This window comes from Equus caballus, chromosome 27 (assembly GCF_041296265.1).
Source record: "Equus caballus isolate H_3958 breed thoroughbred chromosome 27, TB-T2T, whole genome shotgun sequence".
NCBI lineage: Eukaryota > Metazoa > Chordata > Mammalia > Perissodactyla > Equidae > Equus > Equus caballus.
In genome coordinates this window covers 50,855,389-50,927,275 of record NC_091710.1, presented here as the reverse complement: position 1 = coordinate 50,927,275, position 71,887 = coordinate 50,855,389, and the positions used below count along the sequence as shown (strand labels likewise).

At 40.4% G+C, this 71,887-nt stretch overlaps 1 protein-coding gene, 1 long non-coding RNA gene and 1 pseudogene across 8 annotated transcripts; all 3 read right to left on the bottom strand.

Moving 5' to 3' along the window:
• Positions 1 to 26,164: 26,164 nt before the first annotated feature.
• LOC138921129 (uncharacterized) lies at positions 26,165 to 42,409 on the bottom strand. Of its 4 annotated transcripts, none has more exons than XR_011433420.1 (4): positions 42,330 to 42,409; positions 40,433 to 40,556; positions 28,106 to 32,350; positions 26,165 to 26,757 (listed from the first exon to the last, which is right to left on the bottom strand). It is a non-coding gene; the product is annotated as an uncharacterized lncRNA (long non-coding RNA). The 4 variants fall into 4 exon arrangements; XR_011433421.1 differs by lacking the exon at positions 42,330 to 42,409 and having other exon boundaries at positions 28,106 to 30,896; positions 31,142 to 32,350; positions 40,433 to 40,678; XR_011433422.1 differs by lacking the exon at positions 42,330 to 42,409 and adding an exon at positions 39,144 to 39,236 and having other exon boundaries at positions 28,106 to 28,239; positions 40,433 to 40,673.
• An 8,751-nt stretch (positions 42,410 to 51,160) lies between these two features.
• LOC138921077 (sperm-associated antigen 11B-like) lies at positions 51,161 to 59,219 on the bottom strand (annotated as a pseudogene).
• A 285-nt stretch (positions 59,220 to 59,504) lies between these two features.
• LOC111770908 (beta-defensin 104A-like) lies at positions 59,505 to 64,476 on the bottom strand. Of its 4 annotated transcripts, none has more exons than XR_011433418.1 (3): positions 63,780 to 64,075; positions 62,478 to 62,533; positions 59,505 to 59,675 (listed from the first exon to the last, which is right to left on the bottom strand). XR_011433418.1 is itself a non-coding variant. In XM_023630581.2 (2 exons), the coding sequence occupies exons 1-2, from the start codon at positions 63,876 to 63,878 to the stop codon at positions 60,346 to 60,348; spliced, it is 219 nt and encodes a 72-aa protein (XP_023486349.2). In that variant the 5' UTR covers positions 63,879 to 64,033; the 3' UTR covers positions 59,932 to 60,345. The 4 variants fall into 4 exon arrangements, 1 of the variants encoding a protein (XP_023486349.2); XR_011433417.1 differs by lacking the exon at positions 59,505 to 59,675 and adding an exon at positions 60,367 to 60,506 and having other exon boundaries at positions 63,780 to 64,059; XM_023630581.2 differs by lacking the exons at positions 59,505 to 59,675; positions 62,478 to 62,533 and adding an exon at positions 59,932 to 60,506 and having other exon boundaries at positions 63,821 to 64,033.
• Between the last annotated feature and the right edge of the window lie 7,411 nt (positions 64,477 to 71,887).

Below are 71,887 nucleotides of genomic sequence, written 5' to 3'. Positions count from 1 at the left end.
GTGGGTTGAACAGGACATGTGTTACCCTCTGTGCTTTATTGCTGAGGTACAGAGCCTGAAAGAGCTTAAGGAATTTATCGAGGAAACCCAAACAACAAATGTTAGGACTGAGAGTTTAACTGGTCATGTCTCCCTCCAAATCTAGTGTTCTGCCCTCCACATAGAGCTGCCCCTCAAACAAAAACTGGGATGAACCAAATCTCTGCTCCATATTTTTCTTTTTTCACTCGGGAAGACTGAGCTAACATCTGTGCCAATCTTCCTCTATTTTGTATGTGGCTTGCCACCACAACATACCTGAGCAGTGGTGTAGAGCCTGGGAACCAAACCCACGAACCCAAGCCATGGAATTGGAATGAGCTGAACTTAACCACTAGGCCATGGGATCAGCCCTCTGCTCAATACTTTAAAAACAGAATTCCAAAAAAACAAATAGCAGAAATAGAGGAACGCTTGACATGAACAAAAGCGTTAAATGACTTTAGTCTCTCTTTTCTAGACATAAGCAAAATTGGAAAAAACAATCACTCTTACAGCTTAGATGAAACAGAGCGTGTTTAGTACAATAGTTTGCAGGGTCTGCATCTCAAGCCCTGGTGCCTCAAAGCCTTGGGGCCAGGGGGTGACACCAGCTCTCATTAGTGTTCTCACACTCCATCGGCACATATTTATCATTAGACAGCAAATGTGTAACTGCTATTACTTGAGAAGCTACAAGTATTTTTGATGTTAAAAACAGGTACTATAAGCCAAAAAGAGGGAAAGCCACATTTACCAGTGGTTACCTGAGGAGAAGAGAAGCGAAGGGCACTGTACCACTCCTCTATTCTTTGAATTTTTCCCAGAAACATGCATAACTTTTATAAAATTTTTAGAATACAGAAATCTTCCTCAAAACTCATTTTGTGAGTGCAGAGGGTGCCATTGCCATAGGCTAATCTTCAATCACCAGTTTCTAAATTAGCTGATAAGAAAAGGTGGCATTTATTCCCAAAGAACCTTTTATGAAATAGTGCCGTTGCCCTACAAATGCCTCCCAGTCTTTGAAGGAGGGGGGTCTAAACTGTGGAGGGCTGTTCCCACGTGGAGACGCAGATCCTCCCCAGCGACCTGAGGGTCTGAGGAGTCCAGCCCTGCGCCTGGGCTGAGAGCCGGTTATAATTCTCTACAACGTCCGCCCCGCCCTCTCTCTTTTATCCTAAGACAGAGTAAGACTCTCTGCTCAGTCAATACCCATCCCACCCCACACTCACTTCTTTCCCATTTAAAAATACCTGCTTTGTCTCAAATCCTGAACTCTAGAGGAAAGGGAGATTTTAGAAACATAAAGTGTCTATGACTATAAATTCTTTTTAAATGCGCTATCTTAACTCGCCTTCAGCAGGAATTACCATCTTCTGCATTTCCACAGCCCTGTGCTTGAACCCTTATCATGACACTTACCAAAATTCACTCCCTATGGTTTATTTAATTGTGTGTCCATTTGCCTTACCTCCATGGGAGCTCCTTGAGAGACAGAACCAGCATTGGCCCCTCATTTTATCTCAAAACCTTCCACCCCCCTACCTCCAGCCAAGAACATGATACTTGTCTCTCTCTGTAGTACACATTCAGTGATTGCTTACAGAGTCCAATAAGTACATCAGGATCAGGAACACACGCTCCTAGATCTAACACACCACAGAAGCTCGGTAGACCCCTTATAATTGCATACACACAATGCAACAGTCAGGCAACATGGTGACTTCAGCTCACAATTTAACAGTCTATTGACCACTATAATTCTCTGATTGGATTGTTTAACCATTAAGTCTAATAATTAAAGAGAAAAAGCAAATAGTTGGCCCTGTACACATGAAATCTATATCCAGTGGATATCACTTGAACCCTGGACTTCCTTGAATGCTCATGAGCCATGAGTAAGCAGAGGTCTTAAGATTATCTTCTAAAGACCCCCATTTCTACAAGAAGTTTCATCCACAAGGAAGATATGCCTGTCAATCAACTGGATCATCTCAGCATTCTCTTTTTCTGATGTAGGAAAATGAGACAACCTCTCAACTCATGAATTTGTCAGTTTTCAGACAATGATGGAGTGTAAGCTGTGTTTCACCCAAGTTATAGCACCCATCATGGCCAAGGGGCATGTGGGCAGAGGCCCTGCAATGTAGACCATTCTTCCTTCCTATTCTTACCACCTAAAAGACAATCCTGTCTTATCTCAAGTTCAGTGAAATGTGTGCCGTCTCAGGGTGTGACCCAGCCTGAGTTGACACCTAGACTCTGAATATGTCCAAGGCTGCACTAATATGCTTCTCACCTGGGCCTCAGGCTCTCCTAGGACTTTAGAAAGAAGTCAGAAAGCTTAGAATTACCACAGTGGGGGCAAGTCACCTCTAAGCTACATGTCCTAGGACGGCTTCCAAAAGGAGGAATATCTTTCCCCCCCAGCTGTTCCAAAATAGGCAATTTAGAAAGTTTTAAAGACTCACCTTTAATTCAAATAAAAATGTATAATCTTAAGAGGAATCCGCAAGGGACCTAAACTGATTTTCCAAGGGTTATCAGATTTTATTCCTTTCTTATAAATTTTACATCCAGTGAACTTGGACTGCTTGTTCTTCCTGAAATAATCCCTTTGCTGTACAGGTGAGGAAACAACAGCCTGTTATTTTCCAAATTAGGTGAGACTATAATCCCACAGCTTTAGTACTCAAAGCAACCTAAGCAGAATAAACATAAAGAAAACCACACTAAGCGCATCATCATCAAATTGTTTTAACCAGTGATAGAGAGAAAATCTTAAAAGCAACCTGAGAGAAAAGACACATTAAATACAGAAGAATGAAAAGAATTACAGTAAACTTTTCACCAGAATCTATACGAGTCAGGATAAAATGGAGCAATACCTATAAATATAAGAAGAAAAAATGTTAACCTAGAATTCCATGCCAAAAAAATTATGCTTCAATAATGAAGGTAAAGTGGACCCTGGGTGATAGTGACATGTCAATGAAGGTTCATCAATTGTAACAAATGTCCTGTCTGGTAGAGATGTTGATAATGGGGGAGTTGTGCAAGTGTGGGGTCAGGGGGTTTATGGAAATCTCCATATCTTTCATTCACTTTTGTTGTGACCTGAAAGTGCTATAAAAATACTTTATTTTGTTAAGAAAAAAAGGTAAAAACATTTTAAACAACAAGAAAAAGCTAAGAAATTCCTCTCCAGAATACCTGCACTATAAATGTAAATAAATTAGGAATTTCTTCAGGTGGAAGGAAAATGATACCAATGAAAATTTGACTCTACATGATGGAATGAATGTGCTACTAAGATTCTGAACACTCTTTCCATTTTTTTTGTTTTTGTTTCTTTTTAAAGATTGGCACCTGAGCTAACGACTGTTGCCAATCTTTTTTTATTTTTTTCTGCTTTATCTCCTCAAATCCCCCCAGCACATAGCTGTATATCCCAGTTGCAGGTCCTTCTAGTTGTGGCATGTGGGAAGCCACCTCAATGTGGCCTGAGGAGCGGTGCCATGTCCGTGCACAGGATCTGTACTGGCAAAACCCTGGGCCGCCACAGCGGAGTGTGCAAACTTAATCACTCGGCCACGGGGCCGGCCCCTGAACACTCTTTCTTAAAGGGAGAGATTGTCAGTTCATTAAAAAGTAAAACCCAAATGCATGCTGTCTGTAAAAAACCTACTTCAGATATGAAACATAAAGAACAAAAAAGATTAAAAGTAAAAGGATATAAACAGATATGCTATGGACACATAAATCTGAAGAAAACAGAATTGGCTATGTTGGCTAATCGACTATAAATCAAGTCGATTTTAAGACAAGGAGTTTTACCACAGATAAAGAGGGACAATTTTCCTAATGATGAAGTGGTCAGTTCCCGAAGAACACTTATTAATACAAACTCAGAATGCACCTATTAACAGCATTTAAAATTCTTAAAGAAACACTGATAGAAATGAGAAGAGGAAGAGACAAATGAATAATTTCAATTGGTTGTTTGAACACTTCTCTGTAATGAAAAGAAAAAGCAGATGAAATATCAGTAAAGATATTGAAGATTTGAACAACAGTATCATCCAAAAAGACCTAATTGAAATTTATGGGACATTTCATGCGATAACAGCAGAAGACAAAGGGTGCAAAGTTGTAGTTATGAAGGATGAATGAGCCTAGAGATGTACTGTGTGGCATGATGAGTATAGTCAATAATACTGTGTTAAACACTGGAAATTTGCTAAGAGAGTAGATTTCCGGTGTTCTCACCATACAGACAAAAGATGGTACCTCTGTAAGGGCAAGATCTGTGAATTAGCTTGACATAGCAATCATTTCACTAGGTATAGGTATATCAAATCATACTTTTGTATGCCTTAAATATATAATACTTATTAAAAATAGAATATAATAAATAGATTTGAGAACTATGAAATGGCATTAATAAATGCAGATTTCCAAGGTTATTGAAAAATTAATTCTGAATCATTAAGGGGTGCTTTTAGGATGCAACTTACATTCAGTTTGATTTCCAACATTATTAAGTGAACATTAGTGAGGAATCTAGTTGGTTCCAAGTTATTTTTCCCTTTCCTCTGAAAAATATGAATTAAATTTAAATTGATAGTCTAAAATAATCCAATCGCATTTTTCACAGATATAGAAAAACAATCCTAAAATGTGTATGGACCCTTGAAAGATCCTGAATAGCTAAAGAACTCTTGAGCAAGAAGAAGAAAACTAGAGACCTCATACTTCCTGATTTCAAATTATATTATCAAGCTGTAATCAAAACAGTAGGGTACTGACATAAAAACAGACAGATAAACTGAAGGAACATGATCAAGAGCCCAGGAAAAACCCCACACATATACGGTGAACTGATCTTCGATAAGGGTCCCAGGAATACAGTATGGGAAAAGATGGCCTCTTCAACAAATAGTGTTGGGAAAACCAGATTTCCACAGGCTGAAGAATGAAATCAGACCTGCCTCTTACTCCATACACAAAAATGAACTTCAAAAGGATTGAAGACTTAAACGTAAGACCCCAAAGCAAGAAACTCATAGAAGAAAACACAGGAGAAAAGCTAGTCTTGGCAATGATGTTTTCCGGATTTGATGCCAAAAGGGCAATCAACAAAATTAAAGATAAACGAGTGGGACTCGCTCAAACAGAAACATTTCTGCACAGCAAAGGACACACTGAACAAACTGAAAAGGTCAAGCTCCCTTAATGTTACAATTATCTCCCGAGGCTCAGAGGATGACAGCAGCCCCACAGGAGGTTGCCCTTGACAGAGCAGTAGTCTAGCTTTGGGGCTGTAGGAGAAGGCCTGGCGACGTTCTCTGAATACGCTGCGACTGTGTGGGGTTGTTAGGAGCCTGGAGTTTGAAAAGAGGCTGATTTTGTTCCAAGTTACATCTCTGCCTCTCGGTGGCTTGTGGCTTTGGACATGACTTTTAACCCGTCTAGGCCCCAGGATCGTCTTCCATAAAATTGGATAACGCCTGCCTGGCCAGTTTGTTTATGATAATTAAGTGAGATAACTTGTACAAAAGTGGCCATAAGCAGGGCCAGCTACTGAACACCGCTCACTGTAAAATAACAACGTGGACTACACTGTTCAAAGTACAGGAAAAGAAACTGTTGTTAAAAGGCACTGAGTTATAAACCCTTATTCTTTAAAAGTAATTTATTACATGTAAAATGTAATAGGAATAATAGTTACACAGGAATAACATATTCCTGTATACAAATTGTAAAACCATATTTCAATGTCATAATTTTAACAGAATAAATAATAATACTTTAGAAATGGGATTTGTTAATTGATCACAAACTTTTTCTGGCCAAATTTTCTACAAATTCATTTTAGATCATCACAATTTATACTTTAAACATCATTTTTTTTTTTGTATGTTCAGAAGAATCTGCTGATCCAACTCTTACCGGAGTGGAGTGTTGTGCAGCTATGACAACATTGGGATAAATTATTTTGATATATAAATTTTGTTACATCCAGAATTGATGATTCTTTTTCATTTTTAAACTTTTTATTGAAGTCTATAAAACTGGTGATTCTTTTGAGATAATTTTTATCAAAAGATTTGGTTATGTACGGCAATCCATTTCAGGTAACTTTGAATCTTTTAAATGTAATTTTATACAATGGGATTTTAATGCTTCTTCTGAAATTTCCTGTAACTTGAGGAGGCCCACAAGAAACTGAAAATGTCCTCATGATTTGTATTTAATTAGGAACTCCTGTTTATGCATTCTACTGTTGTGTCTTCAATAACAAGGGGGAATTAATTCAAAACTTGTCTGCCTCATAGTTCATTGATTCATCTGAAGCCTCACATGAAAATAGTTATCTTCTCTGTTGAATGCGACTACCTTCATAGTTTTCATTTCTATTTCTAAGCCTGATAACTCCTTGTAGAATTCTAAACTCTTGGAAGATGTCTAAATATAGCCTAGTATGCTTTCTTGCAATGTCCATGTGCACGTTCTTATTTTGCAATAATTTACCGAGGACAGTTGGCCACCTGAGTGCCCACGAATCCTGTCCCGGTGCGCCAGACCGGGAGTTACTGTCTGTGCAGATGTGCCAGGAATGGCTCTGAGGATGGATGGGCACAGAGGTGTCTGTGTTACCTGCAGGCAGAGACCATCCTTTCTCTTGGTGATCTTGCCACTGCTGCTGCAGCTAACATTGTCACTGTCAATCCGGATCCCATCCAACCCCCTCAGCCTGGAGATGTGCAAGCTGCTCTGGGCAGCAGGCTGGAATATCCCCAGACATACTGCCCTTGGATTTTGTGGGCTGAGCCCACACACCCTGAGCATATCTGCCCTGCCCAGGTGCAGGCTCCATTGTCCCACTGGACTTCACTCACAAAACATGAGTTCAAAGAAAAAACTATTAAGAATGTCAGTGGTGGCAGCAGAGCATTAAACCAAGCAGAGGGCCCTTCTAGGAGCAGGTCCCTGTGCGACTGTCACAACCCGTGAAGCCAGCCCTGGCCACAGAGATGGGAGCCAGTCAAAACTGCTTTTGTTCATCACCATCGAGGAGGCCAAGCTGAGAAACCTTGTTTTGTAAAGTTGTGCATGTGAAATTCACTGTTCAAAAGTCTTTTTATAGGAATGGGACACCCCACTCTTTTCTGTGGAACTGAGCCACTTTGACAAAGTGACTTTGCCTTAATTTCCTACTCAGTTACTGGTAAAAGGGGTTTGGGGACACAGTATTTACTGTCCTTTAAAGAACAGGACCTTGAGTCTACTGCTCAGCCCAGGCTTGATGGTAACCATTCTATACACAGCCTTGTTTTGCTTTGAGCCTGTGAAAACTACTAATTCATTTAGATTTAACACAATATCAACCTTTCCCTGAAACCCATAATACCTACATCTCCGGTTTCCAGTGAGAAACCCCATGGTTTCACTGTCTGTGGTCTCCTTGTGGAAGCAAGACAATAACCCGACCTTTGATGGATAAAGGTGTCTCTAGGCTTAATCTCCAGGATAAAGACAGCCACCAAGGAGTCACCCTTAGATGAAGCCAATGGAAAAAAAGCAGCTGCAATCATAGGAGTTCCTGAAGGGAGCACTCATCCAAATGTGCTTAGACAACCATGCTGAAGCCGCCCATCCTTCAGGCAGTAGTTGTCCCCAGTGACCCATGGGTCAAACATTTCATAGTGATTTTCATATTTCTGGCCAATTTTGCATTCTCATCTGACAAGGCCTTCACAAATGCACTGGAATCTGGGCACAGCAAAAAGTATACAGACAAAACTGTTATGATCTAAAGGAAATGAAAACACTAACTCAAAAAGATAGTGCACCCCATGTTCATTGCAATATCATTCTCAGTGGCCAAGATAGGGAAACTTGGGGCCGCCCCATGGCTGAGTGGTTAAGTTCACATGCTCCGCTGCGGCGGCCCAGGGTTCGGATCCTGGGCGCGGACATGGCGCTGCTCGTCAGGCCACATTGAGGCAGCGTCCCATATGCCACAACTAGAAGGACCTGCAACTATGTACCTGGGGGGATTTGGGGAGATAAAGCAGAAAGAGAAAAAAAAAAAAGATTGGCCACAGTTTTTAGCTCAGGTGCCAATCTTTAAAGACAAAAAACATATGGAAAATACTGATGTGTTCATCCATGGATGAATGGATAAAGACAACATGGGATATTTACACAATGGAATACTTCTCAATCATCAAACAGAAGGAAATCTTGACATTTGTGACAACATAGATGGACCTTGAGACCATTATTCTAAGTGAAAGAAGTCATACAGAGAACAACAAATATCATATTATCTCATTTATATGTGGAATCTGAAAGAAAAACTAAAATCAGAAACTGAACTCATAGATACAGAGAACAGATTGATGGTTGCCAGAGCAGGGGGGATTCGAGAAATGGTTAAAGGGAGTCAAAAGGTAAAAACTTCCAGTTATAAAATAAGTAAGCCACAGGTAGGTATTGTACATATAGCATAGCATGGTGACTGTAGTTAATAATACTGAATTGTATATTTGGGGTTTCTTCGTTTGTTTGTTTTGTTGAGGAAGATTTGCCCTGAATTAACATACATGCCAATCTTCCTCTATTTTTCAGTATGTGGGCCACCAGCACAACATGGCAGCTAACAGATCAGTGTACGTCCACGGCCTCAAACTGAACCAGGGCTGCTGAAGCAGAGCATGCTGAACTTAATGACCAGGCCACTGGAGCTGTCCCTGAATTGTATATTTGAGAGTTCCTAAGACAGTAAGTCTTAAAAGTTCTCATCACAGGGCCAGTCCCAGTGGTCTAGTGGTCAACTTCAGTGCACTCCACTTTGGTGGTCCAGGTTCTGTTTTCAGGTGCAAACCTACACCACTTGCCTCTCAGTGGCCATGCTGTGGCTGCAGCTGAAATACAAAAAGAAGAAATTGGCAATGGACGTTAAAGTAAAAATTCACAGAAGAAAAAAAAACTTACAACTGTGTTGCATTGGATGTTAACTATACATTGTGTTGATCATTTCACAATATATACAAATATCAGATCACTATGCTGTACACCAGAAACTAATAGAAATTTATATGTCAATTATATTAATAAAAAATGCTATTTTTGGTTCTCTGGAGTAGGAAAACGCTTGCAGGAAAATTCTCCATCTTCTACGGGTGAACTTTTAAATGACAATGTATTACTTTTGTAACAATAATTTTAACCAATAAGCGTCAGGATTGATATCAAACATAGAAAAGACTGGAAACCACTAGCTTACTTCAGCTTCTTCAAAGCGCTTGGCCAAAGTGTCGTATTTCTTTAAGAATACTTACTCAAAAAAATAAAGAAACATAAAAACCTAACTCAGTGTATGAGTCTAGATCAAAAGCAAACTAGGAATAAAATCAAGAGCTATAAAGCACGCTCATGGAACAATTTGGGAAATGTGAATATTGACAAGATCCCTAATGATATTCAGGAATTTTCATTTTTAATCTGTGTAAATGGTCTTGTGATTTATGTGGGGATTTTTCTTTATTCTTAAGAGAAACATGCTGAGATCATTGTGGGGAAGAGTCAGGATGCTTTCCTCTGCATTTAAAACGTGAAAGAAATAGATCAAATTTATATATTTATATATATTTAAAAGAGTTAAATTTAGGCAAAGCGTATACAGTCAGGCCTGGGTATCCTGTGATGTGGAACCCTGGATACAGAGGGCCAAGTAAGAGACTCAAGCATCCTTGGATTTTGGTAAGCACAGAAGGTTCGGGAACCAATCCCCGTGGATACTGAGGGACGACTGTTTAGGTTTTCTTTCGCATTCAGTTTTTCTCTATGCTTGCTTTCCCTGGAAGAAACAGTTTTAGGGTCAAGATTGATGAACATGCTCCTCACTGCAACCTGCTTACCACACAGGGAAACAAAGTCACAGAAAGGGACCTCACCCACTGGTGACGGCACCGGGAACCTTGGATGGGAACGCCAAGAACTCCCGCAGCCCCCTGGCTCAGCCCTCGTCTGGGCACTGGATCAAAAACTTCCTCCTGTGGAAAGTCATCGCTGGTTTTGCTACACAAAGGCATCCACAGCTGCCTTTCAAGAACATCTCTGCCCCACTGCAAATCGTGGATCCTGAAAACACGACATTTTAAGTGAAGAGATAAAGAGGATCATGACTATTTCTACCTCTTTCTCCAGTGTCATTTTATAGCACTCATCAACCTGACCCTGGATTATAGAATTTTTCATACAAAGCCCATAAATAAATATATTATCTATAGATACTTATAATATATATGGATAGAAATAGATGTTTGTCTCTAATGAATGGCACTTGGAACTATAGAGGAAGGAAGTAAGATTAATCAAATTTATTTTCCATGAGAAAAACCCTCTACCCTGAGCACTGGTCACAGGGCTCTGTCTGTTCCTGGTGACCATTGTCTGTGTTGCTGGGTCTCAGAGGAATGGTGAGGGTCTGAGCGACACCGGAGGACTTCGCACATGCCTGCAGCTCTGTGGGCTCCTTTAGAACTGGGACCCACCGAAAACAGGGAAAGAGTGTGGGGGACTTGGAGTCCACTCAGTGCTTCACCACAAGATCCAAATGGAACGTAGATCATTGGCTTTGACAGCTCTGAAAAGTAAATAACCCCCGGCTCTCAAAGCATGGACGTTCTGTAGCTGAGTGTTGCCTGAGCTACTGAGGCAACTCAGGGTACAAGCGTTGTCCTTTGCTTTGTGATTCGTAGATTCTGAGGACATGTGTCTAGTCACAAGTCCACCCTCCCATTCTTTCTCTGATGAAGAGAAACAGGGCACCTATCTGCCTCATCATCTGCCACATGGGATGACGGTAAATTTTAGGGGACTTTTCACATGAAAGTTACCATCTCGTGATAACCTAGGGAGGGTCAGGCCCACCATGCCCATCTTCCCTTAGTGCCCAAAGCCGTCCTTGTGCTGTGAGAAACCATGACTGCCTCTAGGCACGCTGGGTGTGAGCAAGGCCTGCCTCATCCCTGGGAACTGAATATGTTCAGGAGTGATGGAACTAGATGAACTGGATCCTACTTTGGCCTGACACTCTCCCCAGACTCAGGAAAAACAAAGCTAGCAGACTGAAAGTTCCACGGGACAGGCAAATGAGCACCAGAAAGTCTGTTCCCACATGGAGCCAGACCTGACCGCTCACCCCATCAATGCCCAACCAGAACTGAGCAAGACAGGAAGAAGTTACTGGTCCCAAAGGCAGAAGAAGTCTTCCTGGGATTTTTCCCATCCTAATTCGCATAAGAGTGACTGGGTGTGTTTTGTGCTCTAAAGGTCATTCTCATGACACAGCAGATAGGATGTTCAGTTTAATCTCTGTAACTACCAAACTTGCAATCAATACGAAATTCAGCCAATGTCCTGGAACCTTTATAAGGCGCAAAGCTCAGCCTGCTCTCCAACCTCAGATTGCTGTTCAGCTCACCAGCCATCAACATGACGATTCTTCATCTCCTCCTTGTGCTCCTCTTTGTCTTCCTGTTGCCTATTCCAGGTAAGTTGGGCCAGGGGAACAGAGGGCTGAACAAATGGAGAGAACACGACGGAGTCTATCTTCTCCTCTCTCTCCAATTCTCTTCTCTCTCTCTCTCTCTCCTTCTCTCACTGCTTCTCTGTCTCCCTCTTTCTTTCCTTCTTTCTCCCTCTCCATCACTCTCTCTCCCTCTCTCTCATCTTTTCTCTCTCTCTTGTCCTTTATCCTCTCCTCTCTTTTACACACATTCTTAGACCAAAGAGATGGCACGGATTGCTTATGAGAACCAGGCACCTTGTTCTTCAGTGTGGAAGGACTTTAGGAACCTTACTGAACAGTTCACAACCTTTCCTTAGCCAATCTGAAGGACCAGACAGCTTGGGAACCTCGTCTCCTCTTTACTCTTCTGGCTAAAACTGCTGCCTAACAGAGGAAACCTCCGTTAGGTGACTTTTCTTTTTTCATAAAAATAAGAAATTAAATTGTATCCAAGGACAGAAGTGCAGCATGTCACAATATAAATCTTTCTAGTCAAAGGGTGGAGTCTCTGGGTAACAGAGAATCCCAGGGGATAACGAAGCGCAGCCTCTCCTTGGGGTCTGCTCTTGGGGAGCCCTCTGTGCCTGTCTTTAGCTCCAAGGTCCTAAATGACACACCCCTCAGTGTCATTCTCAGTTCACAGCTGGGAGACTGTACATTCAAACAGTTTTTAAAGTTAGATGGCTAAATTTTATTTTATGCCTGACTTTACAGAAATAGAACAAAGGGAAGGAAGGAAGGAGAGTAAAAGGGAGAGACGGACAGAAGGATGGAGACGTGGAAGGAGGCAGAAAATGTGTGTCTGGGACCTGAGATGACTTAATTAGAAATTATATTGAAACCCCCCCTTCTGGTTTTTTTTTTTACAAATTATGTTTATAGCTATATTTTAAGACTTAGACCAGCAGCAGGGTGGGAGGGAAGGAGGGGGGGAAACAAGTTAGGAAGACAGGAATACAAGGAAGATGAAAAGGCAGAAATGATGGAAGGAAGCCAGCAAGAGCGGGTGAAGGACGTGTGAGACCCAGGCCACATCGGCGATAATTCTCAGGTATTAGAAGCACTGTTACAAAAGGTTGTTTTAACCATTATTTTCCATTGTAAGTTACTTAGATGTTAAGTTCTCATTAAAGTCCAACCCTTTAAGCTGCATTTTATTCTCCCATGCAGCTGAGATGCTTAATAGACAAAATGACTTGAAGAACGAAACAATAAAAATAGACACCGGCTGGTCGTTCCCGGTTGCGAAACCTCCGGCCAGTGTGAGAACCACTTCGCACACCGTGGAGGGATTCTCCCTGTGGGGGGAGCCGAACTCGCACAGAGCCCTCCGCAGACCCCAGGCTCTGGGCCGCGCAGCACAGCGTTCTGGTTCTAGAAACGCGAGGCCCCCCTGGAACCTCCGCGCTGCCAGCCTCTGTCTGGAAACTGCACGTCAGCCTGTGGGACAGAACAGCCGCAGCCTCGGGAAGGGAAGCGCTGAGGATCTGGTCAAGGGACGCCGTCTGCCTTTCTGACTCTGTGCTCCGGTTTCTGACACTCTTTTGTCTTATTTCCTTTTAGGTTTTTCTGAAGACATAGTGCACCGCCTTCACTGCTTTATTGGTGGAGGCGTATGCTTTTGGTTTTTCTGTCCTCCATGGACCAAAGTGATTTACCCCTGTGGCATTGCAGGGGAAAAAATGCCGCAAAATAAACTGGAAATAGCCGTGACAGATGTAGAGTCAGTAACTGCAACCTTCGCAAAGACGTGTGAAATTTAAACCAAATTAAACTGTTTTGTTCAAAGACAAAGAATCTTGCGTGCTGGTCACTGTGGTGGTTGCGTGGTGTTTGATCACACAGGCTGATCTCCAAGCTCCTTGAGGATCCCCTTTTAGCTCCCCATACTGACCACCAGGGCCACCACGTGGGACCCTTCTATGCTGTTCAGGGCGATGGTCACCTGGCCTCCCCCAGTCACTGCCTGTGCTGTCCTGTCAGCTGTGCTTTGTTCTTCCCGCCCTCACCGGCCCTCACCCGCCCCATCATCCCTCAGACGTTCCCTCATTCATCCAGTACCCACTAGATCACCACCGCCTTCCTGCCGGAAACCATGGCTGATTCGCACAGGAAGCAGCCGCTCCTCCTCCATGCTCCCCACTTCCTCACCTCCTGTGGTCTGGGCTTCCTCAGCCCTGCCTTGTGCACATGGGGGTAAACTTCTTCTCTGTGGGGCTGTACGACCTCTATGGGAGTGGACTTTGTCTTATTCATTCATGTTCTGGCCGTCGAGGGAGACGCTGCTTCATAAATTAGTACCAGATGGATGGCAAAGGTGAGTGGGATAAAGCGTTTCTCTCCATGTGGAAATCACATGATGCGAGTAGGTGCTTCGCAAAAACAAGTCCCTGTTGCAAGCATGATGAAATTAAGATGATATGGCATAGAACACAGAGAGAGGGGACCAAACACTGAAAGAAAGAGACCACAGGCAGCCAGGGAACAATGGGCTGCTGCCCTTGGGTGCGGCCTCTTCCTTGGGAGGGTTTGGGAATTAAATCCAGAGTTCATTTGGGGTAGCCTGTATGTGTAAACAGTTCTCTGTCTTTTTACATTGACTCTTCACTCAGTCTACCTAAAATTTACTTCTGAGTAATTGTTCTTTAGCTCCAAATCAATTCCTTGCATTTCCTACAGACTCCAAACAGAAGAGAGAAATCAGACCTTGCAGAATAAAAATTTCTTTGGATCGAATCACCTGATAATGTTGCCATGACTAGGGTGAGGAGAGCGGAGCACTTGCAATGGCTGTGAAACTTAAAGAGCTGCCCAAAAATTCTGCAATCAAGATAAATAATATAATTTAATATTTTTAAATGAAAATTAATACAGAGACACCCATAAGCAGCAAAAACATCAACATTTCAAATAAGGACAATATCGACAGTATCTGGTCCTGTACTTTCACAACTCTGATTCACGGGCCTCGTTCTAACCTCAGTCCTGTCTGGATTTAACCATTTACTTTTAATAATTTAGGACATTTTTATATTTTATAGATCTGTCACTCTCTTGGTGCCCAGAAATATGCATCTTTGATTGTATGAAGGATATATAATTTAGCGCATTAAATGTGTTGCTGAGTGACATTGTAACAGTGTCACTTATTACTGTGTTTGAAAGGGATGACAAATGTGTTTATTTAAGAAAGCAATTCTATTTATTCTCTTTTATTTAAAAAATCATTTTAATGGTTATTTTGGTTTTGAAAGGCAAGATACCTGTGTACATCTTTAAAACAGAGAGGAAAGCAAGTAAGAGCTAAGTAGCTCTACATTTCTAAAAGTAAAAGGATTTTTTTGGTTTTCCACCTGGAATCAGCGGTGGGATTGGCTAGGGGCACAGAGATTAAGAATGACAGTTTCGGGTTGCCAAAGGAACGTGTGTGTCTACATTATGATAAGACATGGCCTGGAGAGATCAACAACTAAGAATGGCGGGAAAGCTTTAGCAAGAGTGTATTGGCCTAAACACATCAAACAGCCAGGTATTTCACCAGCAACATAGGTTTATTTGGGAAGAGCAGAAGAATTGTTATTCGGCATAAGCAAGCTATAGCAAAAGCCATAGGCAGGTCCAGCAAACAAAGGAAAGAAGTATTACTTTATAGAGAAAGAAGAGGAAGTCAGGAGGGATTCTTTTGAACAAAAGTCTGCTGGTGGAAAGTGAGAGTTCAAGGTGATGACAGTTCTCATTGGTTGAGGTGCTGGGGTGGATCGTTTTTTGTTGGAGTGCAATGTGCATCTCTTTCTGTTGGCGTCTTTAAGGGACTTTTCTTCCCTTAATTGAGGTTGGGCAACAGTGTGTGAGAGCTTCCACTTTCAGCCCCCCAGCCTCATTTGCTTTTTTCTTGAGGTCACATTGGTTTGTAACATTATATAAATTTCAGTTGTACATCATTATATTTCTACTTGTGTATAGACCACATCGTGTTCACCAGCAAAAGTCTAGCTGCCATCTGCCGGCTTCATTTAAAACGAGGTTTCCTTTATTCAGTTTCACAACTGCATTCTGAATTCCAATTTTATTTTTTGACCCTTTTGTGTAGTAACCGTATATCATTACTTTCAAATTTTCACAAAATCTTGTTTCCCTCACTGTCTTTGTGATTGTGAAATCTTGGGAAGTGGAGGAGAGCCTCTGTCATACTTGGTGCAAAGCTCTAAAGCAAGAGGGTGGTTGCCACAGGAAGTGAGGGAGAATTGGCCAGAGAAGGTTATGGAACAGCAGGAAGTGGGCATTGGACAAAATATTGTGAGCATAAGCACCAACTGGAAATCCTGAGAAACATTTGGATATTTGCCAGAATTTATATGGGATGGAAGCTGGAATTGTTTAATTTGGGTATTAACAAAAAACAATCAACAGGATAACCTCAGAATGTGGGGCATTGGCAGACTGCTTGCCAACAGAGTCCACAGGCATGTTACTCTGACTGTTTTAATCTGCTCACTTGTCACTTAAAAAAAGAAAATCACACTGTCCCAACGTGCTGAAGTATCATGAGAAAAAAAAACAAGGGAAAGTCTATTAAATACTGTAGCTTCTTTATTACTTTTTATTGAGTTCACCTGGATAACTAACAAAATTAGCATGTGATATTTTTCCCAACTGTGTCTAAACCACATGAGGAGACTCTCCAAGGAACAGGGCCTTTCTCTGATAAGTCTAGGTCTAGTGTTCTTTGTCTATATCTTGTTTGTGTTTCTCAGAGCTATTGGAATATATGGGTTCACATCTTTGGTTTTAGAACATCTCTAGCCATCATCCCTTCAAGAACTACTGCCGTGTGTCCTCTGTCACCTCTCTTCCCAGGAAGAGAATTGCATATATATGACATCTCTTCACCATGCTTTCATGTAGTTTGTGCTATTTTCTGCATTTTCCTTTTTTTTTCCTCTGTGCATTGATCTGAAAATCTTCCGTTGATTTGTATTCTAATCCTCAAATCTCCTCCTGTTATAGCCAAACTGCTATTGAACACATCCGTTGTGATTTTTATAGTAGGTATTATATTTTAAGTTCTAGAATTAACATTTGATAAGTTTTTAACTCCTCAAGAGGACCTATACAAAAATGGGTATTGTCAGCTATTTTGGAGATCTCCCAGGCCTCTTGGGATTACAAGATTGTTCATCCTAACACCTGCCCCTTAATGAAACTAAGATGGAGGAGTAGTGTGTTTAAAGACAATCATTTCAAGTGAAGCTTTTGATCAAAAAAACATAATGACAAACCGCTGAAGAAATACTAAAAAGATCTAGCTATAGGGCAATTTAGGGGTGGTGTCACATCAGGAACCTTAGCACTTCTTTGAAAAAGAGACCGGTGATATAGCCCTGAATGTTGTTTTCTTGTTTTTGTCCTCACAGATGGACAACTTAGGAAAAACACATATCAGTTTTTATTAACTCTAAATCACTAGGGTGGAATATTTCGTAAGGAAAAATACAGGACATCCAGTTAATTATGAATTTCAGATAAACAATCAGTAATTTTTTGGCATAATATATCCCATGCAATATATGTGACACACATATCCTAAAAGATTATTAGTGGTTTGTCTGAAATTTAAATTTGACAAGACATCCTGTATTTTGTCTGACAAACCTGTAAATCATTGAAATGTTTCTCCTTAAGGACAATATTTTGACCAAAGTGTTTATTACACAATTGAATTTTATTTTTCCTAGGTATGGTAGGCAGAATAATGGTATCCCAAATTTGTCCATGTCCTAACCCCTAGAACCTATGAATATGCTTTCTGACATGGTGAAATGGACTAAATGTTTTTGCCCTCCCCCTGCCTCTAAATTCATGGTTGAAAAACAAATGCCCAATGTGATAGAGTTAGAAGATGGTGCCTTTGATAGGTGATTAGATTATGAGGGTGGGGCCCTCATGAATGGGATTAGTGCTCTTATATAAAGGACACTAGAAACCTAGCTTGTCCCTTCACCATGTGAGGCTACAGCGCCAAACTCGGTTCATAAGGAAACAGACTCTCACCAGACACCTGACCTACCACTCTCTTGATCTTAGACTTCTCAACTTCCAGAACCATGAGAAATAAATTCATGTTGTTTATCAGCCACCTAGTCCATGGTAGTTATGTTACAGTAGCCTGAACAGACATAGACACTTCCCAAATTAGAACTAAATTAGCAGATGGAATAAGGATGCTACTCAGCTGACCTTAGAATAGGGAGATGAGCTGCGTGAGCCCTGTGTAATCACAAGGAACCTGAAATGTGGAGGAGGGAGGCAGAACCGTCAGTGTCAGAGTGATGTGGTGTGAGACAGACTTAAGCAGCCACTGCTGGCTTTAAAGATGATGGAAGGGGCCACAGCCAAGGAATGTGCGCAGCTTCTAAAGCTTGAAAAGAGAAAAAGACACATCCTCCCTTAGAACTTCCAGAAGGAACACGGTCTTGCTAAAACCTTGATATTAGCCCAGTGAGTCCCATTTTGGACTTTTGATACCCAGAATTGCAAGATAATAAATGTTTTTTGTTTGAAGCCACTAAGCTTGTGGCAATTCGTCACTTGCAACAATAGGCACGAATATGCTAGTAGTTTAAAATGATGCACTGAGCATAAAATTAGCAGCAGTAGAGATGAAAACCTGCATTGTTTAATGGCAACATTGGTGAAAACCATCAACATTTTACTCAATTTTACATATCTTTTTTCACAGAAATGCCCTTGGTTCATATGTCAACTTACCTCCCTTAGTGGGGGCCTTGGGCTCTCTGTTAGAAGAAGGAGACATTTATTTCATATTTGTAGTTTGGATTTACTGTGAACAACTCTAGCCATAAGTGGAGGTGGAGGGCTGCTGTCTGTGTCCTGTGATTTCACATCTCCAGGAAGATCCCTACCCCAAAAAGCATTTCCTCATACAGTTGACAAGGAATAAATTTCTACTATCGAAGGCTTATTCTTACAGTTCAAAGTTTAATTCTTTAGTAATCCATCACATAGCCCCAGAGGGGTATTTTACAAAAAACAAAGCCAGCTGCAGCCACACAAAATGCTAAGTTGCCTTAAATTCCTTCAAATGTCACCTGAGTTCTGGACATGAATAATCGTAAACTATGAATAACCTGACATCAGAAAGGTAAATTCCTAGAATCCTCATTTGCATAAAAAGTGTCAGAGAATCTAAAAAAGTGAGGATCCACTCAGTTACATTAGCCCAACATTCTCCTTCTCTGACGATGAGAAATGACATATAATCCTAACTCATGATGTCTGTGGCTTTTAGTTAATGATGAATTTAAGAGGCTGTTCACATGAAGTTTAATATTACATGAAATATCAAGTGCCACGCAGTCATTTATCTGTTGAAGGTAACTCACTTTTTCTCTCTGCTCTTACTGGCAAAAATTAATCTATTCTGTCCTGTCCAAACACCTAGAGTATCTATGCAGATTCTTGGTCTGAGCAAGTCCTAATTCATGTCCATGCTTGAATATGCCCCAGGCGTACTGAATTGAAGACCATTTTGGCCTCGATTTGTCTCCTGTCTCTTGGGAGAGGATAGGACATTAGGAGTATAAAGGACCACAGTGGGAACACATTAAACCCTGGTTACATGTTATAAGATTACTACCAAATGGCGACAAAACCAAGATACCTCCACCCCATCCATATCCACTACCAGAAGGAATCCATTCATGGATAAGACTTCTCTATCCCAAATGGAAGCAAGATCACAATTTCTGGGGCATGTTACCACCAGCTCAGGGTTACATGTTCTAAGAGCAAGGCATGAGACCCGGGAGGAAAGATGTGACATTTTCATCGTTGCATAATTTTACTAGAATTGCAAACATGACTTTTGCAAGTAACCACGTTGCCTGAATCTTCATAAAAACTGGGAAAAATGTCATTTGCTCTTCCACTTTAGCTAGTCACTGTATTTGTCACTTGTCAGCTATGAGGTTCCATTATCTTTCTTCACATTGCCACGTTTATTCTTGATCCCTGCTCCAGGTAAGATGGATCTGAGAAACAAGAGGCTTGAAATAATTTGAAGATAAACTGAAGCTTTTTACTTATTATTTCTCTAGACTAAATAGATTATTTGAATTGCTCATTAAAACTAAACACCCTCTCATTAACAGTGAAGATGCTTAAGACCTTGAAGAAGTTTTTAGAGTTTGTTTTTTCTTAACCCAACCTAACAAACTAAATGAGTGCTGAAATCCCACTGCTTTTTCATGGCAGGAAACTGCAATACCTATACTTGAAGCATAAGTTAAGTGCCTTTCTAAATAGAAATAGGAGAATTAACTTTATTTCAAGGATATAAATTCAGGCTACCCTTTTATAATCAAAAGAGGGAGCCTTTGGACACCTAGGGAAATTCATAATACAACTAGGCTGCCATGGTAACACTCTGGAAACCTTTGTCATACGTGTGCCATGTTGTCTCTTCACATTAGAAATTGTCTGGAGAATATTGTTGTCTCTTGGGTTTGCAGGGGAGCTTGAGCTACATTTACTTGGTTGACTTCCTATCTTTTGTCCTCGCATTTATAGTAATTGAAGTAAAAAGATAGAAATGAGGGGAACTGAAAAACAGATAAGGAAACAGGAAAGAAGAGAGGAAGGACGGGGTGGGAAGGAAGAAGAGAAGGAACTTGAGAAAACAGCAGAAATAAAAAATATTATAAATCTCTTGTTTGTATAACTGTACTATTGAGTTGACGTGATAGCACTCAGATGATTAAATGTTTATCATACAATTAGGATTTCTTCCCATCTAAACTCTAACTCAGTTAACCAGATGATTTGGGAAAAAGAAAAACAAACAAATGGACTCCTGTTTGCCTTTTCTGAACTGAGATCTGCTGACCTGTGTTTGGTAACTGCTGACTTTCTGTAGCCTCCAGTTGACTTCCTTGCCAAGGGGAGAGATTTGCAGGAAATACTCCACAAGATTCTACCTGATCAGGCCTAGTGGCCCAGGTCACTCAGCCACAAATAGGAAGGTTCAACAATCTGTTTCTTCAAGAACAAGTTTCCAGAACCTTTGTCAGAAAATCATCTACTACAAATTGTAACCCCATGTCAAAATCATTGCCATCAGATAGCCCCGTCCTTGGAAAAGAAGCTGTTCCCCAAAGTATTTATGAAGAGGGACAATGATTCATGTTTTGAGTCCTCCTGAAATGGTGCTGGAACTTCTCCTGGTGCTCTCCTTTCATTCTAGGCTTCTCCAGAAGAGTCTTATTTCCTTTATCTTGCATTGGGAGCAGGGGCTTTTGTTTTCTCATCAGGTGCCCTCCTAACTGGGTAGAGACCAGCAGGTATCTCCTACCCACAGAAAAATGCTTCAGAAAAGGGAAATAGGAATAAAGAAAGCCAGCTACTGGGACCCCTATGGAGACAGAAACTGTTCCCTTATGGCATATTTATAAAATATACACCCACTTAAATCACTTTGCTCAGAATCAGAGAACCTGACCTCTTGTAATTCTCAGTATTGTGTGGTGTTTCACTCAGGGCTGTCAAAGAGATCCCTAATTATTTCTCATTTGCCTCCGAATTAAATAGTCTTCACACTAGCATTCAGCAGCTCCACAGTGCACCCGAACTTACATTGCTGGGTTACCATTTAAGCTCCAGACAAATTGGACACCTGTCTTCCCATCTATGCCCTCTTTTCCTATAATCTATACATTGCTCTCGCTATTCCAGCTGCTTGGAGTGTCACCTCCTATGCCAGCTAGATCACTACAAATCTGACCCATGCTTCAAGACCCAGATCAGATCCTGTGCCTTTCAAGAAACCATTCCCAACCCACCAACGAATAAAATCTCTCCATCTTCTGAGCAGCACACAGTTCTGCTCCTTTCAATGGATGCCTCTCCCTCAACTTTCACTGTGTTCCTGTGTTTCTTTTACATATTCCACTTAGCTGCAAGGTCTTTGCAGACAAGGACTTTTTTTTCCAATGGATTTCCATCTCATTGTGTAATATTGAATTGGACACACTACGGTGTAATTCTTTAGGTTTTATTTTCTGAATAAAGATGTAGTATAACTGAAATAAATGTTGGCAGGAAACATGGGAATGTAGACACAATTAAAAATATCCCATGGGACTCAGGCAGAGGGCAACAGAGTTCAAGGGAAAGAGATAAGAGAATGGCCCTCAGTCTTTCTTGTTGAGGGAATTTAATAGTAAGAAGATCCACATCTATGCAATTTTTATGCATTTGACTGTATATTTTTGCATAGCTTTTTAATCTATATATTACATATATAATGTGTAATATGTTAAACAGAATTGTATAGAATATGATATATTCTAACACAATTAGACCAGAAATGCTTTGTCTTAGTGGACAGATGTAATCAAATGATTGCTCTCCTGATGCCCTGGCAGCAAACGTCTTTGATTGGTCAGCTGAGAGAAAAGACAGCATAGAAAATGAGAGAATTCCTTTTGAACATCAGAGAGATTTGCCTTAGAAGTCACTAGCGTCCTCAATGAACTTAGACAAAGATTCAACTCCAAAATTTATTTCTCCACCTGTAATATGGACTAATAATGGCTCTACAAAAGGGGTCAAAAGGAAAAAAAGAAAAAGCTGAAAAGTAAATAGAATTTAAAATTCAGATCCTCTGCCACACCAGCCACATTTCAAGTGCTCAATATCCACAAGAGGCCAATGGCTGCCATACTGGACTTCATGGATGTAGAACATTTCCATCATTGTCAAAGTCCTAGGGGGCAGCATTGGTCCTGTTGGTCTCATTGCAGTCTTCCCCCAATGAGACAAAAGAGTCATGCAGAGTTCCGTAATGTAAAGAAAATGGAAACTTAGTGAAGCTTTCAAGAAAGGCTTGCACTGCAGCCTTAAATCTTTACACTTATGCATCATCTTGCTTTCCCTATTTGGAGAAGAATGTCCTAGAATTAATGGCTTTGATTCTCAAAGCTAAATCACTTTGATGTTACCTTATAGACTTATTGTTTTTTACTGATGTATTAGGGTATTAATTTCTTAAACTCTGCTGTCTTATTTTACTACTTAAAAATTATATGTTGTGAGAATAAATGGTACAGCACCAAAACCTAGATTTGTTGAATGGAACCACAGACAAAATAATGAAAAACTGTTGAATTTGTTGATGATTGTACACATTTTTATATTCATTCACACAAACACATCTGCAAATTCCCCCTCCCTCAAAGGATCCCTGGGCTCAATTTCATGTGGCAGGCACTCATTTCAAGATTGCGCACTTAGGGGTTTATGCAGCAGAGTTCTGCCCTTAGGCTGAGGTGCTGGGTAAACCCTCCATGTTCTGTGTTTTCATGGGTTCCGTGAAGATGCCTTCCCAAAAATGCATCTCCCAACGCATCGGAAAGGGAGGGAAATCTGATCAGTGGAATTTTATTCCTGTTGCACAAGGGTTCATTGTCTGATGGAGTCACATTAACTTTTAACAATCTCTTCCTTATCCACACAAAAATTATTTTATGATAGCTTGAAAGAGATCTTACAGTTCATATTTCCAAATGTTAATTTTCTTAAAACCCTTCACAAGTTTTCCTTAGCCCAGGAATTAAACAAAGACTTTAACATTTTCTTTGACCTGTTTGCCTCAACCTTGACTTCCAAAATCCTTATTATGCTTTTTCTAGTGTACTTTTTATTAAATTTTTGCCCCCAGTTCTGAATTTCCATTCTTTAAGAACAACTTTTTCTTCCTTCATCTCATTGGTTGTATTCTTTATGTTAACCTAATACTTCATATATCCTGCATCCAATTTTATTCTTTATTTTTAGCTTATTTTGTTGTCATTCATCATTTTTAAATGTGATTTGGTTCTAGCGTTTACTAGACTTTTATCTCTTTATTGGGGTTTCAATTTTTAAATTTTCTCTAAAATTTTAAGTTTTACCCTGTACAATCTGTTAATATCTTATTGTCAAAACAGTTCTAAGTGTCTTATTGTGACTCTCACATGGGAGGAATACCTTTCCAAATTCAGTAGGAAGAAGGGGTGACTTTTCCATGTGAATCATGAACTATTGGGTCATGCTCTGGTCTAAGGCTAACTTTGCCACTTGGGTCCTGGGTCTCCTTTCTCCAGCTACTCATGGACAAAACTCTCACCTGCTCTACCTCGTACCTCCCTCCACTGCCTCTATAAAAACTGAAAATAAACAAACGCCTCTTCTTTGACACTGTATCATTGGTCAGCTAATATTTCTTGTCTTCACTTGGTTTTTCAGCAAAATCTTTTGGAAGGAGTGTCTACTCAGTCAACATGTCTTCTCATCCTTCTCTTGGGAGTTTATACCATCCAAACTGGGCTCCTTTCCCAACTCTTCCCCCAAATGACTCTTCTATACGGGACCATAATGCATCCTGCATTACCCATTCAACCTTCCCTCTGCCCACTGTTTTTCTGACCACTAATTATGAGGCGGTGGGCAGCTGCTTTCAGGCAAGCCTGTCTGAATGGACAGGCGGTAGATAGTCTGTGAAAGTGGGGGAACCAGCTGCAAGATAGGTTATCAGGAAGACATCATTTGTGATTGAAGAAGGGGTGGGGATATATGCATACTATTTAGGGAGTCCGTCAACAAGATTGCTTTCAGTGTATAAGTATAGGAGATAGGAATGTGGAGCAGAGCTCTCAGTCTATACTTTCTTTTCTATTATTATTATTTATTTGTATTTTTATTATTAAAGGTACTGTTACTGGTCCAGAGAAGTAAAACCCTCACAGTTACTGTATAGCATTAAGCACGGTTTAGCTAAACAGATTACTACATCTGCACACTCTATTTTTATGTCAATATCACTAAACTAAAATAGATGTCTACTTTGTGAAATATTAAAATGCTGATCACAAGATTCAAAAGTGGATCTATGTTATTGCTAAGTTGTGTCCAGACTGAGAGAAAATATAAGAAATATATTTAGTTCCTTTAAGATGGAAAAGAGAAGGGTGTGGGAAGGTGAGATCAATGACAGACTGAGGGAGGGGAGGACTGTGTAGATGCTCACACAGAACAGTCTAGGATCAAGAAAGATAATGGGTTCTCACCTTACCCTCCAAACCCAGAAGATCATGCCTGGGCCAAAATATGAAAGAAGTTATTTGTTGAGACCCCAAGCTTGTTCCAAAAAGGATTTGTGTTATCTTAGTGTGGGGAGGGTTTTCTAAGAATTGGTGGATCAGTTTGTACCAAAAAGAATGGGAAGCAGGAAAACCCTCTTGAGATTCCTTCCAGATTCATAAATCTGCGAGAATGCTATGTATATTATTAGAGCTTTGTGAATGGTACATGGTTAGAAGTAAAACTGTGTTTCTCCTTAGCAAAACATCAGAAGTGCCTACTAATTAACTTGACAAGACTTCCAAATGTAATATGGTAGTAGTATGTTTCCCAGTCCAACCCTGACACCGTCTCTGGACTGAGAGAGGAAAATGGACAAAGAATGATTTGGAAAGTCAAGCCAGTGCCATTGATTATCACTGTGTCCTAGGAGACCCTTGTGTTCAGTCGATGTGCTGTTGGCCACTTCCAGAGAGGCAGTGGAGAGAGCACTGGAGAGAGAATCATCAACTCCCAGTCTTTGCCTAAACTTCAGCAAAGAAATTTGTGCTTATTAAGGAGGTTTTCTTAGGGACAGCATGGCAATATCTCTCACATTGTCTGAGACAGTCCTAGTCTATTGTTCCAGCATAGCTATGAATAATACACCCGTTTCATTCTAAAAAGTATCTCAGTTTTGTTGATAAATAATTTCGTTAACTTGCTCAGGGATCACTAACCTTTACTCACATGATTTATGCCACATCATTTCCCTCTTTGAGAGGAAAGGATAATTTAGAATATTTTTGATACACAGCACCCCACTCATTCTCTCACTCACACACTTGGTCTCAAATGTGCACACATATACATGCACACACACACACACGCACACCACAAACACGTTTATCTCACTATAGCTATATTCCTTCATCCAGCAAGAGCTATCTTTCTTTTCTCAGCATGAAAAACTGCAAAATAAATAAAAGTTTTGAAAACGGATAGACAGAGTACAAATCTAGGATCTATCACTAGTTGTACAACCTGCTTTTGATTGCTTAAAGAATGAAAATATCTACCTCACTTGGCAATTGTGTGAACTGAGATATCATTTTTAAGATTCCTGGGACATAATAAGTCGTCAAAAAAGATGTGTCCCATTCCTTCTCACTGGACTGAGAGGCTCAATATCATTGAATTAAATGATGTAAATTTATGAAGTCATGGTTGATTTCATAAGTGAAATTCAATGTGGAATTGTGTGTATATACCTACAATTGTAGGTTCTTTTTCAAAAGCATCTTTCTTTGTTGCCAAAAATAACCAAAGTTTTGCTATCTGCATCTAGTTCCATGGGCTCAAAAAAGCACAATTTGACCTCATTCTGATGTGGGCTTGGCAAGCCAAGGAGTCAAAAGAAAGATTTCTTGAACTTTCAAGGTCTGGTATTAGTGCTCTTTTATTCAGAGAATAGGATGGGGACAGGGCCCATGGACAGTGAAGAGCCATAGCATGGGGACAGGACCCAGAGGCAACATGTTGAGGGTAGGGTTAAATTTATGAGCCTTGGGTATGTGAGTTATTTACTAGATAAAGGAAAGATCATGTAAAAAGTCATTAAAATGGTATCAGTGCAGATGAGGTCTGAGTATTGTGTGGTCGTATGAGTTTAGATATGAATCAGGTCAGGACGTCCTATACTTCCCAGAGGATGATATAGATCAGCATGTAGGCCAAGACAGCTTGGACTTCTCTTCCTGGGGCAGCCTTGATCCACATCATAAAATCTCCCCTGAACCCATTTGGCCTTGAAATCCGTTGGCGATATGGATGATGGCCCATCTTCTGTAACTACTTCCAGCCCTACAAAGTCATAAAGCTGTCCCTAAGTGGGGGCCATAGGGATATAGGCAAGAATTTCAGTGGACCAGAAGGTTGTGCCTGCGGAGTCCAAGGCAGACAAGGTATACAGGTCCCCTGGAGATGAGAGAATCATTTGACAAGAAGCTGCCCAGGAGTCAAAAATTTGTTGACATCTGGAAGACAAACAACAAAGTAGACAACAAACTATAGTAATAAATACAAGCAATGTGATTAACCCAATGAATAAAGTTTTGATAGTAGTCCAGAGACTGGGACCTGAACAGGAGTCCAACCAATCATTTAGAGATAGGGTAGGGTCAGACATGGATTTAATTTGGTGACTCATATTGAATAGGAGGCCAGAGATATTTTTGTGGTAGTCAGAAATATAGACACAACATTTGATTTTTATAATGGCACAAGCCCCCCCCTGTGCTGCCATCAAGACATCCAATGCTCATGATCCACCTGTGACAAGGCAAATCTAGTTAGTATTTGGTTGGTAGAGTTGAAGGAAAAGGTTTGATTGTAGCTAGGGAGCACCAAGGTATCAGAGGTGGATGGTGACCAGGAGACTTTATGATTAGTGATAGATGAATCTTGTAGAAGAGAAGAGCTAGAATCTAATATCCATGAATGGGTACTATAGCTTCTACTGAAGCATATGTTTTCTCTCTAAAATCACCCTCATTTTTTTTTTTTTACAAAAGATAGACAAATTTAGATTAAATGGATTTCAAAATGAATTCACTTTCAGTAAAACTTGGTCCAATTATTTACTTAACTGAAGCAAGAACAGCAATCTGGTTTACTGGAACTTTTTGTGAGGAATCTCAGATTGAACTTTAAAGGCCTCTCAAGGCCAGGAAAGCCAAGCCAAGGACTTGTCATGAGATTTAGCCTGCAATACCTACAGCCTTGGGTGGATTTTTCTCTTCTTGAGGTCCCCCAAAATATTTTGAGGTTCCAGGCACCTGCCAGATAAGTGACCTTCCTTACTTTACAGGTAAGATTGCTGGAATCTCTGTAAACAAGGTACCAGGTCAATATTTTCAAGTGGCTTTATTCCAGAAAGTCAACCTTTATTCCTCAAAGGCTGTATTGTCATATCTGAGCCTGTATGTTTCTCTCAAATATAACATTCCAATCCAAACCTTGTTTATATAACCAATGTTTCCAAATATGTCCTGTTATAAGGAAAACAGATTTGTATTGAACTTATGCAAATAACTATATTGCCATGAAAATAAATATACTCACTAAGAATTTTTAAATTATGGAGTGATCAGGTAGAGAGAAAGAGGTAAATGTTTCAATTCTGTTCACAGATGTATAATTTCGCCAAATTGGTATAAATTATAGTTAGCATAAGAGAAAAGAGAAAAAGATTTTGTTAAATCTGAGAAAACAAAACAAAACGTCAAAAACTCAACAATATTTCAAACAAAAGTTATAAAAAAATGTAATCATCCTCATCAGTTCATTCAGTCCTGTGTAATTGATTCTTGATCTTAGTCTTACCTCAGCAGTTTCATGAGGTCATCAGTTTCTCTGTTAGACTTCTGCAATTTCTTACTCAGTTCAGTTTTATGACTTGAAATTTTATCAAAAACCTGTATTCTAGAATCCTGTGTCATAATCCTTTCCATGAATTCCTCAGAAAATGAAACATATTCGAAAAAGCAAAAGCATGAGAGTGAAATAGCAACTATCTGCAAATGACAAAAGACTCAAAGGGCAAATTGACAAAGGAACTTGGCTACTTTTGTGACATACAACACTTCAAGATAATAACTAGAATTATAGCTGACAACTATGGCATATCAGAGTTTTACAAATGTTATATAATTTTTACCAAAAAGACTTTGGAAGCTGTTTTTTTTCCCCCAAGTATGCAGACCATAAAACATAATTATTGTACCCAAAAACTCTTACCCATTTTCATCTATCTAAATTATTTGTTTCCAACAATTATGTTCAGATTACCCAGTAAACCTTCATGAGACATTAGACAAAATTAGCTATCTTGTAAATTTATTATTTTGCTGATTAATTTGTAAAAGACAGCATGCGTTTATTTGTCCAATAAACCCAGGCTGCATGTCTGCATCATATCCAAATACTGACTTTAAGGATACGCCTATTTGAATCAAACCAACAATCTTAAGCAAATTTTCATTTACCAAAGGTTAATTCATATCATGTTAACTTGAAAGACATTGGGTTAATTTCTACTGCATTTAGAATTTATGTAAGCACTTACTGTAAGCCAATTAAACAGAACTCTTAATTTTGGTCATACCATCTGGAGGTAAAAGACCGTACATATATAACATACATATAGGCACATATACACAGAGTCTCCACAGCTATTGTTTTAAAAATTACTGCCATGAATAAGGTAGAGTAATACAAAGCTCACCAGTTGTGAATCCAAATTTTGTTTTGAGCCTTTTTACTAATATTTGTGGATAAGACACTCAAGATGCTAGATTTTTTGTGAGGGCACTCTTGTGACTGTTTTTTCCTTTTTATTTTTTGTTTTTTTCTTCAGTCCTAGGAATTAGTCTTGGGCTATATAGTTCCTGGAGAGGCAAGATGATAATCCTTTTTCAGATACAGGAAGTTGGTGGAATCTGATCTGCTTTACCTGTCTTGGAAGGATTTTCTAAGGAAAGTTGCTCTTGATTTCTCAGAAACTGGGTTGTAACTCAAATGATGGTATATGTTCACCTACCTGTTCAACTACATCATAAAGGCATAGAGAAACTACTCAAGTTTTCTTCCAGGTGGAGTTTCTGAGGCATAACCCAATCAATTAAAAATATTTCCAACTGGTTAAAATGTACCTGACGGATCAGTCTCCAGGGATGTTTGGGGCATTCCCCATCGTGATAAAGCACTGTCAGTGTCTGAATGACAGTGGGCCAGAGAAAGGGTGCAGACCTTGATTGCAGCTGTCAATGTATATAAGATTTAGTCAAGTCCTTCTCAGCCCTGGCACTTAATCCCTGAGCCAGCACAAGGTGAGCCTGGGAAGCAGGAGGCAAAGTCCTGGAGCTGGCTGGGGGCTTGTGCTCTCTGTGCCATGGTTGACAGTTAAGTCCCTGGCAAAATGTTTTCAAGTTTTCAAGTTTACAGAAGGTCGAGGTTCTGCTCAGGTCCAGCTCGAACTTAACCTCCAACTTGGTGACAACAGAGGAGGCAATGAATGGAAATAGACAAAGAAAGGAAAAAAGAAGCCAGGCCTTACTCTCATGGCCTCTTCCCAAGAGTTATCAAGATAAGAGTCACACAACAATTCCCATGTTGGGCACACAACATTGGCAGGACAGTTTACAGAATAAATTACAGGTCTCCTATCCTCATAACCAACACAGTACACTAGTGGACTAGTTCCCAGATTTAGGGGATAAAGTCCTACAACTGTTCCCAATGTGAGTGTGCACCCAGATGGTCCTATTGGACCCCAGATGACCTTGCCATAAGCGTAAGGACTCCAGATGGAGGGGAAGTTAGACACGTGAAAAATTGCTCTGAGTTCAGGGTCTTGATTTAGGGCCATGAATGCCCAAAAATAAGGCATTTCAGACCATTTTCTCAGGTAGCAGCAAAATAAGTCTACTTAAATAATAATATTACAGTTTATGGTGCCATTCAGGGGCTGTGTTTCCTCATTCAGAGTGTATTGAGGCCAAAAAGTACTACAGTAAAAAAAATAAGTCTCTTTTTCTTTAGATCTTGTAGATCGAATTTTGCCCAGTTATTTAAAAGGCAACCCAAAGGTGAGTCCTTAGGAATGGAATTAGAAGCTCCCATGGTCCTAGGAAGCAAAAATACAAGAGAGATGAAAGGAAAGGGTCCATTACCTTGAAAGTCCCCCCTGAACCTAGGGCAGCATTCTACCCATTGTTCTGCCTGTGGGGTTCCTGTAGCAAGAGGTGATAGGGGTGCTCCCCTACATTACATCCTTTGTATATCTTCCCTATTATGCCTGGAAGTAATAGGTGCCTGGTGAATGTTCCAAGAGATAAAAGAAGAATAGTGAAAAACAGTGAAGAACTTTCCTCCAGGCTAGGGGACATTCTACCCAATTGCATCCTGGAGCCATTCTCCCAAGAAGGGGTTCCCATACTCAACCAAAGATTAGAGTTTTGTACTTTCCTTGAACTGGAGTCTCAGTTGGGACTTTCACATGCTTCAGGGTATGATCAGGAGCCACAGGGAGGGATCCCAATCCAGCCTTGGGAAAAGAAACCTGCCATGGGAGTCTTGGAGATTGGCGACCATCCTAATGATTTAAGTGGTAAACCTGTGTCCATGTAAAATTTATATATTAGAAGTAGGATTAGGAAGGAATGGATGAAATCATTCTTCATCACCCTCAGGCTTAAGGTATTGGTTCTCTTTGGGCTGAATGCCATGGTTTGCCCCATAGAGTAGCCATGGGCAGCAAACGTGGATTCATACGGCTGTCTGAGCAGATTCCCAATGAAGAAGTGAATTTAGATCCATCCTTGAAAAAGATAAAGGCACAAGGAAGAAAAGTCCACTTACCAGAACTTAAGCTCACAAGCTGGTGAAGCAAAATCCCCGTATGGGCCCACGAAGAAATGATGTGGGCTCAGTGAACCAAGGAGTCGAAAGAAAGATTTCTTGGACTCTCAAGGTCTGGTAGTAGTGCACGTTTACTCAGAGAATAGCATGCGGACAGGACCCATGGGCAGTGAAGAGCTGCTAAACATTGAAGGTAGGGCTAAATTTATCAGGCATGGGTATGTGAGTTCTTTTTATTAGACAGAGGAAAGGTCATGCAAAAATATATTAAAATGGTATCATTGAGGGCAGGGTCTGGTTACTGTGCAGTCTTATAACTTGAGATATGAATTAGGTCATATAGATCAGCATGTAGCCCAGAACACCTTGGGCTTCTCTCCCTGGGACAGCCTTGACCCAGACCAATTTAAGTTTTAAATTTCAGTGTTTTTCTGAGCCATTCCAGCCCTTGATGGAAGAAACTAACCTCTTGTGTTATTTTGGAGGCCCATAAGTCGCCTAGAAAGTCCTTCTTATAGTTTATGTTGAAACCCTCAGCAGTGATCCTGATTCAAACCCATCTCTCTGCATAGAGAGGTGTTAGTCAGCCACTGACTCCTCCTAGGACCCTGGAGCCTTAAAAGCTTACTTCAAGATTACTCAGTTTATGAGTCACAGAGGAGAGACTTTGAGCCAAAGTCTGTCTGACTCAAAACCTTATTAGTTATTGAATGAAGTTCTTTCTTTCTCTTTTCCCCGAAAGTCCACAGCTTCCTTCAGGGCTTGCTTGATTTCTTTGATATCTGCATCTCAGAAGCAACATCCCTTTTGACTCCCTAACATTAGTATTGATTATTAATATATCTCGACCATTATTAGATGAGTGGGAATGTCTGCTTCCCTGTGTCCCCCTCTCTTCCTTCCTCCGTCTTTTCTTTCTTTGTTTCTCTCCCTTATTTCTTTCCTCCATCTATCCATTTATTCATTCATCCATGATTTTTTTCTTCCATGTGAGTATTCATTCATTCGCTGGCTTATTTCACTTAGTGTAATTCCCTCCAGCTCTGTCCATGTTGCGGCAAATGGGATGATTTTACCTTTTTTATGGCTGAGTAGTATTCTGTTGTATATATATATATATATATATATATATATACCACGTCTTCTTTATCCAATCGTCAGTCCATGGACACTTGGATTGTTTCCATGTCTTGGCTATTGGGAATAGTGCTGCAATGAACATAGGGGTGCATATGTTACTTTGGATTGTTGATTTCAAGTTGTTTGGGTAAACAACAGTAGTGAGATTTTTGGGTCATATGGCAGTTCTATTTTTGTTTTTTTGAGTAATCTCCATACTGTTTTCCATAGTGGCTGCACCAGTTTGCATTCCCACCAGCAGTGTATGAGGGTTCCTTTTTCTCCACACCCTCTCCAACATTTGTTATTTTTAGTCTTAGTGATTATAGCCATGTTAAGTGGGGTAAGGCGGTATCCTAGTGTAGTTTTGATTTGCATTTTCCTGATGATTAGTGATGTTGAGCATCTTTTCAAGTGTTTATTGGCCATCTGTATATCTTCTTTGGAAAAGTGTCTCTTCATATCCTCTGCCTAGTTTTTGATTGGCCTGTTTGTTTTTTTTGTTGTTCATTTGTGTGAGTTCCTTATGTATTATGGAGATTAACCTCTCACTGGATATACAATTTGCAAATATTTTCTCCCAATTGGTGAGTTGTCTTTTTGTTTTGATCCTAGTTTCTTTTTCCTTGCAGAAGCTCTTTAGTCTGATGGATTCCCACTTGTTTATTTTTTCATTTGTTTCCCTTGTGTGAGAAGACATGATACTTGAAAAGATCCCTTTAAGTTCCATGTCAAAGAATGTACTACGTATATTATCTTCCAGGAGTTTTATTGTTTCAGGACATATCTTCTTGTCTTTGATCCATCTTGAGTTTATTTTTGTGTATGAGCTGAGATAATGGACTACTTTCATTCTTTTCCATGTGGCTGTCCAGTTTTCCCAACACCAATTATTGAAGAGACTATCTTTTCTCCATTGTATGTTCTTGGTACCTTTGTCAAAGATTAGCCATCTGTAGATGAGTGGTTTTATTTCTGGGCTTTTGGTTCTGTTCCATTGATCTGTGTGCCTGTTTTTGTAACAGTACCATGCTGTTTTGATCACTATGGCTTTGTAATACCTTTTGAAGTCAGGGATTGTGATGCCCCCAGCTTTGTTCAGACTAAATGCCCCCAAAGAACTCAAGGGAAGTTTTAGAAGCATTTAACTATTTCTCCAAATTGTTTTCTATTGTTGTTGTTTGTTTGTTTTTTGTTAAGAAATGAAATCACCAAGCATCCTGAACCAGACCAAGCCCCACAAGAGGGGCATCTGCACAGAAGAACCAACTGAGCCTGTGCAAGTGAATTCCAACCTCTCCCTTTAGAATATTCATTCTCCATCTGAAATAAAAGGCCCCTGCTCACTCAAGCTCAGGGAGAACCTGGACTTTTGCAATGATTCTGTGTGATCTCCTATTTGCTGAAAATAAACCCTACTTAGTGTGGCAACTAATTCTGGTGGAAAGTCTGACTTTAACTCACCAGGAAGCAAAGCCACTTTGTTTTGGTAACAAATTTGGCAACCCAGGTGGGACACCCTTCTTGGTGGTTGTGCCCCTGGCTTGATATCACTGCCCCAATGGGAGACCATTCGCTCCACTGAGTGCTTTTCTTGGAAGGTGTTTCAATGGGTGTAAGTGATGCTGACCCCATGACACAGCTATAAGAGTTGTGTTTTAAGTTGTCGCACAAAGTATGTTTAACCCTGGCTCTGTCTTTAGGGGATTCAAGTCTCCTCTGGCTGTCTTTGAGGGTTTTAGTCCCCTCTGGCTGGTTAAGCCTGAGTCAATTCAAGTCTGTTTTATAAGATTAAGAGGAGCCAGCCCAGTGGCGCAGCAGTTAAGTTCACACATTCCGCTTCTCCGCGGCCCAAGGTTCGCCGGTTTGGATCCCGGGTGCAGGCATGGCACAGCTTAGCAAAAAGCCATGCTGTGGTAGGCCTCCCACGCATAAAGAAGAGGAAGATTCGCATGGATGTTAGCACAGGGCCAGTCTTCCTCAGCAAAAAGAGGAGGGTTGGCAGTAGTTAGCTCAGGGCTAATCTTCCTCAAAAAAATAAAAAATAAATAAAAATAATAAGATTAAGGGACTATAGGACCTGGCTTTTGGAGGGGCCCAATGTTTTGGGTCAAGTGAAATGCAAGTGACCAACACTTGACTAGTTGTTAATGGGTTTAGTCCCCTGTGGAGTTTGAGCCTTCTTTGGAATGGTGAGGTGGGGGTTTGAGGCCCTCGCTGGAGTCACTGAATCTGCCTTTTGGGTGTTCAAAGCCCCCTTGGAATATGTGGGCTTGAGGCCCCTCTGAAACTGCTGAGTGTGTGTAATCTATGTCTGTGTCTCTCACTGAAGGAGAGGTCCTTGTGTGGGGTTAAATTCCCTCAAGAGTTGTTGAGTCTATCTTTGTGGTCAGGGATGCTGACATTGATCACTGAGTGTGGATTTGAGCCCCTTTTGTGTTTGTGTTGTGTCTGTGAAAGAAGGAGGGTTCCCCTTAGGTGGGGTTAGATTCCCCCTGGAGATTTAGTTACTTGGCTTGGGTCTAGATTCAGGCTACTAGGGTACTAAATCTTCTCTGGGGAAAATCTGCATAAGGTGCCCCTGGGAGGTTGAAAACAGACTATAAGAAAAGACTCCAGCTCTTTTCACCCTTCTCCAGACACTCTCAGGCTGTGACGCTCTCAGCTGGTGGCAGTGGTGGCAGCAACGAGGGGAAGGTGTCCAGGATGTGGTACAGGGTTTCCCAGTGCACCCTGCCTCATCAAGGCAGCAGCTGCAGCTGCAGGAGATGTGACCAGAGGGCAGGTGGGTGCCCAGGTGCAGGTACTCTGCACTCCACTTGGCCCAGCCTGGCTTGACCCAGGGGCCATGAGCAGCAGCAGAAGCGATGGAAGAGGCTCTGTGCCTAGTGGCTTCACTGTGGATTGGACACTGAGACAGAAGAGGAGCCAAGAGGGCTGTTGGCATTTTGCCAGTATAAATAGGCTTCTAATTCAGGGATGATACTGGCCCTTTCATTTACAAGTGAAGAGCACACACCAGAGGATTGAGGGCTGACTCAGGGGAATTCATAAACCTGACAAAGGGCCTGTTAACTACCTTCCTCACAGTCAAGGAAAAGTCAGCCATTCTGTTAAAATCCAGGAAATAAGCAGATAGTGGATGTGTCCCTGAGTCAGAAATTCATGCGCCCAGTGGGAAAACCTTGCCCAGAACTGAGCCCAGGTGGAATCCCAATGACCCTGATGACTGAGAAAAGCTAGGACATTTTTGGGGTGTGCTTTTGTAAGCCATACAAATGGTAGGCCAGCCACCGATTAACTGGTTTAACTTAAGAGAGGTCCAACATGGTCCTGAGGAAAACCCTTCTGCCTTTTCTTTTCAGAGGCTAGGGGCCTCCCTCAGGAGATATACAAATTGGGACCCTTGAGGCCAAGGGCAGTACAGTGGTTCTTAAAAGCTATTTCTTATCTTAAAGTGCTCCAGACTTCTATAGGAAATGCCACATTTTGACTACACACATCCTGATACTAATTCTGCACAGCTAGTAGAGGCCACTTCCAGGGTGTTCAACCACTTGGATGAAGCTAGGGAAAAGAAGGATGATAAAAAGATGGAGAGACAGGTGGATCTGCTCCTAGTAGCCCTCCAGACTGCTCAAGGTAACCCCAGGAAGAAGATAAAGACATCAAGAATGTGTCATGCTGGCTCCCAATGGGGGACCAGAAGGCCATCAGAATAGTTGAGGACTAATCAATGTGCATACTGCTGTCAGGAAGGGCCTTGGTGGGGGATTGTCGGAACTGTTCCCTGAGAGGGAGGTGATTGAACAGGACTGGGTCACACCAACTACCCTTGACTACAGATGAGATGTGGTGGGGCCATGAGGCTACCCTGTTGGACCCAGGCAACCAAATTCTCATCTCCAGTGAGGATCAATGTGAGACCTTGACAGTGTGAGGCAAGCATGTGAAATTCATGCTCAATACTGGAGCCACATTTTTGGTGTTGAATACCCAAAAGGGAAACACTTTCAATAAAAAGTATGAAATAAAATGCATATCAGGAAAAGGAGAGGCCAAAAGGTTTTTTGAGCCCTTCACCTAGGAAATAGGATCCAAAATGCTGAAGCATTCTTTTCTATATGTACAAGAATGGCCTGTTCCTCTTCTAGGGAGGGACATACTATCTAAGTTATGGGCTTTAATAAGCTGGGAACAAGATAAGATAAAATAGAGATCCAAGTCTCTAAAAGTTGGGGAATTGAGCTCATGATCCTATTGCAAGATACAACAGCACCTGAGAAGGAAAAGATTCCCTTAAATGTTTAAGCCAAGTTAATTTGGAAGTATAGACATGAGGGCAGGTAGGATCAGCAGCCAGTGCCCCAGTTGTAAATGTGGAATAAAAACAAATAGATAGTTAGCCTCAGGTCAAACAATACCCCTTGTAGCCAGCGGCCATAAGAGGAAACCTTCTTGTAATTAACAGATTTTTAGAACAAGAATTGATCAGGCCATGTAGATCCCCATGCAGCATTCCCATTTTATCTGTTAAAAAGCCAGGAATTAGAGAATATAGATTTGTTCAAGGCTTAGGGCTGTCAATGTAGCAGTAGGAAACAGTCATCCTATAGTCCTAATCCTTATGCCCTGTTAGTTAATCTCTCTTGGGATAGCAGGTTTTGTACAGTGCTGGATTTAAAAGATGCTTTGTTTCTTCATCCCGTTGGATCCTCACCACCCCCCAAGGTGATGTCTGGTCACCCTGCCCTTCCCTCAGCAGAAATCCTGCTGGGTCAGTGTGATATTGTGATGTATAAGAAATATATATTTTGTCTTCATTTCATTTCTGACACAGAGCTCCTAAAACCCTTGTGATTGCTTAAACAAGAGACATATGGGCATCTTTGGTTGAAAAAATACTTTTTCCTCAGTTCCTGAAATAACTCTAGAGGAATAAAGGTGAAATGGGTGTCTTTTGTTATTAATAACAAGCCGCTTTCAAATATACCTAAATTTATGTCAATAAGGTGACTTTTAGAAAACCCCTAAGGGTGAGGGCTAGTTCCCAGTGGAACCAATTATGTTATTAGAGGATTGGAACTTCCAGCCCCATCCCCCTCTCACCACCTCCGGTGTGGGGAGAGGGCTGAAGATTGAGTTCAATCCCCAATGGTCAATGATTTAATCAACCATTCAATGAAGGCTCCATTAAAACCAAAAAATATGGTGTTCAGATGGCTTCTGGCTTAGTGAAAATGTACAAGCTCGGGAGAGTGGCATGCCCAGAGAGAGCCTGGAAGCTCCACATCACTTCCCACGTATCTTGCTCTATGCATCTCTTCCATCTGTCTAAGTTGAATGTTTTCCTGAATTCTGTGAGCTGCTCAATTGAATTAATCAAACCCAAGGTGAGTGTCATGCGAACCTCTGATCTATAGCCGGTTTGTCAGAAGCCCAGGGGACAACCTGGATTTGCAATTGTCATCTAAAATGGGAGGCAAGGGATTGTCTTTTGGGACTGAACCCTTAACCTGTGGGATCTGATGCTATACCCGGGTAGATAGTCTCAGAATTAAGTTAAATATGTTGAACTTCTTAGCCAGTAAGGGAAATAAAGTGTCTAAAGAGAAGGCACACACATCTAAAGAGACTATAAAGTATTTGGGGTTTGTCATTTCAAAAGTGCAATGCAGCCTTCCTCAAGAGAGAAAAATGATAATATGTCAACTTGCTCCACCAAAACTCATAGACGGCTACAAGGACTCTTGGGGATGACTGGCTTTTGCCACATTTGGACCTCTAACTTTGGTTGATTGCTAAACTTCTCTATGACAAACTACAGGGGCCAGAAATGGACCCCTTTGAATGGGATGAGCTATGTGACCAAGCTTTCAATAAGCTTAAAAACTTGCTAATGGAAGTGCCTGCACTAGCCTTACCAGACTTGAGCAAAACATTTAACCTGTATGTTTATGAAAGACAGGGAATAGCTGCAGGAGTGCTAACCCAAATGTTGGGATCCTTACAAAGAGTTATAGCCTGTTTCTCAAAGCAGTTAGACACCACGGTGAAAGGATGGCCCCCATGCTTGAGAGCTGTAGCTGCCAGCTGCCTCTTCATCAAGGAAGCAGAAAAACTGACTATGGGCTTACCCATTGTGGTGTAAAACTCTCACCAAGTCTCTAGCCTAGAGACTAAAGGACATTTCTTGGAAATAATCTTTGTTAAACACCTTGTGCAGACTTTTAAAGGTTTGATATGCTGTCCTAAAGTTTAAAAAAAGTAGCTGTGGAGTCTTTGTGTATAGGTGTCTATGTGTACATTATGTATGTTTGGTGTTTTATCTCTGGATAGTGTAATTTCAAAAAAAAACTATTTAGTTGGTTTAAAGTAAGTGCTTATATAAATTATTTCTAAATGCAATAGAAACTAACCCAAGTGTCTTTCAAGTTAACGTGATATGAAATAATCTTTGGTAAATGAAAGACTAACTTTGTTGGTTTGATTGAAATAGGCTTATTCTCAGAATTAACAACATTGGATATGATGCCAACATATGTCCTGGGTTTACTACTCAAATAAGCTCATGTTATCTCTGTTAAAAAACTGGACAGCAAAAACAATAAATTAATTTGATAGCTAATTTTGTCTAATGACTCATGAAGGTTTCACCAGTAATCAAACTATAATTGTTGAGAGGAAATGATTTAGATGCAAGTGAGATAGTTATAGATAGAGCCTGTGGATTATAGATAGAGCCCTGATGGCCTAGTAGTTAAAGATCAGTGCTCACTGCTTCTGTGGCCCAGGTTCATTTCCCAGTCCTGGAACCACACTGCCTGTCTATCAGTTGCCATGCAATGGTGGTGGCTCACATAGAAGAACTAGAAATACTTACAAGTAGGGTATACAACCATGCCTTTAGGCTTTGGGGAGGGAAAAAAAGAGGAAGATTGGCAACAGATGTTAGCTCAGGGTGAATCTTTCACTGCTAAAGAAAAAGAGACATTATAGATAAAATTTAGCAAAATTTTAGCAAAAATTATAGCAATAATTTTATGGCATGTGTATTTAAAATAATTTCCAAAATCTCTTTGGTAATTTGAATCTTTGAAATTTTGCTAGGTTAAATTAAATGATGGAAAATTCATTGACTATCTAGATCATCTGAAAATAAGATAAAGTATTAGACATTAATTACTAGAAATAGGTTTGTTGACATCTGGCTTCTTATTACAGAGAAACTAAAGACCTTTGGGTCTATTAGTAAGCGTCTTGTGTTTTTATTAGAAGATTGTACTATGAAGCAACATGTTTCTAGAAATCGTGAAAAGTATTCATAAAGTTGCTAAGCCGTAGAATGCTGATATAAACCACAGTTCAGGGGCCAAGCCCAGTGGTGTAGCGGTTAAGTTCATGTGCTCCACTTTGGCAGCCTGGGGTTTGCCAGTTTGGATCCTGGGTGTGGACCTACACACTATTCACCAAGCCATGCTGTGGCAGCATCCCACATAGAAGAACTAGAAGTACTTACATCTAGGATATACAACAAGGTACTGGGGCATTGGGGATAAGAGAAAAGTGGAAGATTGACAACAGATGTTAGCTCAGGGCCAATCTTCCTCACCAAAAAAACATATATATAGCATTAAAAAAGACAGTCATAACTGCTTACTTCTTAGTTTTCACTAAAAATTAAAGTGTGTAAGGGTTGAAAATTCTAATTAATGTATGTGAGTAAAGCTACTAAAAATTAATAAGGAAAACATCTCTGTATTCAAGGAAAGTAAGATGTATGCTTTCAGTAAAAAAAGGTATTATAAAGAATGGAAATATTTTTGTTGTTTTTTAAGAAAGATAACTTTGTCCTAAAGTACTAAATGGAAATAATGAGAGTGTGGGACAAATTTTGAGTGTAAGAAGAATGTTATAGAAGGTTTGTGGAAGAGGAACCTCAAGGAGACAGTTTTGTGCATGGTCAAGTTGGCTAAGATTAAAATGAATTTAATTAAGTGAATGAGTTTTAATTGTCAAAAGTAAGCTGTTACAAAATTAGAATTTGGTGTTTTCCTTTCTTTTTTCTCCTCTTAAAAGGATAATTCTCTTAAACTTTTAGTCTACTCTTGATAAAGAGATGATGACTCCTGCTCCCAGTAGGAACATTAAAAGTTAGAATGGCTAGCTTACCGTGCAGTGTTATAGATAGCTTTATTGTCATCGATGCCTTTGTGTTCTTCTGTCACATCATAGCCAGGAGGAGTCTGTGCCTTAGATAATACATCTTGCTTTTTCTATGTTAGTGCTAGTGGCACTATAGAAGAGAATACAACCGGGTTACTGGAAAAGGCCACTTGGCTAACAGAAAGAAGCCAGACAGACCACCCACTCTTGGGCCTCTTAATAGCTATCTGTCTTATCTTGCTCTCTGAACCCTTCATATTTAATTGTTTGGTACAATTTGTGACTAAGCACATTGAGAACAGATGGTTGTTACCCAAGGATATGAATAACTCCTGGCTATGCCTGATGAAGTACAGACCCATCTTAGATTAGCTGTGAAAAAATTCTGCTCCTCTACCGGTCCCTATGACAATACCCATGCTCAGCAGGAAGCAGTTACAGACAATGGACCTTCAGTCTGTGCCCCTCAAGAATGAGGATCAGGGTGAATCTAGAGGAGGGATTTTGTCACCAATTGCCTCAAGGAAGTAAAGAGAGGTTTTGGAAGCATTTCACTGTTTCTCTTAATTGTCTTTTTATCTGTTTACTTTGTTTTGTTATGTTAAGAGATGCAATCACCAGCCACTCTGAACCAGACTGAGCCCCATTGCAAGAGCAGCACATGCATGGAGGAAAAACTGAGCTTGCACAAGAAAATGCACCCCTATCTCTTTTGAATATTCATTCCCCATATGAGATAAAAGGCCCCTGCTGTCCTGTGCATAGGGAGAGCTGCCACTTTGGAGATGATTCTCTGTGATCTTCTATTTGCTGCAAATATACCTTACTTTGTGTGGCAACTACTTCTGGCGGACAGTCTGATTTTAACTCATCAGAAAGCAAACCTGTTTCAGTTTGGTAACAGTATCACAGAGCAATATGCCCTCCACAGGAAGAGCACCTTTCTCCAGCTTATTATCCTTGTCCCAGCCAGTGTCTATCTCTCTGAGATTTGGCCAGGAAATATTCTGAGAAAAAAAAAATGTGTGTTTGCTTAGAAACATCAATGTTGTGTCAGACAAAGAAAGCCAGCATTTTGAGACTTTTGGCTTGAAGTGAGCTGGGTAAGGGTCCTGGATATATCAACTGATCTGGGTCAGATCACTTAACTCTGACCTTAGTTTTTCCTACAGTGAAACAGAAATAATAAATAGTCCATTACAGATGCCTTGGATAGGCAGGTAGAAGATAGCACTGAATTCTCTAAGGGAGTTCCCATAGCTCTCAGAGAAAGGAGGTGCAGAGTGGAGACAAATCAGAGAAGGAGTCCATAGGAAACAGATGGAAGAGAGAACAGATTCTCTGATGATTTCCTGCTCTCATGAAAGCATAAAAGGACTGGCCACATGCTTCACCGCAGTGCCCACTGATGCACTTAGACCTGACAGAGCCATTTAATCAGACCACTCTGAGAGAAGCACCCTCTGCCTCACAGTGGGAGTCAACATTGTTTTCCTGCAGTCAGGGTCAATTCTCTTTGCTGTTGTCCTCATAGGTAATGTTAGTGTTACTCATCTGACTCCAGGAACTTTTTTTTTCACATTATCCAGAAAGAGGAAGACTTTGTGTTAGTGAACTCGGTGTTCCTTCATTTGGACATACAAATTTTAATTTTTTTCTTATCTCTAAATGATTCCCTTGGTCCAGTAACGTCATTACTATGACCCAAGAGATAATAGTAAGCCAGGTCAGAGCAGGGCCCAGCCTATAGGGGTATAGTGACCACCACATGTGTGGACAGGAAGAAAAGATTAGGTGAGGCCATTATTAAAGGCACAAGAAGACAAATGGCATATGACTGACTGAGCCTCCCCACCCTGCCCCCACCGCAACAGACCTTGTCACTGAGGGGGAAATAGACTACCTGATGACACGGAAGCTCTGGGAGATGGATGAGACAGAGGGATCAAAGCTCACAGAGGCTTCTAGGGGTGCAGTGGGAGGGCAGGACACTGTGTGTGGATGGTGGGCGTGGAAAAAAGCAGAAAGCAAGGCAGTCAGGTGTGTTATGACTGGCTCTGTAATGACCCGGAGCAACTTCCTGGCTAAAGGATCTCTTCCCACCAAGGGTACAACCGGTGTCCATAAAGCATCATTATCGCTCAGGGTCCTGCACTAAGCAGGCTTCTGTGAAAATAACAAGACAAGTGTAAGTAACCGAGTTGCTGGCTCAGAACTGACCTCGAGAGGCCATCATGGTCATTCCCTTGTCTCCAAGCAGAACTGCAAAAGTTACCGTAGAATGGTAGAAAAAAATCAGTGTTTACCTTTTCTTATGAATCCTAAAGTGGGTTCCAAAACCTCTATGGGTAACATGCTGTGATGTTTTACAATCTTAATGCTCAGGAAGTTCTTTCTTATGCTAAATTTATGACGTCCTGGATTCAACTTAAGTCTACTGTAGAAAGTCTTTGCCTAGGATGGAAGTGTGTCTCTGTTTATATGTGTGCACATATTTATCCTTAGGCACATCAATTTTGTCTTTTTAAACGTGTATCTAAAATTTAAGAGTAATACAATAACTTGACAGCGTATTTTTAAAGACAAAATAATTTTAAAATCATCAATAATCTTAATGTTGGAACCTAATTTTTTTTTATTTTTTTGCTTTTGGACATATTTTTCATAATTAATTTTACATCAAAGGTGAAAATTTTATCCTGTAATTTCTAAGACAGAAAGTTATCATGAAATTTTTATATTATACCTTTTTATGATTTTATTTGGTTTTGTGTTTATTATACCTAGGGGATATGGAACATCCCTTTAAGTGGATGTACCATAGTTTGCTAAGGTATTGCTCCATTTTGAACATTTTGATTTTTTCAAGATATTTCTCAATATTTTTACCTGAGGATAATTTATTTTTTTTTTATTTAAAAGATAAGAACTTTTAACATGAGATTGCTCTTCTAAACAATGTTTTTAATGCGCATCACTGTGTTGTTAACCATAGGCACAACGTTGTACGGCAGATGTCTATAACCTGTTCATCTTGTAAAACTGGAACTTTATACCTATAGAATAGAAATTTCTGAGAAGCAGAATAACTGAGACAATAAATACAAGTATTTTATGTCTTACATACATATTTAATAATTGCTTCACAAAGAGAACATAAGATTAGCAGTGCTTCTGTTTTTTTATGTAAGTACTAGTTTCATTTTACTGATACTGAACCTCATAATCTCAAGTTCACGTGCCCACTGCCCAGCAAGTCAAACATTGAGACATGGTGCTTGAAGATGGAAACATTTATTCGAATTGGCCAAAACAAGTAGGTGGAAGCCTGGGTTCACTCAAATTTGCCTCCCTAAGGACAGAAAGCTGGGGTGTTTACAGAGCTAAGGGGTTGGAAGGAAGACCCTCTTGAAACAACAGGGTTACTCTTGATAAGTCTCTGGGCAATGTGACTTCTGGGCTTCAAAGGCACTGAGGGCCTTTAGGTGATCACAACCTCCCTGAAGGCATTTGCTTTCTGCTGAAAAACAAGCTCACAAAGACCCCAGAGTCACTCCTCAAGTTAACCAGGAAAAACAGTAAATTGGTTTAACACCTACAATATCCCTCAGGTACCTGGCTTCAATACCTTCACTGTCCCTGGATGTCAGCTTCATGTGAGTGTGCCCCTGAGTGAATCAAGTATGGACTGCATTTATGCAGAAAGAAGCCTGGAATGGTAGCATTTTGTAAAGAGGTCTATGTGCCTAGTTTTGTTACTCTGAGCTCTGGAATTCTGATTTTAATCCAGTCACCCATAGATAAAAATGTTAGAAAGGTTCCTTTACTTTCTTTCTTTTTTGAAGGGACATAATATCTTTCTGTTTTTTCTGGCTTTATTGAGATATAATTGACATACAGCACTGTGTAAGTTTAAAGTGTACAACATAATGATTTGACTTACATGTATTGTGCAATTATTATGATAAGTTTAGTGAACATCCATCTTCTCATATAGATAGGAGAAAAAGAAAAAGAAAGAAGTATTTTTCCTTGTGATGTGCAGAGAGGATTCTTAACTCATGAGAGACAAAGAAAGACGTTGAGAGAATGACGAACTAAAAGTTTTGTAACATGAGTTATAAACATTTTACTAATAATTAACTTGAGCTTAAAAATAACCACAACTTATAAATATTTCATACTAAGTTTATGAAAATACCACTATTTTCTTGCTATGAATCTATTAAGATATCTCAGAAAATCCTTTTGAGTAGAGATACTCAACACAAAGTTCTAAGATAAAGACGAAATGAGTTTTATTCCTGGAACACACTCATCCTTTCCCATCAGCATGTGCTTACTTACCCTATTGTTACAGAAAGTTCAGTCTCTGAACTTGGTGCCAATTCAAATAAGGAGAACAGAGTTTTGAGTGAAAAGGAAAAAAATAGTTTTATTATTTTCTTTGCCAGGCAAAGGGAATAACAGCTGGCTAAGGCTTCAGGAACTGCTGGCTCCCCACTGAGAAGTGGGTAAAGGATTTTAAAAGTCTGCTGTTTGCAGGGAGGGTGATTGAAACTTCCCGGCCTCTCAAGGCCAGGAAAGGCAAGCCAAGGACATGTCATTAGAGTCTGCCTGCAATACCTACAGATTTGAGTGAATTTCTCTCTTCTGAGATCCTCAAAATATTGAGGTTCCCTGCACCTGCCAGAGGGAGAGACCTTCTTTACTCAACCTTACCAGGTTATTGGGAACCCGTAAGCAAGGTACTAGGCCAACATTTTCAAATGGCTTTATTCCATAAAGTCAAACTTCATTCCTCAAAAGCTGACTGGTAATATCTGAGTCTGCATGTTTTTCTGAAATATGATGTTCCAGTCAAAGCCTTCGTATTATAATTAATGTTTCCAATTGTGTACTGTTATAAGAAGAACAGATTCTTATGGAATTTATGCAAATAATTATATTGCCATGAAAATACGAATACTCTTTTATCAAGAGTTTTCAAATTCTGGAGAGATCAGATAGGGAGAGAAAGATAAATGCTCCAATTCTGTTTACAAATTATTATAATTCATAGTTTCTTAAGAGAAAAGAGCAAAAGGTTTTCTTAAATCTGTAAAATAAACCATTAAAATTTAGTAATATTTTAAACAAAAATTCATAAGAATTCTAATTATTTTTACCAGTTCAGTCAGTTTCATGTAGATCAATTTTTGATCTTCTGTTGGCAGTTTCATGAGTCCATCAGCTTTTCAGTTACCCTTCTATAGTTTCTTACTCAGTTCAGTTTCATAATCTGAAAGTTTATCAGAAACTTGTATTCTAGAGCAATTGTTAGCATCCTTTCCATGAATTTTTCTGAAGATGAAACATATTTTCAAAAACATCAGAGTAAAACAACTGTCTGCAAACAGCAAAAGACTTAAAAATGGCAATTGACAAAGACACTTCACCATTTCTGTGACATATCACTTTGAGATAATAACCAGAATTATGATTGATAACCAAGACAGATCAGAATTTTAGGAATCTTATATAATTTTTAAATATTTATATCAATAACATCTATCCACATAATACCATCTAAGAAAGTTTATCACTACTTATTTGACAACACTTCCCACCTAATTTAACATCCAAGTAAGCCTAATTAGTTTAGAAGTTTTTTCATTATGGAAAGAGAGCAAATCTCTTTGAGAAGTCTCAGGGGTGCTCTGAAAATCCCCAGTGAAACTCTCCTCATTCTTTCAGTTCAAAAGAAGTTTTTAATTTAGGACTTGGATACTTTTTTTCAGAGGGAGCTTGTCAAAATTTACTCAAAAGTAAAGAAAAATCTTCTATAACCTCCTTATTAAAAACAGACCAAGAGTTCAAGAAATTATCTTTTTAAGAGAAGGAAAGTCAAGTTCTAACTTTACACCAGCTTACCCTTGATATGGAAACTCATTTGTTTAATTGAATTTATTTAAATCTTGGCCAACTTGACCATGCACAAAACTCCTCAGGGTTTTGCTTCCACAAATCTTCTGTCAGTTACTTTTTACATTCAGAATTTGTCCCATGTTTTCTTTTTTTAAATTTTTTTCTTTCCTAGTGCTTTAGGATAAATTTATCTTTTTTAACAAAACTAACAAAAAATATTTCTATTCTTCGTACCTTCTTCCAGTCTTTCCAGGAGGGCCTTTAGTCTGAGTGCATTTTCCAGTGGCACCTGTAGGTGGAACTGTTTCTTCTTGGGTGAAATCGTTATCTGAACATTCAGTTTACAAACCACATCTCCCCCAAGGAAGGGAATAGGACAATCTGGTATATATAAAAAGCTATGTTTCAGCTTTTGTTTTCCCAAGTTGCATTCCAGCAGTTGCAGCATGGGTCTCTGTTGAGTTTCACAAGTGACTCCAACAATGGCAACCAAGGAATTACTTAATAATGTCCATTTGTAGTTTAACACTGAAAAAGTGGCACTAGTATCCATTAGAAAGTGAACCAATTGTGTCTCCACTGTCATTTGTACCCTGGGTTAGTGGGGGGGGGCTATTAGAAAGAGGCTACCAGCATGGTGAGGAACCTGTCAGTCATCGTCTTCCTCCTTTGATTATTGGACTCAAGAGGTCATGAGCTTCTCTGAAGGGCCCTCTTTTTCTTCTTTGCTGACTTTTTCTAACTTAGGGCATTTGTTTCTTTCAGTGCCCCTCTTCTTTGCAATAGGCACACTGATTTTTCTCCAATTTCTGGTGTCCCTTCCTCCCCAGGCTAGTGTCCCCTTTTCTGTTTCTCCCATCTGGGTGAGCTTTGAAGAGCACCTTGATTGGCTTGGATTTACTCTGCTCTCAAGCATTATAAACTTTGAAAGTATTTTCAACCAATTGACCAGAATTCACAGCTATGGCCCTTTCAATCTTATTGAGCTTCCTTCTAATGTCTGGGTTACTTGCTATTGGCTGGGTCACCTTGAAATTAGGATTAAAAAGATTCAACACACTTAGGGTACCCATATTGTCATCAAGTTTTTCTTCTGGTGTCTGAGCATCTTTGACTACTGGAGGCTTGACTTTTCTTTGGACTATCAGCTTTGTCCCTGGTGTAGGGGAAGAAGAAATTTCCTCTAACCACTCTAGATCCTTCTGGCTAGGCTATGAATTAAATTCATATGAGACAGAATAACAGGAGAAAATTAAACAAAGATTTATAACGTGTATACATGGCAGAGACTCAGGAAAACTGAACAACTCGCTAAAATGGCAGAAGTTCTCATCTTAAATACCGTCTTCGGCTACAAAGGAGGATGTTGGGGGTGGGGTGAGTCAGTTATGGGAGATTACCAGAAAAGCACAGTTAACAAGAGTAAGGTTAGTATGCAGATTTAAGTCCTTGTCTTCTGCATTGATAAGAGTTTCTAGAGATAAGGTCATCCCCCTCTTCCTGGTACAGAGAGGGAGATATCTTTATAAGTGCAGATTTCCCTTACAAATGTGCGTGTCTCTTACAAAAGGTAACTTCTGCTTTTCAGAGTTTCTCTCATGTCTGCAGTTTTTAAAAGTAACCAGCCCAAAATAATACTCATGCCAAAGAGACATATCTTGGGTTAACCAATTCCAGTCCCCTACACTGGCCAGTCACCTTCCTGATTATGCAACTACATAAAGCCCTGCATGTACAGAATCTCATCCCTTTTTCCAGACCTCGCACAAAACAACTCCAACTGCAAGATGGCATAATAATTCAAAGTTCCATTCAATGGCCATCTTCCCTCACTTTCTGAGACATAGATCAGCCAGGTGGTTTTATAATAAAATACCATTTGTTTTTTTGTCATTGGCTTGTAACCATAGGTTGACCAATCAGCTAAAATCTTCCCCAAGGGGCTTTTGAGTGGAATAGATGTGGCAACTCCCATGTTAACGTTTTTAAAAGGGCAGACAAAGAGACAAACAACAACCAAATACCGAAGAAGTGCACTTTCCCAAAAACCCTTGGCCAGCAAATGGAAGCCAGAAGAAAGGAACTGAAACCAAACCAAAAACAAAAATGCTTCCATTCCCACTTAGTCTGTGTCCTACACTCAGTGGCACCTAACAAATCCTGATCTGCCCCACGGATCTTCCAAAATGAGCAAGGACAAAGGACCTTGGTGAGCAGATCTGGGGACTTACCTAATCTGGTTACAGTCAGGAACCCAGGGGCAAATGGGACTGAGGTGACACTGAGGATTTTCAAATGCAGTCGTCTATGGGGCCTCCACGAGAAGGGACTCAGGAGAAGATGAGAAATACTCAGATGGGATTCCAGTGAGGGACTAAGGATAAAGAAATGGATGGGAAGTTGCTGAAGTTTACAAGTGTTCAAATGAAAATTTAGAGTTATCATAATAATTATACTTCTCAGTCAACAGCAGTGGTCACAGGCTCACATTGGCTATCAGAGTCACGTGACACAATAGGCTTTCATCCAGTGTGACTTTTACTTGGCTTCCCGAGACAGAAAATATGATGTGTGCAGTGTTTTCATCTCACAAACCTGATGAATGTTACAAGGCTATTTCCCCAGGAAAGCCCAGGTTTGATGTTGAACCTTACTCCCAATATTGTCAATAAAATGTTCCCTGTAAATACAGGAGAACAAAGAAGCAAACAAATTCTAAATGGCTTCCTAACTTCCTCAAAGTGAAAGTCCAAGTCTTCCTCTGGCTCCGAGTTCGCTACCTGACTCTGCTGCCCTCTAGCCTCGTGGCTGACGCCCTAGTTCCCTTGGCTGTAGCCACACCGGCCTCCTCTTGCTGGTCCTCAAATATGTCAAGAGGATACCTTCCTGGGGCACTGGCATTTCTCATTTATTCTCCTTGGAATGCCCACCACCCACCAAAACAGCATAGGGAGGGCTACTCCCTCACTTCCCTTAGGTCCTTACTCAGTGAGGCCTTCTCTAAGCCCTGCACCCAAGATGTAACCCCCTGCCTGACAATTTGTACTCCTTTTCACTTTTTTCTTATCCCATATCATTTATCACTTTCTATTATATGACCTGTTTTCCTGGTACACCCTGCTTATTGACTGTCTCCCCAGTTAGAATGTGAGCTACAAGAGGATGAGGATTTTGTTCATTGCTGGATGTCCTGTATCTAGGACAGAATCCAGCGCATTGTAAATCCTTACGAGATATTTGTAGAATGAATGAATGAATGAATGAGTGAGTGAAGAGACTAGGGAAGCCATTAGAGAGTTTTAAGGAGAATGGTGACATATTTAGATGTGCTTTTTTGCAGGGAGGTCCTCTAGTTTTTACCGTCCCTTCTCAGTCATCTCAACTTTATGCTTCCTTTAAAAACTTCTCCTCACATACACATATGTTCCACCCATTCACTATCACAATAATCACTATTTTAACTCTTACACCAAAAACAAACAAAAAGCTTCCCTGAGTAAACTTTCGTTCTCATCACTTAGAAGGAGACACTGGCATCCTAAGAAGAAATCTCCCAGGCTGTGTTGCTAACAGAACTCGATGTAGGACCCAGGTGCCCTGAGGCCCAATCCCTCAGCTAGATGTAGCTGAGAAAACATGAAGACAGATGTCCTCCTTCACTTTTTCCCAATATCTCTTCCTGTTGTTTCAGACTCCACTTTCTTTCCTGGACCACTTGCATTGCACCAGAATTCCTCCTTCCTCATCTTGTACATCCCTCATCAACTCCCTCAGTGACTCCTCTTTTCTAAGCTTTACTTAAACATTAGCATTCTTCAGTGTTGTCCTTCAGCTCCCTCAGAAAGTTGCCCCTGGGTGATAGATTATAAGAGTTTGTCAAGATTTCAGTTACCACCTACAAGTGACGTCAACTCTTTTATTTCTTGTCACCTCTTTTCTCCTGGAATCCAAATTAGTCTATTCAAGTCCCCACTGGACATCTTGGATGCCTCAGGCCTTCAAATCCTACATGTCCAAAGCAAATCTACTCCTCTCCATGCTCCTCCTGCTCCCCCACTTCCTGTGTGTATGGCATTGGTTAACACGACTCATCGACTCCACACCCTTCTTTCTTCTCTGTCACCAAACCTGTAAAATCAGTCTCTTTAGAACCCCCTTAATTGTTCCCTCTTTGTAACCATTATCTCCACGTTAGTCACTGAATGGATGTCCTTGGACTCCCCCAATGTGATCATCCATTACCTAGAGTTCCTGCCTCCATCTCACACATTTCCAGTCCATCCCCAATTCTGGTGTTAGAGAGAATATTCTAAAAGCACAAATACAATTATGTCACTTCCTGAAGCACCTGATAAGCTTCGCTTCTTTAGCAGTCTGTGGTCTTTATCACAATATTTGTATTCTTTGATCATTTCCCACCATTTCTGAGACCAGCATCATTTGATACTTGTAATTAGTCTCTTTTGCAGTTAGTGCATTACCTCTACCCATTTATTTAGCAAACCATTCTTTCATGTCTCCTTGTCTTTCTATAAACTGTACCCTTTGCCTGGAAATCTCTGCCTCTCACTTATACTTAACAAATTCCTTGTCATCCTCCAAAACCCTGCTCAAATTTCTTGAGGAATCTTCTCTTAATTCTCTTATATTTATCTTCTTCACATATTGCCTTGGATATATCCACATTATGGAATATGTTGCATTTTATTATTTTTATTCATTTAGATGTCTGTCTCCCCACATATTCATGTTTCCAATTCATTACATTTCTCAGTGCCTAGGACAAAATTAGTTACCCAGAAAATATTTTTAAAACAAAAGAACAAATTATTTCAATGTTTTTCTATGAGATTTTATTACATCCACATGTACCACCAAAAATTCTGTGATTTGGAAGATTTTGAACATCTCAAGCAAAGTCACTTTCTCTAAGATCAAGTCTATAAGACCATTTATAGCCAGTCTTTTCTTTAGCTACAATAAGCTGTTTACACTCTCTGGCATAGATTATAATGCCTGAGCTCCTCTCTGCTTGACCCTTTCTCCCAAAAACCTGCATTTGGATTGATAATGTGGCCCAGCAGAAGAGGCAGGTGGACAGAACTGTGGTTCCTATGTCAGCAAGTTCAGTTCTGATGTCGACAGCAGGCCTCATTTTCCTTAGAGCGGTAGCCTACTTGTACTTCCATATAATTCCAATATTCCTTACAGTAACCGTCGCTTCTCTTGCAGTCAACAATTTTGAAATCTGGTTCAGATTCTGTGTAAAGAAATGCCCAACATTAGCCACTTAAGATCATCTCAAGTATCAAACATTGGTCATTTTACCCGAAGAGATATGGTGGAGGAAGACAAGGGATAGGAAACGGGTTTCTTTTGTATATGATCACTCTTATTTCCATGTAACCATCTGATAGTATAAAAATCAGATCCTTGATTCTGGCTTGAACGTCATCTTTGCTACCCCTGAAAAGAGAAATATTAAGTGAGGGGCAATAGGGAAGAAAAATGATGATTGGCGAATTACAATACAAATGTTCCACTTAAAATAATTTAGAATTCTGTATAAAGGGACAAATAGGGACTTTTTGAAGCAAACTTGGAGGTAATATGGCCCTATCAAGCGTGTATTAAAGTGCAGCGGTCCTCTCAAGTAACAGATTGAGCCATCCCTGGAGGGGAGTTGGGATCTCTAGGTCAGATCAGGTGAAAAGTGGTAGCACAGGGTACAGTTTCAAAGAGTTAAAAAGATTTATTTTTCCCCTTCATTATGATGGAGTGCCTGGAAGACTATTTGAGACCTACACTGTGTGCCAAGTTACCTGAGTAATGTGAAATTGATATCTCACTCTAGAGTTCAAGTACTGGAATTATTAAACATTGATTTTTATCTTAAATAGTATACTATGAAGACAATTGATAGAAATGGGAGAGAGGTAAGTGTTAAAAACAGAAAAAAATAGAAGAACATAATGCAAACAGAGGCACGATATCAGAGAATTAGTGATAAGTATCTGGCAGGGGAAAACTTCTGATAGACACCACGCTAAGGATGCACCGATTATCATTGGCTTTGTCACCGGCTTGTGATGTGATCTTCAGACAAATTAAATGTGAAAACATATTGCCCTCTTCCACTCCTAGTTTTTTTCACCGGTATGCATTCCAATTATTTCTAGATCAATGAATTAATTGATCAATCAATTAATACTATTTTCTTATCACTACATTTTCTGCCCGATAGTCCACTTTTTTTTTGATATACAAAAGCCTGAGCATATTTAATGTATACAATTTGATGAGTTTGGACATAAGCATACCCCCATGATACCATAACCACAATCAAGGTAATAAACGTATCTATGACCTCCAAAAGTTTCCTTGTGTCTCTTTGTTTCTGATTTTTGCCGTTTTTGTTTTTCTCATGGTAAGAATGCTTAACAGAAGATCTCCCCTCTCCACAAATTTTTAAATGCACAATACCACATTGCTAACTATAGGCAGTATGTCGTACAGCAGATCTGTAGAGTTTATTCATGTAGCACAACTGAAACTTTATACCTATGGAACAAAAACTCTCCACATATTTCCCCCATCCCTTATCTCCTGGAAATATCATCCTATTGTCTACTTTTATGTCTTTAATTATTTTAGAAACCTCATATGGGTCATTGTTTCAAGTTCAAAACTATGAAGTCAACTCCAGATATAGAGCTCTGCTTCTTCCAAGAGAGAGACTATAAATTCAGACCTATTATCGGTCTAGTTCAAGCCAGAACACAACGCAGGAATTATTTCCTTTATGCCACCTCTGGCAGATGAACCTAGAATCATCTCAATACTGCTGAGAACTTTCACATTTTTCGAGTAACGCTGTGCCAAAGTTGTAAAACAATCATTGATAGGAATCCTTTTCTTGCTAGGATTCAAAACTCCTTCTCTATAAAGTTCGCTCTCTGGTTTTGCTTAGTCGTCTGGCTCTACACAAAAAAAACCCTGCTTGTCAGCTAGAGAATGATGCTTGAATGTCTTAAGGGAGTTGTATGTCCCCATAAGTATTCCAGTCTCATGATGACATACATCGATCCACATAGCATCTTCATGAAACACAGCCTGTCCTGACTCTCAACCACTGCTCAGCCCACCCATATGCACACAGTCACCTTCCCATCTATTTATTCACTGAACGTTTCCCAGCTGAATGAACTTGTCACCAGCTTTTGTACTTACCCTCATAAGGGGGAGTACGTGGCAAGAGGTGGCCTTGTACTTAGTGGCATAACATGTGAAACCCATTTGTTCCTTGTCAAGGTGACTCTTCTCTGGGACCCTCACTGCCTTGATGGTTAACATATCTGGCTCTGGATGATCCTGGTTAAGAGTAAATACACAGCGGAGAATTTTCAGAGCTCTCTATTCAGCAGACCCAGGAAGACCCAGTACATACGCTCCAAGTGGGAGTCAGTGTGAAGGAGGGAGGGGGTGTAGGGTGTTCTTGCTCAGTGGATGTGATGTTTCAGTCGTGTAAGATGGATAAGTTCCAGAGACCTGCTGAATGGCACAATGTCTATAGTTTACAACACAGTATTGTGCGCTTCAAGATTCGTTGAGGGGAGATCTCACGTTAAGTGTTCTCACCACAAAAAACACCAGCACAAAGGACACTCTGGGAAGTGATGGATACATCTGTTCCCTTGGCTGTGGTGATGGTACTATAGGTGTTTGCATGTGTCTAAATTCATCAAATTGTACACACTAATATTTGCAAGTCTTTGTATAACAATTATGCTTCAATAAAGCTGTAAAAGAAGAGGAAGTGGAGGATGGGATGGAGTGGGTTGCAAGCATTTGTGTGTGTGTGTGTGTGAGAGAGAGAGAGAGAGGCAGAGAGAGAGACAAAGAGAGAGGCAAAGTGGTAAATTATGTGTGAAAGTACAATGGAGCCTGAGTACCTCATGGAAGCCAACCTGAGCATCCCCCTAGGGCATCACCAACACAGTTGTTGAGACCCCCTAAAATTTAAGGTCCTTTCTGACACAGACTATCCTCTGTAAGGGGAAGGGAAATGATAAAAGATAAGAAAGTGGAGTCGAGGGAGGGACCCTCTGTCCTGGGAAGCTATGCCATCAGCATATTCAGAGTCATTTACAAACCAGCCAGAGACTCCTGCCTAAACCTCACCAGGAAATCGGCTCCCAGTGATACTGGTTCAACACAAGGTTGACATAAGGAAAGCCATATTGTAGAAAAGAAACCATATTGGAACTTTCAATGACATCCAACTAGCCCAGACATGCTCTGTAGATTTTGTGGCCCCTCCCAGCTGCTTTAAGATGATAAATTTTGTTCTTTTGAGTTCCTTAGGAATGTAATGATCCCCAGGCAGGAGAGCCTATGCTGATAGCCATCATCAATGAGAACCGAAAGATCAGGATATAAGGCAGCTGCTTCATTCTCTGATGCACATCCAGCAAAACAAAGGACTATCAGGAACTGGGACCAGATGTCTGCCCCACCCAGAGAGCAGCCTCATCCCCCACCTGGAGACTGGCCCAGTATATAACTGGTCTGTATTCTTTGTTCTGTGAGATAGTTCTTTTGGACATGAGTTGGCCATCTTCCATCTTGCTGGCAAGATATAATAAAGTTCTTTCTTTCCTACAACCTTGCCTCCTGATTATTGGCATGTCTGGCAGTGAGCAGAAGAGCACACTTGGGGAGTAACACTAAGGCATAGTATCTCACTGCCCAGCCTGGACTCCCATCCTGGAAGTGATCATTGGTGAGACCCTGGCCCCGGGCCCAGGGCACATTGCTGACTTACCTGGAAACAGCAGGGCCATAAGGAGAGAGGCGAGTGGAGGGAGGGATTGCTTCACAGCCCAGAGGGGCTGCAGGCTGGGATGGTCAGAGAGTAGTGGGGGGCGGGCAGCAGGGCTTCCTTTATAGAGCTGAGCAGGGGAGTGGGCCTCGTGCCCAGGAGAGCTGTGTTCCAGAGTAATTTCTCAGTCCCAGAGGACACATGTAGGTGCATTGTTTTCCCACTGCTGGGGGAACAACCATGGAGCCATTTTTCTCAGGAAGTAAATAACATGCCTGAGTGCCTTGGCTGGGTTTGGTGAACAAGAAAGAACAGGGAAAGAGAGAAGTAGCAGAAAATCAAAGAGAGAGGCAAAATAAGTATGTCATTAACATAAAATCAGTTTCCTCAATTGCACCTCATTAAACCACTGCTATTCATTACGATGGTGACATAAAAAAAAAAAAAAGCTGTCCTATTGTTTCTATTCTATCTCCTGAACATATTTATTTTAGTGTAAAAAATCATGCAGATAAACAAACATTTCGGGTATGATCTGATTTTCAAAACTGTCATTTCCTGAAGTCATATAGGTGGCTCCTAAGCTGTTCCATGTTCTTTTCCCTGTTCTTTCTCCCAAGTCTCTCACTGGTCCTTGGCCTCCTCCACTACTCCATCAGCTCCTTTTACTCTTCTGTTTCGAATTTCTTTTATCTGACTCTTCTTCATGTCTCTCTCTCCTTTCTATTCTCTGTTCCCCAGATGCCTGACTATTGATGCCATTGGGTCCAATTCAGTTCTGCTTATAAATGTTCTGTTACTGAGTCTGGATTTTCTGTTCTATTAATAATTAAGCAAAAGGCTCTTCTTCCCTGGGTCCTTCCCCTTCCCCTTGGCAGGCCAGAGGTTTGTTTTGCTGCATTATCTCAGGCATGCACAACCCAGGCAGCCCTGTCTGGACTCAACCAGGGAAGCATAGGCTCTGGTTCAAGAGCATTACAAGCATCTAATGTCCAATATGACATCCATTATGCTGGAAAGTGTGATGCTTATCCCATGTCTCTCAATTGCACATGCTCTTTGGTCCAGGGAAAATGTCTTATATCATTTGTGTAAATGAAAATACTTATACTCCACTTGGAGAAAGGTGAGAGTGGATGGAGAAAGAGGCAGCAGCCACACCAGAAACTGAGCATCCAGGGAAGCTACAATGAGGAAGAGAAGGTTTGGAGCTAAGAACAGATGTGCACAGAAGGTGTCCCAGCATTGCTCTCACACAGCAATCACTACTCTAGGTCTTGTGACAGACTCAATATTAGGGAGTACTGAGGTACTAGTTGGAGATAGCATAAGAGCATTCACATCTTTTTATTTTAAGGCATTAGGAAATCTTCCAATTTGAAGATATTGAGAGTACTGGCAGAGATGTGAGGCAATTGACCTATGACAAGGGCCATTAATCGCCACAGCTACCAGACTGTGACAAAAAGTAGATGGTGAGGAAGGTATGTGGAAAGCTGCTGTTAACTCAATTCTCATTCAAGATTTTTTTCTCCCGTGACCTACACATTTTTTTTAATGCTCTAATCCAGAAGGTATTTCTTGCACTTGCGTTTATATTTGTCTAAGTGTAGAATTCTGATCTTTTCTAAAAGTGATGCAAATTTTAGACTAGGTAGGCAAATAATTTCTATAGATGCTCTTCTCTATTAAAAAAAAGATAGCCTATTCTAATATTCAGACATTAATAGTGATGAATCATGAGTCAAAATGTAGCTTTATTTTGATAATCATCCTCAAATAATTGTTCTAATTCATTAAAATAATTTGATCTAATAGATGAAGAAATTGAACTAAAAATAGTTATGTCTTACTTCCTCTGTCCAGATCTTAAGATAAAATAAGACTTCCTAATACTTCTGAAAAGAATAACCTTGAAAAGAAGGGACCAGTGAAAAGCTAGTTCTCCTTTTTGACAGATAAATGAAGGTGAAATCGGTATAAAGAGTGTTGGTGCTACATCTGTCCTAACAGAACAATGTTCTGAGTTCCAGTCCTCTTCTCAGCATTCTGCGTTCTAGAAAAACCATGAAACAATTTACCTTCTGAAAGCCAAATACACGCAGTGGGGAGGATAGCAGAACCCATTAGAGGATATTCTCACCAGTGGTTCGAAATCTTTTTTAAATTTTTATTTTGTCTATACAACTAAGCTGCCTAGTATGGAGATCTTGATTCATTCGAACCAAGTAGATGGTGTCAAATGACAGTGGCATTGCAGAAGAAGATGTTCTCCTTAAAATATCTCTGCATATTGCGCAGTCATATCGTCCAGGATTTAATGGGATGCCACTTGGGAGGCAAGAAAGAGGACATGTCAGTGCTGAAAATTCCACCCCCTTCATGTTTCCTCTCTCTAAGGAGGACCTGGTTGGTGGATCTGCTCACTCAGATGTTTTCTCCATCAATCTTTCTCTCTCTCTGAGCTTGAAATAATACAAATGTATAAATTATAAAGCGAAAAATGTCCAAACTCAATTCTTCTATCTGTTGATTTTCATTAGACTAATTTCAAATGATTATTGATCTTCCATTTTGAACAGCAGCCTACAGATGTTCCATCCTTCAGAGAAAGAAGAAAACTAGCAATGTCATTCAGTTTCAGAATGTAGAAGTAGTGCAGCAGATATTTCTTGCTAATTCTAGAAACAATAACATAGAGCAATCTATCTTTGGTCTTTTGCTATTAAGCCATCGGGAAATTAAAATAGCTTGACTGTAATTTCCTTCAGTGCTGAGAGCTGCAGTTCATTTATGTGACCACGTGAATTACACATAGAGGGGCTATTTCAGAGTGCGTCTCCTTAAGAAAGTGAAAGCTTGGGACATCATGACAACAAAGAAAGAAAAACCCCTGGGGTTCCTCAGGGCAAACAGGATGTAAGCCCACTCTGATTTTACGTGATTTTTTCTGATGACGAGATGCTTTTTCTCTCTGCTTGTTTTTCCTACCCTGACCACTACCATTGGTGGTGATAAAGTTTAGAAAACTCCCTTTCTTTTCTCTATCGTCATAGACCAAAAACTAATCACTTCTCAACAGGATCTGAAGTTGGCTCTGAGCTTCTAAGTGTTGTTTGAACGGCCATATCACAGATGGGAAGTCAAGGTAGAAACCTTCCCAAGGTTATCCTCCAGGTGGGAGAGCTGGGATTCGAGCGCGCCGCACTGTGCTGCTCTGATGTGTGCTGGGATGTGGGGTCTATGCCTCGCCCTGCCCAAGACTCTGACCGACTTTAGGAAAGCCGCTCTGAGCCTTAGTTTCCACACCTAAGTGGTCGGGACGATGCCACTTATCCTGACTAATTCAAAAGCTTACTGTGAGGATCGAAGAGATTATGTACGTGGAAGTACTTTGTAAAATGCAAAGTATGAGAATAATGAAGAGGGACATTAAACAGGATGGGACACGATTTAAATTCAACGTTGCGGTGTTGTATAGTATATTCCGCATCACGCAGGTGGAGAGTTGCATCCTTGGGGGCTGTTTAACAGGTTCCTCTCTCCCCTGTAATCACTGTGATGAGATCTAGAGGCTCGTTCAGTTCACATCTGATTTTTGGCACAGTACTTTATAGGTGGAACAGCAAGTATGCAACACCATCCTTACAAGAGGCCTTGGACACAAACCACCAAACCCAGTGAGTGGACCTGTTGAGATCCTGGTTCTAAGAAACCGATTCTGACAAACGCACCTAGAAAATCACCAGGGTCATTTGAACACTGATTGGCTATTAAATTATAGTTAGAAATTAGTGTTAATATTTTCTGGTGTGGTAATAGTGCTGTGGTTACACTTTCTTTTTTTTGGAGGGGGAAGATTAGCCCTGAGCTAACATCTGCCACCAACCCTCCTTTTTTTTTGATGACGAAGACTAGCCCTGAGCTAACATCTGTGCCCATCTTCCACTATTTTATGTGGGGCACTTGCCACAGCATGGCCTGACAAGCGGTGCATAGGTCCGCACCCACGATCTGACCTAGCAAACCCCAGACTGCCAAAGCAGAATGTGCAAACTTAACCATTGTGCCACTGGGCCAACCCCATGTGGTTACACTTTTTAAAGAGTCCTTTTCTCTGACTTATATATTCCAAAGTATTTTCTGATGAAGTTTTATGGCATCTTGAATATTCTCGGAAATAATTGGGGTGGCAGGGAGCTTATGAAGGGATGAAACAACATTAACCGCATGTTGAAGCTGAGTGCTGACTACATGAAAGGACATTGTACTGTTTCTGGCCAAAAGGATGCAATCCAGTTTAACAGCCCCCAGGTGGCGTTGTGCACAGTTATTAAGAGGCACATAACATCAAGTGGTCATTCTTGTTTATTTTAGTGGCTTTTGACATTCATTGGCTAGATCATTCTTTCCCTAGGTTTTTGTGAAATAGTGTTATTCTCATTCTCTCTCTCCTCCTTCATTTATTAGCTGGACCACTTTTGTAGAGAGAATCTTTTGCTCACGAACCATTTGGTTACCCTGAAATACAGTTTGGACAGGAAAGGCAGGTCAAATGTTTTATTACTGGCCTTTCTTTGCCAGTTTTCCGGACAATGAGTCTCAAAGCATTCGCCCAACACTGCCCAGGGGCAGGGCCGCTCTCTGCTGCCATCTGCTGGATGAGACCCTTCACAGACATCTGCTTGAGTGAACCCCTACCTTCTCATCACCTAGTATCGCTTCTGTTTTTCTTCCTGGAGGTCTATGTTTTGAATGATAGTGTGGGCCAAAAAACTGCGTTTAATATTGGTTTATTTTACATTTTAATTGACAAAAGACATATATAACTGCTGAGCAGAACTTTTGATCAGAAAAGAAAACCAATGTTACCAAGATCAATTGATATGATGTTTACTGTTTGTGGCTGATTAGATATATTTTTTGGTTCATGTTTTAAAGTGTTGAAATTCTCACTTAACCCACATTGCTATCCTCTTTTCTCACAGCCAGAGAAGCTCGTCTGAGGCTCGGAAGCCTGAGGCCCGTATTCTGCCACAACCTCCTACATTGGCTCTGCGTGGAGTGAAAGCTCGGCAAATCCTCACTTAATAATTGGATTGACAGCCGCCACTGGGGATGTTCTAGGTGTGAGGCCTCAAGAAGGGAAGGCTCAGAGGTCCAGCTGTCAGCGACTCTGGGGATCAGGGTTTCAGTATTTCAGAGAGTGTGATGAGTTGGCATTCCTCTTTTTCAAACAGCATGGATACATGTTGGGGCATCTTCCAATGAATGAATCCTCTCTTTTACACTTCCTCTGGCAGCGAGCAGTCCCATAACCACATATCCTGCCTGCGTCAAGGTCACTTCTCACTACATAATGGAATAAGTCAGTGTGATTAATCGTCCCTGAGGACCAAAAGGCAAGACTTTGACTGCAGAGTTTTGATGCGGGATGAGTGAAATTGACTCTGGAGAAGACTAGGGAGTCCTGGAGGAGTAGAAACCCCAATACCCGCACCTTCTTCTGCTTTCCTAGCTGATTGGCATCACCATCTAATACTCTTCCAGCATGATTTTAAGAATTTTTAATTGATTCATGTCACACCTAAAATCCCTACCAGAGTTTGCTATTGCTTTTTAAATGAATCCAACCAAGGCCCTGACCGTGGTCTACAAAGATTTCCTCCTCTGACCCTGGACCACCTCTTCAGACTCATGCTGTTCCACGGGGCCTTCACTCTCCCTCCCATGACCTCACTGGTCCGGCTTCAGTTCCTGAAGTTATCTCAGTGCCTTCACTCGCACTGTTCCCTCAGCCAGGGCTACTCTTCTCCTCTTCCCCTGAATGACCTCTTTGAACCTTCGGCTCTCAACCTGAGTGTCACAATGTCAGGGAAATCGGCCCCTGTCCTCCTCATGTGGCAAAGTGCCCCAGAGCTCTTGCCCTCCCTATGCAATTTTTTAATGATTTTTCATGACGTGTATCCCAAGTTGTAGCTACATAAGTTTTTAGTATTTTGGTCTTTTCAGTTGAATTCTAAGTTCCCTGAGTGGGAGGACAACGTTTATGTCACATGCTCACCATCATGTGCTCACTCACTACCAGGCACACACATGTGCTCAGTAATTACCTGTTGAATTCATGATTGGATAGACAAGGATCGACTATGGCAGAGTAGATGTGAGGAGAGGAGACGAGAGGAGATAGAATCCTGAGCCTTTGACCCTTGGCCCAGAACAGTAAGCAGGAGATGTGGGGTTAGTTACTAGAGGTCTCTGGGAGCGCTCAATGAGGCTGAAAGTAGCTATTTAAACCTGCAGCTGCCTGACGGGTCAAACTGGTTGCATCTCACATCCAGGAGAGCCCAGAAGCATGGTTGATGCTGGAGGGAAAGTAGACGGTGGCTTGAAAGAGCCTCCCTGGAGAACTTTGCCTGGGGTGGTTCTGTAGACAGGTGCCTCCTGCACTGGGCAGGAACAGGGTTTGGCGAAGGTGTCAGGAGAGCTCTGGGAAAGGGGGGTGTGATGTGCACAGTCGAGGCTGCACATGGCACCCTTTGAGGGGGTCCAGGCCTAAGGTCCTTATTATGCCTGAGCCCTGAGCCGTCTCTCTCCTCATCTGTCCATTTTCCACAGATCAAAAGGGGCAGGACAACTCAACCAGGTTGCTTATCCTTGGGCTGAGGTTTTATGATTTCCTTTGTCCTGGTAAAGAAAGCCTCCTATTTCCAGTGCCTAACTGTGAGGGTTCTCTGTTCAGGGTGTAGATGAGGATAAAAAGCATGTTCACAAAATAATGTACTTTGAAGAATACTGAAGAGGCTCCTTGCTGTGACGTCCTCAGTACTGAGACCTGAGGTCAGAGTGCAAGGCAATGAAGAAAAGAGTGAGGTGAGCTGAAATATTTGTTATGCTGAGTGGGTATGTGGAGACTGGGGACCAAATATATGATTTCTGACATTTTTGAGCCAGCTGTTGTACAGCCTGGAGGTAAAGGAAGAACACGGGGACCCTAAGTGAGCTCAGGGACAGTGAAGCTTAGGGTAGAATCAGAATGGAACAGAAAGAGAGTACAGACCTTGAAATGCTAGACTGTCACTTTCAAGCAAACCCTCATAGCCCATCTATTTAGAGATAGGAATTGAGGCCCGGAGGAGGAAAGTGACACCTGAGATCACACAACAACTTAATGTCAACACTGGGGCCAAACCCCAGTTTTTGTGTCTTACAGTTAGACTAAATGGAATGCAAAAGAGAGAGCACAGGTTCTGAATTCAATTTATTCACTGAGTAATAAATACTTTCCAAAGTAGACCACATTACACTGAGTCTCTTGCTTACCTAACCGATAGCCCTCCTGTGCATCCATCCTCCAGCTTTGTGGGCATTTCAAGGTCCTGGAAGTGTGTAAAAGCCAAAGTTACCAGAAGGAGGAGGAGCAGATGAGGGGTGGGCATCACTGTAGTTCGTGCTCACCTGCCTTCCCTTCCACTTTTCCTCCCTACCGCCTTCCTCCTGAGGGCCTTTCTCAGAATCAGACTGTAGAGGCCAATCTGACCCAGCCCTCAGCTGCCAGATGCAGGCAATGTTGACCAGCTCCGCACGAGCATCCCCCTGGCTCTGGAGGGACCCAAATTCAGGCTTTCAATCTCACCAGGTTTTTTATCTCATGATCAGAGGTTGAGGGGAACCTGTTTTGTGATAAATAAATTACTATCATGGTTTGACAGGTCCAGAGTATGATGATAGCAGAAATTCTGAGAAACATCCATGGGAAATGACCCAGGAAAAAGATACAAGTTAGAAAGAGTTAAGCTAAACATGACCCTTTGAGAAAAAGAAATCACCCTTCTGTACCGCTGCATGGATGCACGCTGGAATTGGGCAAAGAGGATGGCCTGGGCATCCCCGTGAGCATTGCAAACCTACCAAGGAGCTTGGGGAGAGCCTTGGGGGTTCCTTAAGTCAGAACAATTGGTTTTATCCCAGCACAGCTAGATTTCAGTCGCTCTGGGCAAGCTATTTTCCTTCACTGTACATGCAGAGCATTTGGCTCAGATTTTAAAGGGAGGGAATTAGACTAGATGACTTTGCATGTCCCTTCCAACTGTAGTGTCATAAAACTGTGTGCTTCTGGGTGCATAGATTAACATAGGAGTCAACACATTGCTGATAGCTCCATCTAACTTTGAAATTTCCTCAGCAGACTCCAAAGACACCTGCTATTTGTGTTATCAACAAATTTTTTTATCTACCGAAATCACTGCATTCCTCTTAATTCTAATCCCCTGACTTGATCTGAAGAGGCATTGGATGATTTAAGAGGGTGAATAGGCCCCCTTCTTTGCACATCAAAACTTTTCAGAGGGAGCCTGATGGGGGCCATCAAGGGGAGAAGGCATCTCTTTCCAGAAAATCAACAATGAATTATTGCATATCCCTTCAATGCAATAAGTATGGTTAGTGAATCCCCAATGACATCTAAGACCCCTACGTTTTTGAGCTATGAAGCCTTGGTGCTAGGAAGTGTTTATGAGGGCAGCCTTCTACTGCATTTTACTCATGGTCTCAATCAGGGCAGAGAGATTAAGAAGTTTGCTGAATCCCACAGGTTGTTTATTCTTAGTCAAGTTTTTTCTTTACCTGCCATCTTCTGCAATTTCTAGCTGAGAGTCTCTTTTTACCTGGAGGAGCTTGGTAGAGTAGAAGAAAAATGGTTAAGAGCAGGACAAGAATCCTCATGCTGCAAGGGTTGCTGAAGAGACGCAGAAGCAGGTGTGTGGGAATTACCACCAGGCAGGAGAGGAGCAGCTCTCTTTATGGGCAGAGTGCTGCTCCTGATTGCTGAAGTTTCTCAAAACCCAGCACGCGTGGGTGAGCACTCACTACATGCAGCACAAGGGCAGGCGTTGGGGACATTAGAAGTGTCAGCGAGATAGTGCTCAGAGTAGGGGGGCAGATTATCGCATAGAAATAACCCATTGAGAGGAGTTCTTTGTAGCCTAGTGCAAGTCACATCATTTGTTTCCCCATCTGAAACAATAATTGAATTAGATGTTCTCTAGATAGTCTGTGATTTGGGTGAGGGGACTTTCAGTTCTGTTTCAGTTCAATTGGCATTAAATTGCTCCCAGTAAATTTCAGTCTGAGCTTCTTGTTGAAATAGCGGTGTAGGCAATTGAGGTGAAGCCATTATTCATGGGGCCCTTCTGAAATGAAGACACAGAAAGAAATAAAGAAGGATGCTGTGAGACATGGGGTGTTATGAATGCCAAGGGATCTCAGCAAATTTCTGGAACAGAAAACCTGTGGGATGAGGACAATATGTATCTCCATGAGGCAGATGTCAAATGTAATTAGAAGAGAAAGACATTTACTGTGGGAACGCTTGTGGATGATGAAGGGAAAGGAGCAAGACTGGGCAGGGAAAGTCTTTGACCTTGTTAGGAGTCCGATGCCTGTGAAACGGTGGGGTGGAGGTAGGTAGGAATAGCTTCAGACTGCAGTGCAAGACATTTCAGCATTGTAAATGGGGACCCCAGAGCTAAGGTTTCCCTTAGACGACTCCTACATTGGCAGACATGGCACAGATCTGAGTTTGCTCTGTTTTTATTCAGTGACTGGTGGCAGCCTGGGGAGAGAGTAGCCTGGGTGGGGTGTTGTCTCCTGACAGCAAACAAACCAGAACACCATGGTTTATGGCCCATGGGCACTCCCAGCCTGTCACAGGCTGGTTTTAGTCATGGTCGTTAATGAGCCTCAGAGTAAAACTACCCTAGATTCAAGATTATCTACTTGATCAGAATTCTGAGGAAAATCAGCAACTTAGATGATAATAAAAAGAAAGGGGCTCTTAGGAGAAAAACATACAAAAGTAATTCAAATATAGATGCTGAAAAACAGAAATTCAAAAAAAATCTGATATCTTCTTCTTGGGAGAAAAAAGAAAAAAACGTTACTTTCCTAGTTCCTTAGGCAAAGAGACTTCTGTTTTCAGCTACTACATGTGAAAAACCCAGAAATCACCACTCCCACCATTAAAATAAGAAAAATTCAGAACAAACTAAAAATCAGTGATTTTTCTTGGTCCCTTGAGAGAACTGAGGTCACAGGGCAAACTGCCACCTCAAATTTGGAGAAAGAGTCACACCCAAGATGTGGTTAACTGGAGCATAAGCCTCTGGAGCCATAAACTGGTAGGAACACTTGTGGTAATTTTCACAAATTGCCAGAGTCTGAGTGCGGACTAGCATGAGGATGAGAAACTACTGAGTGCCAGGGACGAAGGGAACCCCACACTTTCCTGGGTTTAACTCCAGGAAATCTACCAGATTATCATAGTGTAGAGCAAAAATGAACCCCGAGTGGCTCTGGTAAGGAGAAACAGTGTATGAAATATGTCCATAGAATTCTCTATATCAAGAGCTTACTCTCCTGGGAAAATGACTTTACTAGAGTCATATTCCTCCTGGGGGAAGGGTGCTGCCCCTACTCCGGCCCCACCTTGCCTTCCTGTCTCAACTAAGTGCAGGGGAGAAGCTGATCAATGCTTGTGAAGGTCACGCTGCAGGGACACAGGCCAGGAAAAGACTGAGGTTTAATCCTAAGATTATAGGATGTCTCCTCTCCCCCACACTTTACCACCGTGCCGACAGTCTCCAGTATAATAACAGTGGGTTACAACTATAAAGAGCTGCAAGCACAGAGTCTATTTAAAATGAGCTTGTTTAGGAGAACCCAAAGACAACCAGGGAACATTAGAGGAAATGGAAGCTACTGACACCTACAGCTACAGCAAATGGTACACACAGCCCAACTCCTAGCCAGATTAACAAAAAAACCTCATACTAGAGGCATATTTATCTCAGTTACTATTACCCCATACATAATGTCTGGATTTCAACAAAAAATTACTAAGTGTGATAAAGGCAAGAAAGAGCATATTCTGAAAAACTAGACTCAGATGTGGTAGAAATTTTCAAACTGTAAGACCACGAATCTAAAATAACTGTGATTAGTATGCTGAGGGTTCTAATGGGATGAGTAGACAATATGCAAGAACAGATGGGCAATGAAATAAGAGAGAGGGAAACTCTAATGAAGAATTAAAAAGATGGGGGAAGGGGTCATAATTTAGTGAGTACAGAGTTTCAGTGTTGAAGGATGAAAAGGGTTCTGGAGATGGATGGTGGTGATGGATGCACAATATAAATGTAATTAATAACACTAAACTGTGCATTTATAAATGGTTAAGATACTTAATTTTATGTTATGTGTATTTACAACAATAATAAAAATTAAGGAAAATGATAGAAATAAAAAACATTGTTATAGAAATGAAGAATGTCTTTGATGGTTTTATCAGTATACTGGACATATCTGAGAAAAGAATTACAGATCTTGATGATATGTCAATGGGAATTTCTACAACTAAAATGAAAAAAATAAAGACTACTGAAAAAACAGTAGAATATCCAGGAACTGTGGGACAATTACAAAGGATGTAAAAATACTTAATGGGAATACCGGAAAGAGAGATAGGAACAAAAAAACCCAAATTAAGTAATAATGGCCAAGAATTTTCCAAAATTAATGAAAATTCCAAATCACATATCTAGGAAGCTCAGAGAATGGCAAGTAGGATTAAAAACAAAAGATCCACACCTAGCCATATCATATTCAAGAGGCAGAAGAATGAAGAAAAAGAGAAAATCTTATAGGAAGCCAAAGGAAAATAAAACATCTTACCATGGAGGAGTAAGCATAAGAATTAAAGTGGAATCAGAAGCCATGTAAGCAAGAGGATGGGGTGGAATATTTAAAAGGAAAGAAGAAAAAATCACTAACTTAGAATTTAATACCCAGCAAAATTATCTTTCAAAAGTGAAGGGGAAATAGCAACTTTCTCAGACAAACAAAAACTGAGCAAAGTTTTCACCAGTAGACTGGCCCTTCAAGAAATTTTAAAAGAAATTCTTTAGAAAGAAGGAAAATTATATAGGTCAGAAAGTTGGATCTACATCCAGAAGGGAAGAGTGTTGGAGAAGAAATAAATGACGGTAAAATAAGATCTTTCATTTTTCTTATTCTTAATTGCTCTAACACATAACGATTTATTCAAAATAATAATAACAACAATGAATTGTTATTATATAACATAGCTAAATGAAATGGATGACAGCAATGCCCTAAGGATTATAAGAAGGAATTGGGAATGCTCTCCTATAAGGTACTGAGCTACATGGGATGCAGGATGATGTTACTTGAAGGTGAACTTAGATTAGTTAAAAATGTATGTTGCTTACTCTAAGTAACCACTAACAAATAGAAAGAAGTATAATTGATATGATAAGAGGTAGGGTAAAATGGTATCATCTAAAATGCTCAACTAAAATAACAGAGAGCAGAAAAAGAAGGAGGGAGAAACAAAGGAGAAATGCAAGGAATATAAAACATTAACAAATATGGTAGATGTTAATCCAAAAATCACTTTAGAGTGGATCAAAAAACAAGACCCAACTCTATGTTGTCTACAAGAAAGCCAACCTAAATATAAAAATAACGTAGATTAAAAGTAAAGGGATGGAGAAAAATATACAGTCATGTGCTGCATAGTGATGTTTCAGTCAAGGATGGACCACATATATGACAGTGGTCCCATAAGATTAGTACCATATTGCCTAAGTGTGTAGTAGGCTATACCACCTTGGTTTGTGTAAGTGCACTCTATGATGTTCCCACAATGACGAAATCACCTAACAAAGCTTTTTTCAGAATACAGCCCCGTCATTAAGCAAGGCATGACTGTTCATACTAGCACTAATCAAAAGCTGGAGTCACTTTATTGATTTCTGACAGAGAACACTTCAGAGCAAAACCAATTATTAGTGATAAAGATGGGCATTATATAAGGATAAAGGAGTCAATTCTCCAAGAAGAGATAACAATCCTTACGGTATATGAACCTAAAAATAGAGTGACAAAATACCAGATACAAAAGCTAATAGAAGTGCAAGGAGAAATAGACAAATCTGCTATTATATTTTGAGATTTCAACATCCCTTATTCAGTCACTGACAGATACAATGGGCAGAAAATCACTAAGGACATTGTTGACCTGAGCAGCACTGTAGAAAACTTGATCTAATTGACAAAACAGAATTCTTCATCCAACAACAGTACATTCTTTTCAAGCTCACATGTAACGTTTACAATGATAGACAACAGTTTTGGTCATGACTACATCTTAACAAATTTAAAAGACTAGAAACCATACAATGTCTGCTATGAGACCCAAGGAATTAACAATACTGAAGAGCTAACTGGAAAATCTCCAAATATTTGGAGACTAAAGAACACAATTCTCAATAATCCCTAGGTCAAGGAAGTAGTCTCGAGAGAAATTAAAGCAATATTTCAAACTAAGTGAAAATAAAAATCCAATTTACCAAAATATGTGAGATGCAGCAAAAGCAGTGATTGGAGGGAAATTTATAGGATTAAATGCATATTTTAAAAAGAAGAAAGACCTAAAATCAATAATCTAAGTTTCCGCCTTAGGAAACTAGAACAAAAAGAACACTTTAAGCACAAAGCAAGCAGAAGAAAATAAATAATAAAAATAAAAACAAAACTTTATCAAATTGAAATAGGAACATAGAGTAAATCGATGAAACTCAAAGCTGGTTCTTTGAAAATATCGATAAAGTTGATATAAAATAAATAAATCTCATGACACTGGTAAAGACAGTAAGGAAGTCATTATGCAAGGAGAACTACCACGGTGGGATTAGTAGTCCATAAAAGAGATCTGGCTCAGCTCAGAACACAATAAGAACAGGGTGGAATTTATAGCCAAGGAGCAGAGTGGGGGTCAGTGGGTGGAAAATTATTAAGATGAAACACCAGGAGGAGGAGTGATGTGGTTAAACTGACTTGGCAGGATTCCGGCAAAAGACAAGCCAGGGTGATCGGCCATTGAGGGGAGTTGATGAGGAATTTGATCCGATCAAAATGTCAGAAAACTATTTAGTAAATATTGATAAACTCATTCTAAAATTTGCATGGAAAGGCAAAAGACACAGAATAGCCAACACAATACTCAAAGAACAAAATTGGAGGACAGACACTACTTGATTTCAAGACTTACTATAAAGCTACAGTAATGAAGATGGTGGGGCATTGGTGAAACAATAGACAAATAGATCAATAGAACAGAATAGAGAGCTCAGAAATAAACCCAAACAAATGGAATCAAGTGTTCTTTGTCAAAAGGGGCAAAGGTAATTTAATGGATAAAGAAAAGCCTTTTCAACAAATGATACTGGAACAATTGGACATCCCTATACCAAAAAAACCCCAAAGAAACACCCAGACATACATTACACTTTTCACAAAAAATAACTCAATATTGATCATAGATTAAATGTAAAAAAAAAAAACTGTGAAACTTCATATCTGAGAATGGAATTGCTTTCATCAGTAATACAGCTATGAATATTAGTGTAATATATTTCAAACCAGGCCTTAGCAACTTATAAGAGATACTTAAGATGTTTAGAAGTTTTTCTTTTCAGTTAGAATAATAATTCTTCTCCCAACAACTATCCAGTCACCAAGAAATCTGGAAAGTCTCAGTGTGTGATGTAACTATTTCTCCCTATTCTTTGAAGGTCAGCCTATTGGCATTCAGGCCAATTTAGGCCAACTGTTATAGACATAACAAAGTTGTTGTGTGTTTTTTGTACATTAAAAAGTGAGAAAGTTGGGATAAGTTTATAGCTATAAGCAGAAAGTTACATATATATTGAAATATATTAAAATATATAGGTCAACTCCATGTTAGTGGGGGAAAGAGTAGGTAGAAATGAATCATTGCATCTTTAATTGAGTAAATCTGGTGTGCTTTCATTTTAACAAAGACACCCACTGCCACCCCACCACCCTCAGTGATGGAGCTCCTCTCCAGCTCCCAGCTGCTGTGGTATGTCAAGACTTCCACCACCACCCAGAGGTAATAAAGACTTTTCTCCCTCCCCATGGAGTCAGTGGAGGTCTTTTGGAGACAAGCAACAAGGCACTCTTACTCCTACCAGCCAGGGTTGTTATCAGCGGAGGTCTGCTAGGGAGCTGAGATCTCACCCACCCAGGCCTCACCTCACCCACAGCAGTAACAAGAAGTGCATCCCACCCACCTAAACCCCACGGGGCATCAACAGAGGCCTAACAGGGAACCTGAACCTGAGCTTCCATCCCTCCTGTCAGTAACAGAGTGGCACTCCCTCTTTATCTGCAGGAGCTGGGTGAAACAGGAGGCTTAAATAAGATCCAAAATCTTATAACATAAAAAGCAAAATGTCCAAGTCTCAACTGAAAATAATTCATCTACCAAGAGCCAGAAATATCTCAAACTGAATGAAGAAACAGTCAATGGATGCCAACATCAAAATGACAGCGATGTGAGAATTATCTGACAAAGATGTTAAAATAGCCATCAGAAAGATTGTGAAGACATGTTTATATGTGAGTTCTCATATTCCTGGCACCCAGTTTCCCCTGTCCTTAACATATGGTAGGTCTGGGACAACTGATGAACCAATACACTGTTGCTAATTAAAGTCCATACCTTACTTAACTTCCTTAGTTTTTATCTAATATCCTCTGTTTGTTCCAGAATCCCATCCAGGATACCATATTACATTTACTTGTCTTGTCTCCTTAGGCTCCACTGGACTGTGACAGTTTCTCAAGACTTCCCTTGTTTTTCAGGACCTTGACAGTTTTGAGGAATATTGTTCAGGGATAAAAGTCCCTCACTTGGAATTTGTCTGACATTTTTCTCATAATTGTCCTGGGATTATACGTTTGGGGAAGGAAGACCAATGAAGTAAAATGCCATTCTTGTCGTGTTTTAAGAGCCCATCCTATCAACATGTCTCACTACTGTTCTTGTTGACCTTGATCACCTGGTTGAGGTTGTGTTCGTCAGGTTACACCCCTGTAAAGTTATTTTATTTCCCCATCCCATAGTGTACTCTTTGGAAGGAAGTCACTATGCACTAGGTAACATTTTTAGGCTTAAGGAGTGGGGAATTATGCCCACTTCTTTGAGGGCATAGTATCTACACAAATTATTTAGAATTAATTTGTATGGAAGACCTGTGTCTTCTTCCCCATTTATTTATTCAATCAGTTATTTATGTCAGTATGGAATCAGGGTCATGGATATTCATTTTATACTTTGGATTATAATCCAATAATACTTCATTTGGTTTTCTTTGCTTAAGTTAATCCAGCTTTGGTCATTAGGAACTCTTTCAGTCAACTCGTCTATCCCTCTGACCTATCCTTGGCATTTTTCTCATTTTGTTTATTTGTTTTTAGTACTTCTGTTATGTTCTGGTACTACAAGTCGCTCTGGGTTTATCTCATGTATTCCTGATCCAGGCTTGACATTAGTCATTTCTACAAGGATCTTTGGCTACTTTAATTGGAGAATGATATTAAAACACCAATATCTGGGTGCCAGGTGTGCTCATAGTTGATGTAGTGTTGATATTTCTAGACTTCCTCAACTAAAAGAACAAGTAAATATGTTTGTTTAATAACCTATATATACGCACACATATCTATAAATGTTTGTATATGTAGCCATCTCTGTCTATACTAAGCTAAACATGACTTCATATTGATGTCTCCAACTCTAATCCATCCCCACACGGATCATTCTAACTTTCCCTTGCTTATCGGTA

Coding starts and splice junctions, on each gene's coding strand:
- LOC111770908 (XM_023630581.2), bottom strand. CDS start 63,878: ATGAGGATTCTTGTCCTGCTCTTAACCATTTTTCTTCTACTCTACCAA. Junction 60,507..63,820: donor ACTCTACCAAGCTCCTCCAG/GTAAAAAGAGAC, acceptor TCCATTATGTAG/TGAGAAGTGACCTTGACGCA.